Source organism: Benincasa hispida, chromosome 11, assembly GCF_009727055.1.
Source record: "Benincasa hispida cultivar B227 chromosome 11, ASM972705v1, whole genome shotgun sequence".
In the NCBI taxonomy this organism is placed as follows: domain Eukaryota; kingdom Viridiplantae; phylum Streptophyta; class Magnoliopsida; order Cucurbitales; family Cucurbitaceae; genus Benincasa; species Benincasa hispida.
In genome coordinates, this window is record NC_052359.1 from 41,137,428 (window position 1) to 41,207,975 (window position 70,548).

Here is a 70,548-nt window from a genome sequence, read left to right on the forward strand (position 1 = left end):
TCTGATACCAACCTGTAACGACCAGATCCTTACATATTATGGTCCGACCGCTAAAACATGCATACTTAGACTTTTTCTATTATGAGATGAGTTTTGACAAAATTCTCAAAAGAACATATCTAAGATTTTATTAATTAGGAAGAAAACTATATAACAAATTTATTTTACAAAATACCAGGATCCATAAAACATTAGCGTAGTGGTGCAAAAATGCATATGCCTATGATAGTGAGTTTGATGGTTGGCTATTTGAGCGACGTCCAGATCTGCCACCTACACTGTGTCCTTACCTACAAAGTCTGTAAAAATAGGATGAGTATATAATATACTCAGTAAGTAGTTCTCATATAGGGTAGTGACCAAATGCACAATCACATGCAACATGTCCTGAAAACATATGGTTGGGACCGAAAACATACAATAACATGTGGTGGTCGGTTATGCTTCTAACGTAAATTTCTCCGCCCTGATAGGAAGATGAGGACTTAGCGAAAACTAACTCATCTGATGATTAGCGGGTCATGCAGTCAGTAGGGCCAGAGTCGCATCCAACATCAACCATTAACATAAACGTAAGATTGGACTAGAGGGGTGCAACCATACATACCCTGTTACTAGCATAAACTTGACATAGAATTGGGTCTAGAGGGGTACAACCATACATGCCCTGTTAGCCCTAGAAGCATAACTTTTATCTAATTAAAATTTAATCTTATGAACAAACATAATGCATGGGGTACCTTATCGATAAACGTATTTTAAACATGTAATGCAACATAACAATAACATAATTATGCAACAAGGTACACTATCATGAAACACTGATGAGATAACTACTTACCTTGACTGCGATCCTAATTATTCCTTATTATTCCTTATGGTTTAATCAGCTTTCCCTCTTAAATCAGAAGGAATTTTGGGCAGCACTTCCCTCGCTTTTCCTCCTTCAAACTAACAGAATTACTTCACCTTTTTCACACGATTTTTTCTACTGAGTTTTGTTTGAGAATGAGTTTAACTTCCAGCCCAAAGCCTCCTATTTATAGCCATTTCAAGCTCTTCTTTGTGTGACAACTCATCCTACAAATGGCTTCTTTAAAATTACTTAGGTTTAAGAATTTCTCTTAATAAGACACCTAATTTTGGTTAACGTTTGCCCTTACGTCTTCAACCTTTGTTTGTATTCAATTTTAGGGTTCTCCATGTATAATCTATAAGATCTTGGCCAAATTTAACGCATAATCCACGCTTATGTCCAAATCTCGCTCTTTCTGTTCTCAGAATCTCGCTCTCTCCAGCTTTCTCGCTAGTTTGGCTCTCATGACTCTCGCTCCCGCTCTCTCCCAATGTCTCGCTGAGAATCTCGCTCTCTCCAATTTTCTCTCCACTCTCGCTCTCTCCAATTGTCTCTCCAATCTCGCTAGTTTTCACGCGTGGGTTGCCTTCACTGTTTGTGGATTCTACTTCCCCGTTTTAACTCTTTCAAATTTAAGAGTATATGGGCAATTAATTCGCCTCCAATTCTTACAATGAGCAGTGCCTAAACAAAAAGTCATCTATTGCCCTTTGTCTCCTGAATTAGTTAGCGTCCAACTTCTCGTTAATCCTCCTTGATTCTGCCTTATTCATTATTTTTGGATAATTAATAAATTTCTTATTTTTTTTCAATTCTAAATTTCCACCCAATTTTCGTATTAAGTTTATATATTTTTCATTCTTAATTATATATTTTATTTATTTTAATGCTTTCTAAATTAGGGTTAGGGTATTACATTTACCACCCTTTTAAATAAAATTTCGTCCCGCTTAACATTTGACATTTAATTTCATGTATGCGTACAAATTTGGGTTATTACACATTGTCTACCTAAAAATTGGACATTTAGCTACTGATTAATTGCCTTTTTCGATTGAATTTTTAAAATAAAAACAAAATAGACAATGAATTTTAAATAAAATTGACAATAATTTTGAGGTTGTAAAGGAATACCCCTATCTCAAACTCGGTTCATATTTTATTTAATCTCATGAATAATTATTTTAATAAACACTTTATAATAAAATAATATATATATATATATATATATATATATAAACAAGGACCGTTTTTTATAAAATAAATTTGATTAACAAAAAAATAAAATGTTTTGTGTTGTAGGGATTAATACATTTTCTACACTCAACGACTCTGAACCTAATTTTAGAAAGGTATACTACCTATTTTCTTTAAAATATGTGACAAATCAATAAGGTTACGACATATTTGGATGATAAAATTTGGGGATCTATCCAAACAAAGTGAGGATTCCACGAACAGGGAATCCATATGTATGGACCCATTATATCAAATTTAATATTAATATCGGTCTTTTCATACGTTTTTACTATCCAAATGTGATAGTCTCAAAAGTCAAAATAAAATATAATTTTACATTAATTTTACCCATAAAATTAGTATTGTATTAGATAAAATTATAAATTTTGAATTTTTTTGTTACACAATTTTTTAGTATCGTAACAAATTTTTGAATAGTGTAATTTAATAGTTCCATAAGTATTTGAATGGTCTTATTTATTGATAGATAGTAATCTATATCTAAATTTGAAAAAAAAAACCTAATAATTAAAAATTTAATAAATAAACATATATGTGGATTAAATAAATATATCTATATATCATAAATAAAATAATACATGTTATTTTACTATTTTATTATTTTGTTCTCACAATTTAATTAGAAAATCTCAAATGGATCAATATCAATAAATAAAAACACTAAAAGAATATAAAATGTTTTTATATTTTTAATTATAATTTTAGATTTTATAACTTGGTTGATGACAAAGATTCTCTTATGCAACCTAAAATGGGAATATAGTATGAGACAAAATATAACATATAAAAACTTTAGTATATCAAAAGTTTGTATAATTTTTCTTTTTATTTTATTAACTCTAATTTTATTTTATGACCATTCAAAAACTCTATTTTAAGAAATTTATAAAATTAAAGCATATGATATGAAAGTGAAACAATTACTATTTTGGTGATAAGTAATATATACCTATAAAATTAATTAATTAATTGGAAAAATGGGGTCAGGCCAGGCCAATACAATAAATGCACCTTCTCTCTAATAGAAAACATAAACATTGGAATGAATTAATAAAGTAAACGAAGTTGGGAATAAAACTTTTAAAAAATGTAATCTATTGGTTAGATTGTTGATTTGAAAACCGATTCACTAATTGTTTAGGTCGGTTTTGAATGGTTTATCAAACTTTTCATTTTAACAACAATAGCCCATCTAACTCAGTTGGTAGAGCGCAAGGGTTATTTACAAAACCCAAATTTGCTTTTTAGAAAACCTAATATTAGGTTGTCTCTTCTAGATGCATTTTTTAAAATTGGTCAATTTTTATAAAATTGCAAGGGGTTCACTGATTGAAATTTCATACAAAAATAACTATAAATATTTGTACATTTTAAAATTTTACACATTTTTTATAAAAAATTTAAATGATTTTAATATTATATTTTTAGAATTACACTATATATTGATAGTAAAATAAGTTAATCATTTTTTAAATATGTAATGATTTATAGTAAATAAAACTATAATTTCTTATTACAAAATAAAAATAGAGTAAAAATACATCCTATGGATCCATGTAGGAATATAGTAGTTAAACAATTACATATATTATTATAAAAATATTAAACTTTACTTTAAAGATAAATAATAAATGCATAAATAGTAAAAAAAATAAAGAAAATAAATTTCTTTATAAATTTAATATTGATTTTTAGAAAGTTACCATTTTTAGTTATTCAATTAATTATAAAATATTAATTAAATTAACTAGATTAAAATTCTATTCACATGACATATTAACAGCTAAATAATAATATATTATATTCCTAAAAAATAGTGATATATTCTAAGATTAAAAATGAGATGTTAATTTGATTTTTTAAATAACAATAAAAGTGAATTTGTATGTGATAATACACCATATATAAATGTGAGAACTAAATATAACATGTATCCATAATCTATAATCTCTACTGTTTTAAAATGAGCTATGTAAGGAGAATATTTACTTACCCATTTATCTAGAAAATAATAGAAGTGACTTCTCCCATTAAACCCTCTACAGAAAGACGCCTCATTAACAAAAAAAAAAAACACAAACGAAATACTTCATCCAAATACAAATTGGTACAAATCTATAACTTCTTCCATTTGAAGTTCGAACTTTGGTAATGGACATTTGATTCTCTATTCTATCCAATTTACTTCACAACTTAAGGAGGGGAATGAGATCAATAGAACACTTTGTGAAAATAGAAAAAATATGGATTGTTAATTCATGCGCCTAAATGATGAACAATATAAGAGATCTGATCATTTTGCATATGGATAATAAATATTTGGTTGAGTAATTTCAAACGGTTAGTTTTATTATTTTTGCTATTTTAGATATTGTATTGAATTTATGTATTTGTTTTTAGATTTTGAAAAGTTTTGATTTAGAAATTTATTTATATCCAAAAACTCAAATTCGAAACGAAGAAAACAAATCTTTTCAATTGTCTGTGGATAATGAATCTTCGAAACATGTGTGAAATTTATTTGTTTGTTTTTAGATTTTCGAGAGGTTTGATTTAGAAGTTTATTTATATGAAAAATCCAAATGTGGAACAATAAAAACACTATGTGGAGATTGGGAGGAAATAAAATGAAGATGCTAAATAATCTCAAGCCAAATAAGGTACATTAACCCTTATTTCCCTCCCTTGATTTAATTGCAACGTATTTAATTGACTCAGTTTTTCCTTCTTTTTTTTTTTAATTTAATTGCAACGTAATATAAAAATCCAGCTCAATAAAATTTGATTTCATGGGTTACACGGTATCTACAATATTTCTCTTACCCAAATTTCATTATTTTAAATTTTGTTTTATCTCATTGGATTGTATATTATAACAACACAATCAAATAAAATTCATTTGATTTCATATAATATATGATCTCCAATATATATTTATATCACTTAACTTTCACTCTTTTAAATTTATTTTATCTTATTGGTTGTATTTAAATATAATAACTCACCCTACTAAAATTCATTCATTTGATTCTATAGGATACATGATCTCCACCCATTTATTTTACTACATATTCATTCTCTATATTTATTTTATAATATTGCATTGTATTTAAATATAAAAGATCACTTCCATAAAATTTACAACTAAAATTTTGAATTTTAGGTAACATGAAATGGATTGGATGTTAATCAAATATATCTTTATATTAGAAGAACCTTGTAAGTGAGAAAAAATTGAGAAAATCTCTTAAATTATTTTATAAAAATGTCCCTTGGTTTACTTTATGATTTTTTAGAATTTGGAAGTTAATATAATTAAAGCAACTGTGTGGACTATAAAAAAAAAAATAAATAAAAATAATAATAATAATAATAATAATAAATATCATAATATACCAACGTTACTATTATTATATTATATCCTAGATCTATTATTACTTTATCTTTAATTTTTAGTTATTCATTTTTCATATTTTAAAAAATATCAATCACTTTAACTATTAATAATAAGGGTCTTAAAATATAAAAAATATTTAAAAATATTTACACTTTATAAAAAAAAAATTAAAAATACAAACACTTTTATAACTTTTTGTTATAAAATGTAAATATTTTTGATATTTTTTTACTTATAAGAATTCTTCTAATATTATTTTATTAAATTAACAAATGTAAATGAACAAAGCTTAGTTGAAAACTCAACATTAGGCACAATCAAATAAAAAGTATTCTTTTACTTTATTGACTTCTAGGAAGCTAGAGTTTAAAAAGAAAATATATATAATCCATTGACCAATCAAGTTATGCTAAAATTATCACTGCTTTATCACATTTATTATGAGTTTTTTTTATTTTATTATTTAAATTAGTTATGACCTAAAACATAATATATATAAAAGAAAACTTAAATATTTGAAGTAATTAACATCAAAATTATATAACAAGTAATTGTATAATTAATTCAAGACTTTTTTTTTAAAAAAAAAATTAATTTGATCTGCACATTCGTTTTGTATTTTATACGGCAATGATAATAATCTGATTCATATTTTTTTAAAAAAATAAATAAAGCATAAATTAATTTTAAAATAGTCCAGTTGATACAACACATCAGTAAATAAATTTGTTAGGTTAACCTACAAATTTGTTTTGTAATATATTCTTACATTTGTTATTGAACTGTTATATTAAAATGGTGCAATGAGGGAGAATCTTTTCTCCCCATTTTACCCTCCACTCCTATTAAAACACATATTTTCTTGAACCACCTCTACACAAAACACATGGAAAGTAACTACCATTTGGTGATTCTCTTTTATTTAAGGGAATGCACACTATTTTCTCCAACAAAACACCTCTTTTCGCCAAGCATTTCTACACATTTGACAATAAAAAAAAGTATCATGAAAAAATGAAGAAGATGTGTTATCTATATTTTTTTAGTAAAGCATATAATGATAGTGATGTTCGAACAGAGCTTGGACAATGCTGCTCGATAAATTTGGAACAAAGCTCAACGTAGATCTGCTCAGATGAAATTAAAACGAAATTCGAAACTCGTGAATGTGAAGAAAACCTAAAACGAAACTCAATGACGCCGGACGGTACTGGAATGAAGCTAAAACGGGCGCTGGATGGAAATAGAATGAAGGTTAGATCAGAAAAATGTAGCCTTTGAGCTGTGGAAATGGGAATTGAGATCGATGACACTTTTTTCACCTTTAACCATCGAGAATTTTGAGGTGCAAAGAGATTTGAGAAAAACAAAGTATATCACTATTAATATTAAGGTTTTGAAGACAATTGTAATTTATAATATACTCTTTAGTTGTGAGTTTCCTTTTTATTTTAAACTGGATTTAGTTGCGATTCTATTTAATATAATTATAATTGTCTTTAAATGACTTAGTTAAATTTGAATAGATGAAGTTGATAATAGAGCTAAATTTCTTCTTTTGTAAACATTCCACTTAAAAACCTTTTTGAATAGTGTATAAACTCTAAGAGGGCGTTGAGTGCGCATGTTTAGAATGCTAAGCCTGAGAATGTTTGGGTTAGGGTGGGAAGTTTAGGTAGTCTGGTTTAAGAAAATTGTTTTTGTAATACAGTTTGGAAGTTTGAGTAAATCTATGTTTGGAGTGCAGGCTTAAGAAGAAAGTGCAGATTTATAAATTTTGAGTTTGTGAGTTAGATTTTATATTAGTTCAAACTTGTCATCTTAATTATTTTAATATAGTTGAGTTTAAAATAATCTAAAAAAATTAGAAAAATATTTGTTTTTTGAATTTTGAAATATAGATTTGACTAAAATTATAATTTTATTTAATTTATTGTTTTATAATTTGATGTTTTGATTTTATTAGGTTTGAAATAAAATGTTATACAGACGTTTGCCTCTTTTACTAATTTAAATTGGAGTCTTCTACACAAATAACTTAAATAAATATACTTAATTAGGCAAAAAAAAATATAGTTCAATTTACTATTTACCTCTCCTTACTATTCAATTTTTATTAAAATTATATATATAATAATAATAATAATAATAATAATAATAAGTAGAAGAAAAGCATATAAGGGATGCTTCTTATAGTGATCGATTTACAGCTAGGAGAAATAAAAAAAAATTACTGAAGTAAATGAAACATATAAACAGAGAGAATAGAACGAATTAAAAAAGATAATCTAATAAATAATAATAATTAAAAAGAAAAAACCCTAAATGAAAAAATAAAAGAAAAAAGAGTTTATTTAAAAAAATATTATTATCATTAAACTAAGGGCTTGTTTGGAATGAATTATAATATTTTTTATTTAAACACTTTTGATTTAAAATAAAAACACATATGTTTGACAACTATTTCTTAGAAATATTTTTATATACAAGTTGGTTTGGTTTGTTATGTACTAAAAATATTTTTATTAATGTTTTCCAATGTTGATCAATGGTAGTCGAAGTTTAGCCAAAGTTACTAGTCGGAAGTTCGCCAATAGGGGTCGTTGACGGTGGTCGTCGAAGTTGGCCGACAACAATCACTAGAGGTGGTGGTCAAAGTTGACCGGCAACGATCACAAGAGATGGTGGTCAAAGTTGGCCGATGGCGGCCGAAGTTTGGTTAGAGTCGGTAGCTGAAGTCCATCGTCAAGGTCGCCGGAAGTCCGCTGGTAGGGTCGCCGGAAGTGATGACCGAAGGTGGTCGGCGATGGTCAGTAGTGGTCGGTGTTGGTCTATAGAGGCCGCCGAAGGTGGTGTCTGGAAGTTGGCTGACAAACTTTCTAAATTAAATTAGAAAAAAAAAAAGTGTAACCCGATTTACTATTCAAACCTATTAGAAGAGGTAAGAAGACTTGGCTTTGCTTCATAAACTTTCAAAGAAGGGTTGGGCTTAGAATGTCTAACTCATCCCAAGCCTAACCCTTGAAACAAACACCCTTAAGGATTGTTTTCAAATACAATAAAATGAATCAAAATATTTACAAGTATTAAAAAAAAAAAAAAAAACTTCAATGTCTATTACAACATTGATATTTTGTTAATATTTGTAAATATTTTCAACAGTCTTGTTATTTAAGGTAATTTTCCAAATTTTATAATTAAATACATAATTAGTTACCATTTTCTCATTATTGCAATTACTGTAATATTAAAATTGATTATTGTTAGTATTCTACATGAGTTTTACGTATACTGAACATTGTAATACTAATGTGAGGATGACAATAGTTACATTTCAAAAGAAAACGAATAATTAGAAAGAACAACAAAAGCAATATAACTTGACAAAAATACAAGATTGCCACCAAAAGACTACAATCCAACTAGAATGACAATGAAGATAAACATAATCAACCAAGTGCACCAAGGCGCCACAATGATTTCATGGTGGTTTATTAGGACAAATTAACTTAAATTACAAAATTGCCATGAAATTTTATTCATTAAATAAAGTTTTTGAAAAATATCAATTTATACTATGAATTTTGGATGTTGTATCAATTTAAATCATAAATTAATAATTATATAATTTAAACATCAAACTAATAATTGTATCCATTTAAACCCTACATAATTGATGCACTTGAAGTTAAGAGTTTAGATTGATATAATTATTATTTTGGGTTTAAATTGATACAAATCCTAAAATTCGAAGTTCAAACTGATATAACTCCAAAGTTTAAAGTTAAAATTATATAATTTTTAGTTTGTTGTTTAGATTCATACAATCCCTAAAATTTAGGGGTATAAATTGATGTTTGCCCTAAACTTTTTTCTTAAAATAAAACCTGCAATAAATGTGCTGTAAATTCAACCTGTTCAATCAATTCATTACAATGGTTGTACATTTTTTTATATTTGAATCTAATATTTAGTTACCTTAATTTGTAACAGTTTAGACGATGTACATTCAATTTCTTAATAATTTAAGGTTTGGTAATCATTTCGTTTTTTATTTTTGGTTCTTTATAATATTTTTCATATTTATTAAATACAATAATTTAATTAAATTCTAAAAACAAAAACGACCTTTTTAAAAGCTATTTTTTTAGTTATCAAAAATCGGGCTTGGTTTTTTTAAAAAGAAGAGTAATAACAAAATAAATAAATTTTGAGGCGGAGGTAGTGTTTATAGTATTGATTTTTTTAAAAAAATGATTACTAGACGGGTGTTAATGAATGTATTTTTAAACTTATAATAATTTAATTGATTGAATATTAATATATAACACTTAATTAGTCCATGTAGTTAAAAAAATTTGTAACAATTTAGTTCATGTTCTAAAAATATTATTAATATTTAGCAATGTTTCATATAATTATAGATATAAACCTCATTAGAAATAATATGTAAATTATATCACGACCAAATTGATATATAATCAAAATTAAAACTTGATTTCGATGATTTTATTTTTCTGGATAAATATTGAAATGGTAACAAATTTGAAAATTTTAGTCAAAACTTTCATATTTTGAAAACAAAATTAAAGTGATTTGCACAATTTTTTTTCCAAAAAGGAAAAAAATGATAGTGAGAGATTTAGTTAAAGGAGTTAAACATGAAAATTTGATAAACAAACTAGACTAAATTAAAATTAAAAAAAAAAAAAAAAAAAAAAAACTCAACATATATGTAGCTATAAAAATATTCGGGCAATTATAAAAATTAACTGATGATTATATTCTAGATATTTTACTTAAATTATATAAAACTTTAAATATTATAAAATCTAGAAAATATACGTGCACGTGCACGTGATAGAGCACTGATATATATAAAAGCTTACTATATATAAATATAAATTCCCTATAATTAATTAATTAATTGGGATGGATGGATCAGGATAATAAATGACATATTTTTCGGATGGAAAACACTAAAGTTGGAGGATCGTGGAAGAGCAGTATAGACAAAACTAGGAAGGAAATTTTAAAAAGTAAATATGATTATCTAGTTTGTTTGGTTGTGGGTCGGTTCTACGTTACAAATTGTAGCTTAACTGATTGATTGCTAAATATATAGATTGAAATAGCTCATTGAAGTCGAATCAAAACCAAACCACCAACTATCTAAGTCGATTGAGTGATTTTATCATATTTCAACTGTACTTAGGCCACGTTCACCAAATTGTAATGAAATTTGGTATTGATGAATTATAATCGGTCTAAGTCGCAAACACAATTGGATTACTTTTGATTGTGTTTACTTTGAATTATGAACGAGATACACTTTATCGTTATCGTTAGTGTTTGATCATAACGATAATGGTAGTAGCAAATGTAATGATAAAGGTGACAAATTCATAATTTTATAGTAATAATATCTATAACCGTGGTGAGTCTTTAATTTTCAAATACAATTACATCAAATACCTTTTGTTCCCCAATAAAATTACATGAGTTGATTACATATTTCAAGGCGAGTCCCACATCTCATTACAATTACAGGTAAACGGTAAAAAATTAATTAACTGGAGTCCTTTTTAAATTAACATTGATGAATTATTTTTCAATGGGGTTAATTCATTTTAATTTTGAAAAAATAAATAAAATTAAAAATTAAAAAAATAGGATATATATTAGATTGTTTATTTACAAAACCCAAGAATTAGCTTCTTATGGTATAACAACAAACCTAAAGAGGCCCAAAAGCGACTCAGAAATTGGGTGGGAGAATAATCGAAATTTGGCCGCCTGTCTTTCAGCCCCTTCCCGATCATGCCTGCCCCTCCCTTAAACCTCGGGTTTTCTCTCTAAAGCTCTCAATCTCTCTCCTTTATGGTTTCCCACCTACATTCTCTTTTATTGTTAAATTTCATAACTTCCAGGCACGCCTTTGAAACTTCGGTAAATTTATAATATTTCAGCGAGTTCGCTCAATTTTCACGAGTGAAAACGAGACCCCCAAAACCCTCTATTCTATGATTTACATATGGTATATTTTTATTTTTTGTCTTTTAAATTAGTCGATTTAATTTTCAGATATAATTTCTTCAAAGATGTAACTTAGTGAACGCATTTGTATTTCTTTTTACTATTTTTCTTAATTAGCTAATTTAATTTTCAAACCAATATTTTTACATAAATTCTACACTATTTTTCTTTTTGTAATATGACTGAGAAAAAAAAAGTTAATTTATTTTATTAGAGATATCAAAGTTTTTTAATGGTAATGGAAGTTGAATGTTTTTGTTCTTCGGAAAGGAAACATGGAATCGGATGGTAGATTTGAAAATTATCGAGGAACCGTTTAATTGTTTTATTTTGTTTTCTGTTAATAATTTTTTTCATTAAAACTAGAAAATGTGAAAAATGGTGAACAGTAATATAAATGATGAAATTGAAATTACTATTTTTTTTCCATCTACGATAATCTAAGAAATTGATGATTCATTTTCTCTTTGTAAATTGAAGCATAATATCATTTTTTTAAAAATTCAAAAACCACCATCTTTCAAGTACAAACACTCCATGAGATCATCAATTATATTTTTTAAAAGATGATCAACATCACGTTATTATGTCATTTTTTGCATGAATTTTATTTCACAAACTTTTTTTAAATATATCATACGTATTATAATTTGTTACATCAATCTCTCTATTTATAATTTTAAATTTCACGTTCATGATTTTAAATTTAAAATCAACTAGAAGTATATTCATTCAAATATTTTATTCTTCTTAAAAATTATGTCTCCATTATTTTCAACCTCATTCACCTTATATTCATTAAAAATTAGCTTGATATGATACAAATATAATTTTAAGCTCTATATTTTAATTATTTCATTTCATTTCAAAAGTCTACTTATTAAACTCAAGAAAAATTATATCAAATATAAATTTTATAATAAAAAATTATGTCAAATTTCTTTGAAGATTTGAAAAACTTTTTTTTTAATCTATTTTACCCTTTTATTAAAACTTAAGTTTACAAATTATGTCACTATCAATTAGAAATTATGCATAATCAGTGTTACACGGTTAGAATAGGTAGAGTTGTTAATTTAATTAATAAAAAATTGTTATTTTTATTGATTTACAAATATCTCATTATTGAAGACTTTCAATTTTGTTGATTCAACCATTTTAGTTTATTCTTTTGTTCTTAAAAAAAATGACTTTATTGTTAAATAATTTGTTTATAAAAAATTCTTGAATTTTATTAACAAATAAACAAAAAATTCAATTATTCATGTAATTAATTATGACCATTTAAAATTTACAATATTACATTTCTTTTTTATTTTTCTATAGATACAATTTTACTTATTATTTTCAATATTACTCTAAAAAAACAAATAAACGTTAAAATCCTATCTAAGAAAAATCAATGAATTAAACCATGACTATTGCATACTAAAATAATAATAACATCAATGACGATTACAAATTAATTTAGGTGTCATTATTATTAATTATTATGACAAGTATCAATTTATACCCTAAACTTAGAGATTGTATCTGTTTAAACCCTAAACTAAAAATTTTAACAATTAAAATCTTTAACTTTTTTTATAAATGTATCAATTTAAACCTCGAATTTTCATAAATATATCAATCTAAACTATAAATATTAAGTGTATTCAAATAAAACATGATAGAGGGTTAAGTTGGTACAATTATGAAAGTTTAAAGTTTAAAATGATACACTTATAAAAAATCAATTTGATGCAATTATTAGTTGAGTTTAAATTGATACAATTCTAAAGTTCAGTATTTAAATTGATATAATTATTTATGGTTTAAATTGATACAACACCCAAAATTCAGGGATATAAATTGATATTTATCTTAATAATAATTATTAAAATAATAAAAGAATCATTAAAATTTCATGTAAAAGATATAAATACCCTATGATCTTGAAAAGATGTAAACAATCTAAAATAAAAAAAAAATGGATTTGGAAATAAAGAAAAATAAGAAAAGCCAATAAGGTATACATTGTTTACTATTTATTTATATACGTCGATTTTGATTTCTTACTAATTGATGAATAAATCTATAGATCAATTCAATAACACTAATTATCCTTATTTCTAACCTATATTACTCACGAGATCCTAAAAAAGAATAACAATTTTATCACAGTCAAATGATGTACACAAGTTTAACACCATTTAGATCAAATCATCCTGCCCAATAATGAAGAATCAAATCATGAATGATATCAACATGTCTATGGTGGATAGACATATGGTGAAAACGGCAAATAACATCTTAAAAACTACAATCAAAAGAAGATGAATGAGTAACTTGATATATATATATATATATATTGGTAGAACCATTGATAAAAGAAAGAGATGTTGTATATGAATCACTCACATATTCTTTGCAAATAGATTTGAGACAATTGTAATTCAGAAGAATACGTGAGTGATTGTAATTTAAGGTTTTGAATATTAATTCAGAAGAATATTAATTCAGACTATTAATATTAAGGTTTTGAAGACAATTGTAATTTATAATATACCATATAATTTAGTTATGAGTTTCCTTTTTATTTTAAACCGATTCAGTTTAATATAATTATAACTGTCTTTAAATGGCTTGGTTAGATTTGAATAGATTGGTTGCGTGACTAATTTAATTGATTGGTTTGACTCGATATTTATAGTTTATATATCTTCATATAGTGATAATAGAGATAAGTTTCTTCTTTTGTAGACATTCCACTAGAAAACCTTTTTGAATAGTGTATAAACTCTAAGAGGGCATGTTTGGGTGAGGGTGGGAGGTTTATTGGGTTTAAGAAAAATTATGTTTTGAATGCAATTTTGGAAGTTTGAGTTTAAGAAACCTGTGTTTGGAGTGCAGGCTTAGGAAGCCTGAGAATGAGGTGCAAATTTATAAATGTTGAGTTCTCGAAACATTTTCTTATATTTAATCAGTGGTTAGATTTTATATTAGTTCAAATTTGTCATATTAATTATTTTAATATAGTTGAATTTAAAATAATCTAAACAATTTAAAAGAATATTTGTTTTATGAATTTTGAAATATAGATTGGACTAAAATTATAATTTTATTTAATTTATTGTTTATAATTTGATATTTTGATTTTATTAGGTTTGAAATGTAATGTTATACAGACATTTTCTTTTTTTACTAATTTAAATTGGGGTATTCTACCCAAATAACTTAAATAAATATATATTAAAATAATTAAAAATATCTAATTCAATTTACACTTTACCCCTCCTTACTATTCATTTTTTAATTAAAAATATGTATATAATAATAATAAGTAGAAGAAAAAAATAGAAGGGATGCTTTTTGTAGCGATCGATTTACAGCTAAGAGAAATTTTTTTTAAAAAATAATTTCCTAAAGTAAAGGAAACATATAAACAAATGGAAGAGAACGAATTAAAACAGATAATCTAATAAATAATAATAATTAAAAAGAAAAAACTTCAAATGAAGAAAATAGAAGAAAAAGAGTTTATTTAGGAAATATTATTATCATTAAACTAAGGAGAATGAATTGTAATGTTTTTTATTTAAACACCCTTATTTAAAACAAAAACACGCGTGTTGTATTTTTATATACAATTTTGTTTGGTTGGTTATATACTAAAAATATTTTTATTAATGTTTTCCAAAGTTGATCGATGGTAGTCGAAGTTTGGCCAAAGTTAGTGGTCGAAAGTTCGCCAATAGGGGTCATCGACGGTGGTCTACGAGCTTGTATATGGATATCCAGCCCTATTCAAAACCTTACCTTAATATTGTGGATAACGTTGATTCCTCCTTACCTCTCGCGGCACCCTACTAACCTAACGGTCCGTTGTAGCAGAGTAAGCTGAAAAAACCTTTCGAGTTCTCACTCCTGCTGCACCTTGCTAACCCAACAGTCGTTATAGCAGAGTAAGCTGGAAAGCCCTTTCGAGATTCTTAGTCAAGCCACCGGTAAGGTTTCTTTTGTCGATATTATGTCTCAATCCACTACATGATAAATGCACATTCTGCTCGAGAAGAGGGCAATAGTAACTAATTCCTTGGCCACTGACACTTAAAGATCGAGTTCGAAGATGATGAAGCTGTCATTACGATCAAGTTTCGGCCTGATGGTTCTATTGATAGGCAGGCCGAAAGCTCGGCTGGTTGCTAAGGGTTATACTCTGGTTTATGGGTGGGCTAGCTGTTGGGTGAATTTTCGGTGCTAGTGAATCTGACGTTGGAAGGCAAAATACCACATAAGGTTGGACGACAACGATCACCAAAGGTGGTGGTCAAAATTGGCCAACGGTGGCCAAAGTTTTGCTAGAGTTGGTGGCTGAAGTCCATCGTCAGGGTCGCCGTAAGTCCGCTGGTAGGGTCGTCGGAAGTGGTGACCGAAGGTGGCCGACGATGGTCGTTGGAGGTAGTGGTCGGTGTTGGCCTATAACGGTCGCGAAAGGTGGTGTCTGGAAGTTGGCCGACAAACTTTCTAAATTAACATTGGAAGAGGGTAGGAAGTCTTGGCTTGGCTTCTTAAACTTTCAAACAAAGGTTGGGCTTAGGATGCTTAACTTATCCCAGGTCTCTTGAAACAAATCTTAATGTTTGTACAGGAAAATGAATTAAAATATGTACAAGTATTAAAAAAAAAAAAACTTCAATGTTTATCGTGGTCTATTGAAGATAAATATTAATATTTTCAACATTCTTGTTATTTAAAGTAATTTTTCCAAATTTTCTAATTTCTTATCTATGATATATATAATATAATCTATACTATATTAAAAAGTAAGAATCTCTAGAAAACTTTTTTTTTTTTTTTTTTGTCATTTTTTATCTTTCAACTTTTAATGAGTATCAAATATGCTCTATGCAAATTTAAATCGCGAGTAATTGAAATTAATCACGAGGTTAAATACATAATTAGTTACCATTTTCTCATTATTGTAATTACTGTAATATTAAAATTGATTATTGTATTTTACGTGAGTTTTATATGTATTGTAATACTTATGTGAAGGATGACAATAGTTACATTTCAAAGGAAAAATAATGATTAGAAAGAACAACAAAAGCAATATAACTTACAAAAATACAAGATTGCCACCAAAAGACTACAATCCAGAAGGACAATAGACAAATGAAGATAAATATGATCAACAAAGTGCACCAAGGCGCCACACATATGAATAATGATTTCGGGATGGTTTATTAAGGCTTTTGCAGACAAATTAACTTAAATTACAAAATTGCAATGAAATTTTATTCATTAAATAAAATTTTAGAAAAATATCAATTTATATTCTGAATTTTGGATGTTGTATCAATTTAAATCATAAACCAATAATTGTATCAATTTAAATTTTAAACTTTTGAGATTGTATCAATTAAAATCCCAAACTAATAATTGTATCTATTTAAACTCTAAACTTTCATAATTGATACACTTGAAGTTAAGAATTTAGATTGATATAATTATTATTTTGAGGTTTAAATTGATACAAATTCCAAAGTTTAGAGTTTAAATTGATATAATCCAAAGTTTAAAGGTAAAATTGATACAATTTTTAGTTTGTGGTTTAGATTCCTACAATCCCTAAAATTTAAGGGTATAAATTGATATTTACCCTATTTTTTTTTTCTTGAAATAAAACGTGCAATAAATGTGTTGCAAATTAACGTTTCAATCAATTTAATACAATGATTGTGCATTTTTCTATATTTGAATCTAATATTTAGTTGTTCAACCTTAATTTGTAACAATTTAGACGATTTACATTCAATTTCATAATAATTTAAGGTTTGGTAACCATTTCATTTTTCATTTTTGGTTCTTTATAATATTTTTCATATTTATTAAGTACGATAATTTAATTCTTAGCGAAATTCTAAATACAAAAACTGTATTTTTAAAGTTAGTTTTTTTAGTTCTCAAAATTCGGGCCTGATTTTTTATTTTTTATTTTTAAAGAAAAGTAGATAACAAAATAATAAATTTTGAGGTGGATGTATTATTTATAGCATTAATTTTTTTAAAAAAATGATTACCAGACGGGCCTTAATGAATGTATTTTTAAATTTATAATAATTTAATTGATTGAACATTAATATATAACACTTAATTAATCTATGTAATTAAAAAATTTGTAACAATTTAGTCAATGTTCGAAAGAGTATTATTAATATTTAACAAGGTTTTGTATAATTATAGATAGAAACATCATTAGAAACAATATGTAAATTATATCATGACCAAATTGATATATAATCAAAATTGAAACTTAATTTCAATGATGTTTTTTTCAAGATAAATATTGAAATGGTAACAAATTTGAAAATTTTACTCAAAATTTTCATTTTTTGAAAACAAAATTCAAGTGCCTTGCACAATTTTTTTTTTCAAAAAGAAAAAATTGATGGTGAGAGATTTAACTTAAAAAGTTGAAACAGTAAATTTTGATAAATATTCGGCCAATTATAAAAATTAACTGATAATTATATCCAATATATTTTACTTAAATCTAACTTTAAATATTATAAAATCTAGAAAATATAGCAGGTATATATAAAAGCTCACTTTACATATAAATATGATAAGTTTCCTATAATTAATTAATTAATTGGGATGGATGGTCCAAGATAATAAATGACATATTTTCTCGGATGGAAAATACTAAAGTTGGAAGGATAGAGAAGGGTAATAGAAGTAAACAAAACTAAGAAACAAATTTAAAAAGTAAATATGAGTAATTAGTTTGTTCGGTTGTTAGTCGGTTCTACATTACAAATCGTAGCTTAGCTAACATTGCTAAATATATAAATTGAAATAGCTCATTGAAGTCGGATCAAAACTAAACCACCAACTATCTAGGTCGATTCGGTGATTTTATCATATTTCAACTACACTTAGGCCACATTCACCAAATTGTGATGAAATTTAGTATAATCGGAATGAGATTTTATTGATTGATGAATTATAATCGGTCTAAGTCGCAAACACAACTGGATTGCTTTTGATCGCGTTTACTTTGAATTATGAAACAGACACATTTTATCGTTATCGTTACTGTTTGACCATAACAATAACGGTAACAACAAACGTAATAATAAATGTGACAAATTCATAATTTTATGGTAATAATATCTATAACGATGACGAGTCTTACATAATTTTCAAATACAATTAGATCAAACACTTTTTATTCCTCAATAAAATTTTATGATTTGATTACATATTTCAAGATGAGTCCCATATCTCATTAAAATTATGGGAAACAGATAAATAATAAAAAAATAATTAACCGGAGTTCTTTTTAGATTAACATTGATAGAATTATTTTTCTGATTCATTTCAATTTTGGAAAAAAAATAAAATTAAAAATTTTAAAAAACAAGATATATGTTAGATCAGTTATTTACAAAACCCAAGAATTAGCTTCTTAGGGTATAACAACCAAACCTAAGGAGGCCCAAAAGCACTCAGAAATTGGGTTGTGAGAATAATCGCCTCTCCTCTCAGCCACTTCCTAATCACTCGCCTGCTCCTCCCTTAAACCTCACAGCCGGATTTTCTCCTAAAGCTCTCAATCTCTCTCCTTTCTGGTTTCCCACATACATCCTGATTGTTTAACTCCATACTAAAGCTCTCAATCTCTCTCCTTTCTGGTTTCCCACATACATCCTGATTGTTTAACTCCATAGCTTCCAGGCACGTCTTTGAAATTTCGGTAAATTCATAGATATTTCAGCGAGTTCACTCAATTTTCACAGGTGGAAACGAGACCCCGAAAACCCTCCATTCCATGGATTTTCGTTACCATCTTTTGTTTATTTTATTGGCTTTAGATGGTTTTCTTTATTTCTCTGTTGTTCCGTCGATATGATTGCATTTATGTTTTAGCTAAATGGGTTGTTTTCCTTTTGATATACTCTGTCGTATGGTGTTTTCCACATACTCTCTGTTATATGTTTAGGCTGTTGAGTTTTTCCTATTTGGGTTTTTATTGATTTTATATCCTAATGAAGTTATCAGTGAATGAAATTGATCACTTACATTTCTTAAAAACATTACTAGGTGTGGAGGAAGGTTATTATTAAAAAAATAGAGTGAGTTTCAGTTTGTAATTTCATGATGAATGCTTGGTATCTACCTGTCTCACGCGGAAATGTTAACTATTTTTATTTTATCTATTTATAATGCAAAGTCTAATGTTGATCCCTAGTGTCCCCAAACAAGTAAAAAGAGTAGAAAACAAAGCAAAAATTATTTGGTGATTTTCTGCTGCTAATTTTTGGAAAGCTGGATTGAAAATATTTTCAACAAGCTGGGTAGTTTGTCTGTCTTTTTGTCTCTTTTGCAGTCTTTCAATTTTTCTCAACTGAAACTTGATTTTTTGATTTAAAAAAATTGCCTAGATAGAGCAAAGTAAATGAATTTTGTGAACATAATGGTGGGAATTGTTTCTTTGGGTTTCCAATCCTTCCTGTTTGGTTCATCAGAGAGCTGCCTGTTTAAATAAAATTATATGTCATTTTATTAGTCCGTGGTAGTAAATATGATCCTTACTCTTCCCATTTTAAAATTTTGATTCTTCATCTATACGTTTGTTTCTTGAGTGAAGGCTGTTCCCCCCTCCCTCCCTCCGGCTCCCTCCCTCAGAAGACTAGAAATGGGTAGTTAGTTCTCCAATTCTGATAGAAAATATTAAAATTTCGTAGGAGCGGACGCACCTTGATTCTATTGTTTATTTTAGAGCAGTCATATTTTCTTTAATATAGCAATTTGATAAGCTGTTTAAGTAATTATATCCCATAAGCTTTGTCATTTATAGTTTCTAAACTTCTAGGCTGTCTACCACTTGTTGTGATGTATAGTATTTCTGAAATGTAGGTAGTATAAATGGCGGGAAAATCAAATAAAGGGAGGAATAGGAAAGGGGTGCACCATGCTACGAATTCTTCCGAGGTAGCAATTTCTTCTGATGCTTCAAAAGATGTTAATGGTGCTTTGGAATCAAAAGGCGAATTAGTTGAATCAGTTGAGGAATCATCAGATATTAAGGCAGACATCAAAGAATCTGAAACAGCTAATCCAGAAAGTCAACCAAAGCAAGGTAGTAATTTTCATGATTAGTCTGATGAGTCCTATATAATGGAGAACCCTCATGAACATGGAGCACGCAGCATATTTGAGTCGTTTATCTCCTTCTAATGTGATATACTTTTTTGTAAAAAAAAAAAAAACTTGAGCTTTCCATATTTGGAGTTTTTTTTTGAAAGATTTGTAGCTTCGTTTTAATGAGCAGGTTTCTTATCACAGAACAAGGAAAATATAATAGCATGCTCCACTTCTATGCCCAATCTGCTTAATGTGGTTCTTCCAACATCATTGCCCACGGGGGAAAATATCTTTCACCGTCTGGTTTTCAAACTATAGATCTTATGCACAAAATAACAATAAGTCCATGAAAACTTTTGTTACTTCTCAATTTTTAATTCCATGTCCTCCGGGGTTGAGCTTTTGGTCATGATTTCATATGTTTGTATTTGACTTAGCCATCTAAGAAACATTGACAAACGACATAGACACGACATGACATGCCGACACGTTATTTCTAAAAAAGTAGGACACAACACATTGATTTTATTATCATTATTATTTACAAAAATAAATATGTGTGCATATTTTGACATACTGTGGAAAGAAAAGAAAAAACCATTGAGAAAAAAAAGGAGATTCACTGTTGATGAAACTGCTAGGTGGTCTGATTGCTGGTGGTCTTGGCAAAACAGAAAGAGAAGGGAAAGAATATCGGGGGTTTTGCACTTTTGAGGATGGAAGAGTAATTGGCCAGTGGGTTTTGAGGATGGAAAAGTCACTGAAAACCCTAAGATTAAAAAAAAAAGGGGCTGGACCTTAATGGCTTAAATGGGATGACAAAACCATTGTTGTTTTTGTTTTTGTATTTTTAACAATTCAATAGTGTCCTTCACATGTCCCAATGTGTCTTTGCATGTCCTAGCGTGCTGAAAATAAAATAAATAAAATAATAAGACGAGCTTTTTTTCGTGTCGGACACGTGTTGGGAGTGCGTTGGTGTCTAACATTGACACTTGGCCATTTTAGGAGTGTCAGTGCTTTATTGTCAACCACTATACTTTCTGAAGTGATGATGTCCTTTCAAATTTGAATGCAATGTTGGGGTTGACCACTAGCTTTGTTGTTGTATCTCATTCCTTATTTGCCTCATCAATCAATTTGCAGGTGAACTTCATCTTTATCCCATATGTGTCAAAACACAAAGTGGCGAAAAACTTGAATTACAAGTAAGCCAATTTGAACATGTTAATTTAGACTGTCATATTCTTCATATTATTTATGTGCGACTAATTGATTCCAAACCTGTCCTAACTATTGCTTTCAATGGAACTAAAGAAGAAAATATACCTAATACTTGTTACATCTCTTTAGGATGCCTATTTTTGTATGAGTAGTGTTAATCATTAAAAAAGAAAAAAAGAAGAAATGTTTTTAAGCACCATGATGGACTTTTTTACCTTCTTGGTTAAGTGGAAAAGGTGTTTGTGCAAATAGGAAACATTCTATTCAACAAGGAAAGAAAACATGTTCCCTGGGGGATGGCTACCTCCCTCATAAGAACAGGTAAGAAAAAAATCAATTAAAAAATCTGCAGCTAGTAAAATTCATCTTGAAGTTGAAAGCAAACTAAATCTAAGACTGGGTATTCTATACGAAATAAAAAATTTTAAAATAGAAATGCCTAACAAATAGCTACAACAACATCAATGTACAAAAGCATAAGGTTTTCGGACCATAGAGATGTAAAATGTTGGATACATGTATCTTAGATAAAGCTTGCACCTGTCAAAGTTGAAAATTCAACACAACACCGAATAACATGGTTGCAAAAGCAATGGGCCGGCAAGGTGAGTATAGGTAATAAAAAAAGGAAAAAAGAGATGAGTTTATAAATTTGAACATTAGTCTTTTTTCAAATAACCAAATTAATGAAAAGGTTGGATAGAGAAGGTGGCGATGAGCATAGAACACCAAGGGTAGGCAAAATCCGTGCAACTATGAAGAGATTTTCTCACTCGAAAGACTTGACTTGAAGACTCTTTGAAACTTCTCAAGACAAAATTAGACAACTGAGGATTTTACCGCAGAAGACCAAACATTTGTGCCAGCCTTTAGAAAATCTTCCAGAATTCCTTTGAGAGTTTCAAGAGCTGACAACTTATATTCTTTGGTTACTAGTTGTGTGCTTTGGTCACTAGTTCTTTTTGTACTTATGATTTTAATTTATTGGATGGGGTCCTTTGTAGTTTTTGGATCTCCTTTTTTGTTGGGTTTGTTCTTTTATATGTCCTTGAAGCTTGGTTTCTTGTTAAAAATAGAGTTGGGGTCGAAAACTGATTTTTGGGAGGACTTGCTGCTGGGGGAGAAAAATTTGTGTTTCTTTATTCCCATGTTTATATTCTCTTTTGAACTAAAGGTATCATTTGGTGGCCTCGATGTTGCCTTTCTCTGATCCTTTTTCCTCGCTTTCCTTAGACTTCCATTTTGCACGACCTCGAGGTGTGCCAACTGCCAACTAGAAGGGATGCTCATTTTCAATCCCCTGATCATTCTTGAGGGATCTTGTGCCATTCATTCTTTCAAGTTTTATCTGTCCCTTCTTCCTCTCCTATTGCCTCTACCTTCTCCTCTCTTTGGCAAATTAAAATTCCAAAAGAAGTTTAAGGATTTTGCATGACATGTTTTACATGGGAGAGTGAATTGCTTGGATTGTGTCCAAGGACATTCGTCCGTTGTTTTGTTTCTACAATTATGAAGTCCTCGCAGGTGGATCTCAAGCATTTGTTGTGGGATTGCTAGTTTAGGTTTCTTGAAATTGTTGAAGAACTTTGTTTGATGTGTGCCGTGCTCGGGGTAGGGATGGTTGTTCGGAGTTGGAGGAGGTGCTTTTGAACCTCCCTTTTATGGAAAGGGGCAAACAAGCTTCTTTGTTATTTTGTGCGATATTTGGTTGCAAAGGAACAGTAAATTTTTTAGAGAGGTTGAATGATTGAGTTAGGAGGTTTTGGGAGGTTGTTAGTTTTGATTCCCTCCTCCTTTGAGACTTGGTCACTAGGTTTTTATGTAATTATGATCTTGGTCCTTATTTTGTTTTTTTCTTTTGGAGTCCTTTTTAGTACTTTACTTTGGCTCCTTTTGTTCGGGCTCTTTTTATTTATTTATTATAAATTAATAAATTAATTTATTATTATTTTTAATTCCCTTGTATTTTAAAAATTTTCCTCAATGAGAACTTGGTTTCTTACCTCCAAAAAGGGAATATTTATTTCTCGTGAGCCCCTTCTAAATTTAAGCTCCAATGAAAGTGAATTATAAGATTAATCGTTAAATAGTTTTGTCTCTGCTTATTACTTGCGACTTGCGAGGTGGTTAAATAAAACTAAGATCCTTTTTAGTAGTTTATTTTGGCTCCTTCTGTTCGGGCTCTTTTTTTAATAAAAAAAAATCAATCAATTAATTTTTAATTTTTTAAATTCCCTTGTATTTTAAAAATTTTCCTCAATGAGAACTTGGTTTCTTACCTCCAAAAACGGAATATTTATTTCCTGTGAGCCCCTTCTAAATTTAAGCTCCAACTCAAGTGAATTATAAGATTAATTGTCAAATTGTTTTGTCTCTGATTATTACTTGCGACTTGCGAGGTGGTTAAATAAAACTAAGATCAAGAGTTTTTTGTTGATATTGTAATCGTCTGATCATATTTGATATTTGTGGAATCTTACATCAACAAATCAGCTGTTAGAAGTTTTCTTCCGTGCTTGCAATTTGTTGTTCAATTCAGTGGTCTAACTGGCCATTTGGTACCTTCAGTAATTTAATTCTTGTCTTCACTCAACTGTTTTTTTTTTTGGACAAGATGTCTCAGCAACCTGTAGCATAATGAAATGCATAATACTTGTTTTCTTTAATGAATTTTGCAGCTCAATCCAGGAGACTCTGTTATGGACATCAGACAGTTCCTTCTTGATGCTCCTGAGACTTGCTATTTCACATGTTATGACTTATTATTGCACACAAAGGATGGTTCCAGTCACCAACTAGAAGATTATAATGAAATTTCAGAAGTAGCTGATATTACGATTGGTGGTTGCTCGTTAGAGATGGTACCTGGTATGAAAATTTCTATTATATTTTAAGTGATAGACGATCTATTTCTGATCTCTCATGTTTTTGTTTTCACAGCATTATATGATGATAGATCCATAAGGGCCCATGTTCATCGTACTAGAGACATGCTTTCCCTTTCCACTCTTCATGCTTCACTGTCGACATCTCTTGCATTACAGTATGAACTGGCTCAAAAAAGTGCAGCAGCAACTACAGGAGGTTTGGATATTCCGCTCCCTAAGTTTGTTTATTGGCTTGTTATGTATTTTTGACCTTTTATATTGTTTGGGAAATTCATTGTAAGAAGGCTTTTGGGTTCTAATTTGATTCAGATACTGCGAAAACGGAGGCCTCAGAGCTTGAGAGTCTTGGTTTCATGGAAGATGTTTCTGGTTCGCTTGGGAGTTTTCTATCATCATCCTCGAAAGAGGTAAGATGTGTAGAGAGCATTGTGTTTTCATCCTTCAATCCTCCTCCAAGCTATAGAAGGTAAACCTAAATGATCTACTTTTATATGCTCATATGAAGAACGGTGCTTTTTTTGGTCCATTGGATGCTCATGAACACATCTCATGTTACTTCTAGGCTCACTGGAGATTTGATATACTTGGATGTGATTACATTGGAGGGCAATAAGTTCTGTATAACGGGAACTGCAAAATTTTTTTACGTCAACTCAAGCACAGGAAATGTTCTTGACCCAAAGCCATATAAAACTGCGTATGAAGCTAGTACTCTGGTTGGGCTGTTGCAGAAGATCAGCTCTAAGTTTAAAAAAGGTAGAACAACACTAGATCGCTGCTCACTGGAATCATCAAGTTGGTGAAAACTTTTCCATTCTGATTGATATTTAAACTCATTTTCTTCTCTTGTCTGAAGCTTTCCGTGAAGTTCTGGAACAGAGAGCCTCTGCACATCCTTTTGAAAATGTCCAATCTTTGCTGCCCCCAAATTCGTGGCTTGGAGCCTATCCTGTGCCTGGTGAGTTGCTTCATCCCTTGGATCCAGTTCGTCCTGCTTTTAAGGATCTTAAAGCATGATATAGCAGATCGTTCTTTGGTTATAATGGTTGATTGCCTATACTATATATATGTACATGGCTGCATTATGCTATGATTATTTTGGAGTAGCTCATTTGTTGACTATGTAGTAGTTACATGATATGCGAGATGGACAGGAGTTAAAGGTAGGTTTGAGCCTCTGTAGTAGATTTATGTGGAAAAAGTCACTGTCCTTTCTGCAAATTGCCGTTATTTCTCTATTTTCTTGATCACCGTTTCATTAGTTTGATATAATTAATTCTATTTGAGTTTTATTTTTGTAGATCACAAGCGTGATGCAGCCAGGGCAGAAGATGCACTAACCCTTTCCTTTGGTAGTGAGCTGATTGGCATGCAACGGGATTGGAATGAGGAGTTGCAGGCTTGTCGGGAATTTCCTCATACAACTCCACAGGAAAGGTATAATTACCTCATTGCTAAGAGGCCTGCTCTTTACCTCTTTCTCTCTCTTGACAATATGTTTCTGTGATCAATTCTTAACAAAACTATATCGTGCAGGATTTTGCGTGATAGGGCTCTCTACAAAGTAACTTCAGACTTTGTCGATGCTGCTATTAGTGGTGCCATTGGAGTCATCAGCAGATGCATACCCCCAATAAATCCAACTGATCCAGAATGCTTTCACATGTTAGTTGTTAGAAAAAATTTCCTTGTGGGATGTGGCATGTCCGGAAATATTTATTTTTATTTTATTTATTAAACGATATCAATATTTGGAACACTTCCCTTTAATGCTCAAAATGCTGTTCCATGGCAGGGAGCTCAACTTTTTAGTTCCATATCATCATGCAAAATAACTGCTACCTGTTGCATTCTTTATTGAATACTTTATTTATACATTACAGTGTCGGTAAATATATTGCATATACGGGTATTGTGTGCATGTCATGATGGCTGGCTCTTTAATCTGAATGTTGAATTTATAATCAATCATTTGGTTTGTTATCAATTTCATAAATCGTTGAATTGATATTGGGCTTTACTTTGATTGAATTTTAGGTATGTACACAATAATATTTTCTTCAGCTTTGCTGTGGATGCGGACCTTGAACACATATCCAAGAGATCTGGGTCTGATGGTAATTCTAAAGTTCAGGCCACAAGCTCTTTACGTGGTCTGTCGGAGAGGGCTATTGATAATTCATTGCATGGTGACATTGGGCTTTCTAATGGTGAAAGATGTAGTTCATCTGGTACTTTGGAAGTTAATGGTATAACTGAATCTTCACCTAATGGTTCAACTGAGACACAGTTGACTGAGAGTGAGCAAGCTACATATGCCTCTGCAAATAATGATTTGAAAGGCACAAAAGCATATCAGGAAGCAGATGTCCCTGGGCTTTACAATCTTGCTATGGCAATCATTGATTACAGGGGACATAGGGTGGTAGCTCAGGTATGCTTATCATTTACTGATGTTAATTTCTGCTTCATTACCCTCTCCTCCTGCTTTTAAGGGCTTACTTCAACCTCCTTGGATTACCATGTTTGTGATTACCCCTTTTTATTTTTGAACAAAGACTAAAATGGAGAGGATTACTGTTTATCTGATTAGGATGTGAATGGAAGTCATAATTGAAGTCCAAGGGAATAGGGTTGAGTATTGAAGGATGATAACATGTGTCCCTTTGTTCCCATTTTGAGTAGGGTGTAATGGGTTTCTATGGGATAACTCGTCTATAATTGGATAATCTTTGTGTCCTAGTTAGTCTTTTTTTTTTTTTTTTTTTTTCCTGATAACTATATTGATTTCATTTTTAGTTTTTCATTGATAATCCATTCGGTAGACTTCTAAATTTTGGAACATGAATTTTTAATTAAGTTTTAAAAGTAAAAAAAGGAAGTTTTTAAAAATAAGTTTTTGTTTTTCAAAATCTCATCTTTTCAGTATAAGTATTACTAGTAATGAACATGTGGAATGCATGCTAAGAAAGCATATATACTTCTAATTACGTAGAGAATCGGTATCAGATACAGATACGTCAAGATACGTGATGGATACGTGTTTGATACGTGATTTGAATTATTTGATTTTTTTAATTTTCAAATACGCATATCTGATTCCAGATACGTGAAGAAAATACAATGTAAACTCCAGTGCAAATATATATAATATATACAATTCTTTTATTTTTTTAAAACTACAATGTAATGCACAAAAAAAAGGGCTCACAAATTAAATTATTTATGCTATAACTGTAAACCTCCTAAATTTAAAATGTACCCAGAAGCAATGCGGTGTATAAATAAGATTTGATGTCATAACAAAGAAAGTACAATTTAATTTTATTCATCCCTCTAGTCTATTTTTTTAATCTCTCTTACTTTTCTCTTGTTTTCTCCATTTTCCTAGTCTTTCTAACTTTGTTTCCCTCAATAAAATTCTCTTTCAAACTCTTGTTTCACCTTTATATTTGAAAAATAAATATTTTGGAGACAAAAAGTTATTAAAATTTTCGTTTGGTGGGTTCAGATGTCATGTCTAGACCTTGGATCTAAGAGAGGATTCAAAATGATGCCCTTTTGACTAAATGGTTGTGGCATTTCCCTTTAGAGACCAACTCTATCGTGAGTTATTATGAGCAAGTATGAGCCCGATCCATTTGAGTGGACCTTAACTAAGGGGATGAGTGGCTCTTTCATGAACCCTTGGAAGGCATTCTCTTTTGGGATTCCCTTATGTTCTCAGTTTGTGAAATGCCTTGTGGGGAATGATTTTAGCACTTATTCTGGGAAGACACCGATTAGGTGACATTATTCCTCTTTTCTTCTCCTCTTCCTTTCCCTCCTTTATATTCTTCTTCTTCTTTCTAGATTTCCCTGTCTTTATCATTTGTCCTCTAATAAGCTGAATCTTATCACTTTCATCATTCCTTCCTCTAAGTACTTCGTCCGCTTCTTTGGGATTCTGTTGTTTCTTTGTTTGATACGAAAACAATAGATGTAGTGGATCTTTTTCTTTGTTCGGTTTGTGCTTGCCTTTAGGGGTGGGAATTAGTGTATCTAGGGCCCTCTGACCCTCTAGGCTTCTGTTGTAGTTCTTATTTATGTCTTCAATGAGATCCCTCTCCCTTTGGCATCCTTTCTCTTCGCTTTGGAAGTTTAAAATTCGAAAAAAGGTTAAACTCTTTGGTTGGAAGGGTGAATACCATGGATTGTGTTTTGAGGCAATTCTGCCTTTGTGGTGCATTCTTTGCAAGAGTTGTCAGAAGATTTGGATCACATCTTTTGAGATTGTTCGTTTGCTCACTCTATCTGAGAGAGACGTATTTTTGGGAAGATCACTGGGTGGGGGAGAGACCTCTTTGTGAGTTATTTCCCTAGCTATATCATTTATCATCGCTAAAAAATCATCCTATGGCTGATTTTCTCGTGCAGACAGGGAGCTCTTGCTCGTTTTCCTTCGGGTTTCGTCGTGCCCTTTCCGATAGGGAAATGATGGATGTGATTATCCTCCTTTCTCTTCTTGAGAGTCACCTTTTTCACCTTGGGAAGAGAGATGTGAGAGTTTGGAGCCCTAATCCTTTGGAAGGATTCTCTGCAAGTCATTTTTCCAATGTTTGGTTAATCCTTCTCTGTGGGTGAGTCAGTCTTTTTGTCGATGTGGAGGATTAAGATTCCTAGAAAGATGAGATTCTTCACTTGGCATGATCTCTATGGCCGTATTAGTACGTTGGATAGGCTTGTTAGGAAGTTGTCGTCGATGGTTGGGCCTTTTTATTGTATCTTGTGCAGGACGACAGAAGAATACTTGGACCATATTCTTTGACATTGTGATTAGGCGAGCTTTGTTAGGGACTTCTTTTCCCAGGCGTTCGGTATGATGTCTGCTCGTCAAAGAGATGTTAGAGATATGATCAAGGAATCCCTTCTCAATTCGTCGTTTGGGGAGAGAGGCCGTTTTCTCTGGCTTGTTAGTGTTTGTGCTATTGTTTGGGTGTTATGAAGTGAGAGGAATAGTAGGGTGTTTAGGGGGTTGAGAGGGAAGCTAGAGAAATATGGTCTCTTGTCATTTTCACGTTTCTTATTGGGCTTCGATTTCAAAGGTTTTTTGTAATTATTCTATTAACATGATTTTGTAGAGTTGAAGTCCCTTCTTGTAGAGGGATCCCCTTTATTGTAGGCTTGGTTTTTGTATGCCAGTGTATTGTTTCATCTCTTCTCAATGAAAGTTGTTCTTGTCAAAAAAAATCTAGGACAATTTTAATAATGGTTCCTGATCTCTCTCTAATGTCTCTCTAAACTTTTATTTTCTTTTGGTTTATCTCTCTTCCTAACCATCTTTCTCTAAATTTTAATAATGGTCTCTGATTTCTATCTCTAATGTCTCTCTAAATTTTATTTCCTTTCCGTTTATCCCTCTTCCTAACCGTCTTTCTCTAACTTCTCAACGTTTCTCCTTGCACAAGTGAAACAATAGGAGGTAAGTTAAGCATGTCTGTTATATTAATTTTTAATTGAGTTTAGGGACAATACTGTATTTGTATCCCTTTTGCATTTTATTTTACAATATCCTAATAGTTCTCTTATTTTGTATGCTTTTCTTGTTTCAGCGTTGTTTCTGATTAGCTATATTCCACTTTTCTGCTGCAGAGTGTTCTTCCTGGCATTCTTCAAGGCGACAAATCCGACTCTCTTCTGTACGGTTCTGTTGATAATGGTAAGAAAATCAACTGGAACGAAGATTTCCATGCCAAGGTGAGGGAGCAGACATGGTTTGGTTTCTACTTATATCATTTCCATTATTATTTTTCATTAAAGTTACGTTATCTTTTATTCTCTACTTCAGGAAAAGATCTCATTCATTAAACAATATATAGTCATTTTTTGGGGATATTACTTTTATTGGAGTTACTTCTTTGTTTTTAATATTCGTTGATCATCTATTGTGTCCTTTTTTTTGGTTTAATCTTATGATCAATTGGAGAAGTTTTTGTTAATCCATTCGATAGGATTTCTTTTTGTAATTTCATCTCATCAATGAAATTTTTGTTTTCAATAATATATATATATATATAGCACCTTACTATAAGTGCCATGCAATGTTTATGCATAGGTGCTGGAAGCTGCCAAACGTTTGCATTTAAAGGAACACTCAGTCCTTGATGCATCTGGAAATGTTTTCAAGTTAGCTGCACCGGTGGAATGTAAGGGCATTGTAGGTAGTGATGACAGGTGATTTCTTAGACCGGAAGCATTGTTTATTAGCTGTACCTTCAGCTTTCCTGTCCATTTTTTTAAAGCTACTTGAATATGTTAGCTTTTTCCTTGTCTGAGATAATAATCTAATGTTTAGGCATTATCTTCTTGACTTAATGAGAGTAACTCCTCGTGATGCGAACTATACTGGGCCAGGATCTCGATTTTGTATTCTAAGACCAGAGCTAATTACTGCTTTTTGCCAGGTACGTTAAAAAGAACTGGTGGAAAAATTATGTTTTTATTTTTTCATGTTATTTATATATAAAGTCTTTTTCGAGAAGGCCCAAGCTGCTGATCAGTTAAAATCCAAAGTTGAGTCTGAAGGAGCTAGCGTAGTTGACTCTCCTCAAGTGGCTGATGCTGGAAAACAAGAGGACGTCTCAACTGTAGCTAGTGATGGAAGTGTATGTATTACTTCTTGTTTGTTATTTACATTACTTTTGTCTTAAACTTAACAAGTCTTGCCTTTTTACAGTTAGAGTTTGACTAAGTACTAGTGTCGGAATACCTTCATCTGTACTCACTATCTTTTTTTGTTTTTCTTTTGCAAATTTAAAATAAAGTCAAGCGAACTATCATTGATAATCAAGTAGTGTAACAAATAGGTTGGGCCATACAATGTGCTGTGCTATTGGAATTTGACTAAGTAATAGTGTTGGAACACCTTCATTCGTACTCACTATCTTTTTTTTTTGTTTTTTGGTTTTTCTTTTGCAAATTTTAAAAAAAGTCAAGTGAACTATCATTGATAATCAAGTAGTGTAACAAATATGTTGTGCCATACCATGTGCTGTGCTGTTGAGTGTTGTGTGCAGTGTTTTTAAATGCCCAAGGCGCCTTAAGGCGCAATGGCCTTCTGGAGCCTAGGCGCAAGGCGCACAAAAAAGCCCGGGCTTCTTTTTTGTGAGGTGCACTATATATAAAAATATTACATTAAAAAGAGAGAGTATAATTGAAGTGGAAATATCAAAGAAAGGGACCTAGACACAAGAAATTTTGCATTTAGATTTGGTAGCTTGATCCTTTTAGTTAATAAGGAAGGAAAACCCTTAATTATTACTATTTTTTAAAAATAATTGAAAAGTCCCAAGGAGCAAGGCTTTGATCCTTGGGGTTTCACAAAAGGACGCACCTAAGGCGTGCCTTATTTTGTGAGCCTCGCTTTTCCAAGGCGAGGTGCTAGATCTGCGCCTTGGGCCTAGGCGCGCGCCCGAGAGGGCTTTTTTAAAACACTGGTTGTGTGAAAGACTGATGGTGGAATAGTGCTTTAGTGGTTGATCTGCTTTGTATTTTTCCTATTATTAGGATAATTAGATCTTGCTTCAACAGTCAAAATCTGGTTCTACTCGTGCATACGAACATATGTAATTGCATGGTTTACTATTAGTGTTTGAGAAACTTGGTAAGAATGCTATTAACGGTATATTAGTAATCAGTTAGGGAAGTTGTTAAAGTATTTGGTTATAAATAGAGTGTTAGGGCTTAAGAGAGATCTTGAGAGGAGAGAATCCAAACATCTCGAAGGTGAGGAGAAAAGAAGACATTATTTTCAGTGCTTTGGAAGATGAAGATTCCTAGGAAGGTGAGGTTCTTTATCTGGAAAGTCCTTCACGTCTATGTTAAGACGATGAATCGGCTTGTGAGGAAGTTTCCTTCGCTTTTTGGGTCATTTTGTTGTCTTCTTTGTCGGAAGGTGGAGGAAGACCTGGACCATATTCTTTGGCACTGTGATTTTGCAAGTAGTGTTTGGGATTATTTATTCTAGACGTTTGGTTTGATGTATGTTCGTTACAGATGCTAGTGCTATGATTGAGGAGTTCCTCCTCAATTCGCTTTCTGGAGAGAAGGGCCCATTTTGTTGGACGGCAGGGGTGTGTGCCAGCTTATGTTAGCAGAACAATAGTGTGTTAGGGGAGTGGAGAGGGGTCGTAAGGAAATGTTGTCCCTATTTCATTTTCATATTTCTTTGTGGGCTTCGATTTGGAAGACCTTTTGTAATTATTCTACCGGTATTATCTCGTATACCTTTTGGAGTCCTTTCTTGTAGAGAGAGTTCCATTTTTTGTGGGCTTGTTTTTTTGTATGCTCGTGTATTCTTTCATTTTTTCTCAGTGAGAGTCGTGGTTTTCCTTAAAAAAAACTCGAAACACTTGATTAGAACACTATGTATAGTTGAAGAGATGTATCTTTCAAGTATAAAGTGAATTATACAAAAGAGGTATTAGTATCTACGAAAGTACTGCACACTGAAAATATCAAATGAAATTAAGAGTCGAATATGAAATGCACAAGATGAAGAAGAAGAGGAAAGCTTCAAACTAGGCTGAGGAACTTACAAAATGTTTCCATCAGCGAAAAAAGACAAGTGGAGTGCAAAAAAGGTCTGGATACTGAACATTTCTTTGAAATATAATTGTAATAAAGAATACGTTTTTCTTGATGCCCCATTTGTTAAAATATGAAATTCTCAAGATTATGAAGAAGAGGAAAGCCTCAACATAGGCCCAGGAACTTACAAAATAGCATCAGTCAGCATAAAAAAGGTTTGGAATTGGATATTGGAAGTTTCTTTGAAAGAAGAAGAAAGCCTCAACCTTGTGTTATTTGGCATGGTTTCTTCTGTGTTTGGCCTTTGCTTTGCCTTGTAGTATATCGAGGAACTTCTCCTCCATTTTTCCTTATTGAGAAAGGACTTTTTTTTTTTTTTTTTTTTTGGTAGCATGCTAGGATTTGTGCGTGGGAACTATGAGGTGAGGGAAATAAATAGAATATTTAGATTCTCAATTTCTCTGTGGACCTCAGTTTCCAGTCCTTTTCGTAATTATTCACTATGACTTTTGCTTTATTGGAGCCCATTCTTGTAGTCGTCTCCCTCTTTGTGGGGTTTTCCATTTCGTAAGCCTGTGTGTTCTCTCTCTCTCTCTCCCCCCATGAAGGTCAAGTTTCTCATATATTTTCAATGTATAATCTTAATAACTGCCTTTTTTTCTCAAGTAATTTTTGTTTCTCTTGCTGCCCCATTAATTATTTTTTCTGATAAGAGGCTGTATTTGGTGGCTTCTAATTTGCCTTCCTCCAATAGCTATTCCTCTCTTTTCCTAGCATTTCGTCCTCCCCTTACTAATTCAGAGGCAAGTGAGGTGGTCAGTCTCCACTCCATTATTTCTGATTAGTTTACTTGTCTTAGGAGAAGGGATTTTAGATATTGGGTTCCAAAATCCTCTGAAGGCTTTTTCAAAAGCCTTTTTTTTTTTGCAAATGTATTGTAATTAAAAGGTGGTGTGGGGTAGTCGAATTTCAAACCTCGAGGTTGATAGTATGAACACTATGCCAGTTGAGCTACATTCTTGTTGGCTTTCAAAAGCCTTTTCTTTTGAGTTTTTTGTGCCCTGTCTCCACCACTGGGCACCTTCAGATTTTCCTCTCTTTGGAATATTAAAAGTCCCGAGGATGTAAATTTCTTTTCAAGTCTTGCATGGGAGAGTGATTGCTCAAGTCATACCTATATATTTCGTTGCTGATTTTCTTGTTTGGTCAGGGAATTTGTGTTCCTTCTCTTTTGGGTTTCATCATAACTTGTCCAATAGGGAGACGATGGATGTTGCTTCTCTTCTTTCTTTGCTTGAGAGTCACTCTTTTAGTCGTGGAAGAAGGGACATGAGGGTTTGGAGACCCAATCCTTTGGAGGGGCTCTCTTGTAAGTCCCTTTTTCAGAGTCTCATGGATCATTCCTCCTTAGGTCTCAGTCTTTTTAGTCCTTTAGAGGATTAAGGTTCCTAGGAAAGTGAGATTCTTCACATGGCATGTGTTACATGGCTGTGCGAATACTATGGACTGTCTCTATAGGAAACTTTCCTCACTTGTTGGGCTGTTCTGTTGCATCCTCTGTTGGAAGGTGGAGGAAGATCTGGATCATATTCTTTGATGTTGCGAGTTTGCTAGCTCTGTTTGGGAGCGTCTTTTTCAAGAGTTTGGCTTTTCGTATGCTCGTTAGAGGGGTGTTGCTATGATCGAGGAGTTCCTCAATCCGCCTTGAGGGGGGGGGGGGTTGTGGTGTTTGCGCTATTGTGTGGGTTTTGTGGGGGGAGTGAAATAAATAGGACTCTTTGAGGAGTGGATAAAATCCCTAGTGAGGTTTGGTCTCTTGTTCACTTTCACGTTTGTTTGTGGGCTTCGGTTTCAAAGATCTTTTGTAATTATCTTATAGGTGTTATTTTGCACAGTTGGACTCCCTTCTTGTAGGGGTTGCTTTTATGGTTGGGGTGTTTTTTGTTGGCCCTTGTACTCTTTCTATGAAAGTTGTTATTCTTATTTTTAAAAAAATCACACCCACAGGCTTTTCACCTTGGTGTTATGGCCTCAAGGGTGGATTCTTTGTAGGAGTCCGGAAGAGGATTTGGACCACTTGCTTTGGGATTGTGATTTTGTTAGCTTTTTTTGGAATCAATTCTTTAGGACTTTTGGGTTACATTAGCTCTATTATGTTTGAGGAAGGGATCTTGTTTTTTGCAATGTTATGGGGACTAGTGTATTTGGCTTGAGGAACTCTATAATTTTTTTTGGGTGTGAGGAGGTCAGAGGAGGATCTTTGGGATTTTATTAGGGTTAATTCTTTTTTATGGGCATCTGTTGATTGGATTTTTTTTTTGGTTGTAATTATTTGTAATTATCAGCTTAACCTTCTTCTTTTGGGTTTGAGCCCTCTTAATTGGGCTTGGGGGTTGTTTGTTCTTTTGGGTTATTATTATTATTATCATTATTCCTTTGTATGCCTTTATAAATCCTTTCATCATTTCCAATGAAGAGTATGGTTTCTTCTCAGAAAAATAACAAAATTGTGGTAGCGGGAAGGAGTATTTATAATTGAAGACTTTCAAGGTTGTGAATGACTGCTAATCCTTCTGAAATTTGTAGTGATTTTACTTCTATTACTACCTTTTTTTTTTTATTACAAAAATTGATTTATTTTTAACGAGAAAAGTTGATTTCTAAGGTTGATTGAAGGCTATTAAAAACAAGGTTAATGTAAAGATTAATCTTTTAATTTAGCAAGTCTACACTTCGATTGTGAGCTAAGCTTCTACATTTTCAAATGAACTTTACTTTCAACATTACCCAAAAAGTTTCTTATTCTTCAAATTCGGAGTATTTGATGTGCATAATGCAGGGTCAAATGAATAATGAAGAATTCACAAGTTCTTGCAACAGTGCTTCAATCAGTACTTATTGCAAGAGGTTCTCCTGTGATGCATATGATCGTCGATTAGCTTTCCCAATTGTTGTATTTATCTGTATTTCTTCTTGGATTCTTGATTATGTAAATGTCAGTTTTATGCTTTATTTGGATCTTTCATTGTGTCAATGGATGAAAATCCAAGCGATTGGATTTGGGTAAATATTGAGAAATCTGAATTATGTTGCTTTTAGGATACTAGCAAGGAAGAGAAGACTGAGGATCTCAAAGAGAGCTCACAATCACAAAAGGAAATCTTTTTTAATCCTAATGTCTTAACTGAATTTAAGTTGGCTGGGAGTCCAGAGGTAAGATCTGAACTTGCGCACCTTGGCTGCTATTTAAAGGTCCGTGTTCTCAGTTCTCTTAATCTTGCATTCACCAGGAGATTGGAGCAGATGAAGATAATGTGAGAGGAGCCAGTATGTTCCTCACAAATGCTGTGCTTCCAAAATTTATTCAAGATCTCTGCACACTGGAAGTCTCACCCATGGATGGCCAGACGTTGACTGAGGCGCTCCATGCTCATGGAATTAATGTTCGGTATATTGGAAAAGTGAGCATCTGTATACATAACAACTTCATCGACATTTTGATGACCTTGTATTGGTGGTATGTCCTTGAGTAGAAATTTTTACGATCTTTGCAACTTTTTTCTACAGGTTGCTGAGGGCACTAGGCATTTACCCCATTTATGGGACCTTTGTTCAAATGAGATTGCAGTTAGGTCTGCAAAGCACATTCTCAAGGTGCTAAATCAAACTTATTCCTCCTTTTCTTACTATGAAGTTGTTGAAGTTCCTTTTTTTTTTGTTTTTTCTGTTTTTTTATAACTGAGAAAATGCAGTCTACAGAGGGCGTTATGAACTTTCTCAAAGCAATTCTGATATGTAGAATCTTATGGATTCTCCATCTTTGATGCATGGTTTTTCTGTCTGGCTATTTGTGGCTTTTAAGACAATGTGTTTCTCATGTTGTGATACCCAATGTCGATGCATCTTTTCAGAACTCGTTGCTTATGATCTTGTTAAACTCAGATAAAATTTTTTTGGACTTTTTCATTCCTTAACAAAAGGGAAATTGATGTAGTAGGATTAGGATAAATTAGGGTATTGTGGTCAAATCCTTAATTAGTTAAGTTTGGGATTAGTTTACATGATTGATTAGAATTAGAATTAGTTTCCTTAGTTTATTAGGATCAAGATTAGTTTCTTTTATTAATTAGGATTAGGATTAGTTTGCTTTTCAATTCTCTATAAATAGAGTTAGTCTTCTTATATTGACAACTGATTCACTATAAAGACTTCTTTGAATTCTTGGAGAGAATACTCCTTTTATCTCTTTAGACTACATCAATTTGATATTAGAGCAGTCGTCTGGGCTAACGTTGACTGCTGCCGATGGAAGACTGGAAAACTCTTGACGCAAGAGGGAGTTTCGTGAGTTTTGTTCGTTGTTGAACAGTCCACATCTATATAGGGGGAACCTTTTAATTTCTAGAAAAGAAACAAGGTACCAAATTTTTTCTCAAGATTTTGCAAGAATGGACTACTCTCGATCAAGGTAGACATTGAAGAAAGAGTATAGTAGTTGGTATTGGCAAGAAAGTCAATTTTACTCCCAAAAGTAATGCTGGAATTTTGACTCAAGTGATTCAGAAGAAAAATTTCAGTATAATAATTTCGCTCGTGCTTGGTTTTCTCAAAGAACCTATCATTATCCACATTGAAAATTTGATTATAGTGGTTCTAGCGATTTTGATGAAGATTCTAATGTAGTTTGGAATAATAAGACGACATTATCAACAAAGAGCCCGAATGATCCAATCAGACCGGTTTTTTTAAGAATTTGACTTAAGAATTGGAAGTTAGATGATTCAGAAGGTGTGAAAGAAATTATTATGACCAACATCAAAGAACACCCATGAATCATCCCAACACCAATATGGAGGTCGAAACATTTTCAAGGAAACAAAAATGTAACAACTATCAAGAGAACTTTTGGAACGGAATGGATGAAATTTGGGGTCTTTTGGGGAAAATTCAACAAAAGCTGGAAATCACTAAAAGCTATGAATTGGCACAAGAAAAATCCAATGAATCACGGGTGAAGCTCGTGAGTGAAATTCAAGCAAGCCAAATTGAAAGGGAAAACCCATTGCATGAAGAAGAAGAAGAAAGGAAGTGTGATGAAGGAGGAGAAGAAGAAGAGACAAATGAAACAGATTCAAGCAAAAATAAAGATGAACGTGACATGATCGAAGACAAAAGTAATCAAACCTATTGTTAAATAAAGTTATAGGAGTCAAGGAGGATGAAAACGTGTTTGTAGGGAAAAGTTGTATGATTATTTCCAACCCATTACTTCCTCGACCTGAACCAAAGATTCTAAGTTTTCCAAGTGAATTCACCAACATTACCGATGAAAAAAATTGAAAAAATTTCTGGTGTTGCATGCAAAGACAGAGAAATTGAGAATGAAGAAATTAGAACCTCTAATCTCACTAGCGCAGTGAGTCTTTTTGCCCAAACTACACATATCTTGATCTAATCAGTTCCCTTCATTTTGGGCCCCACAGTCCACACAACCTGACCCAACTTTGGCCATCTTTATTTATTTTCCTTAATCCATCCAAACCCAGATGCAAAACCTACCAAGCCCATGCTTTTTACAGAGTCATAACTCCTTTGCAATGTTGTTTGATTGGATGTTTTTCCCTCAAGCCACACTATTATCTACATTCAATCGACTTGGAAGATGAGTTTATTTTACGTTTTTCAACGTATTTTGATGTCAAGGATGCTTATTTTTATTTTATTTTATTTGTTGTAATCTTCATTTTCTTTTTAAAACTTGAGGACAAGTTTTTTTGGGAGGGATAAAATGTAGTAGGATTAGGTAAATTAGGGTATCTTGGTTAAATCCTTAATTGGTTACGATTGTGATTAGTATCCATGATTGACTAGAATTAAGATTAGTTTCTTTAGTTAATTAGGATTAGTTTGTTTTCCAATTCTCTATAAATAGATAGTTAGTCTTCTTGTATTGACGACTTTTGATTCATAACAAAGACTTCTTTGGATTCTTAGAAAGAATTCTCCTTTTTATCTCTTTGATTCATAATATAGACGTCTTTGGAAAGCAGTTCTTCTTTTGCATGGTTTTGTATTTGCATTGTGGCATTCTGCATCTTAACTGAGTGACCATTCATGTTATATATGTGAATGATAGTATCGATTTTGGTCAACACTTCATGCTTTTGTCATTTTTAATGAGTTAGTATTATAACATGTTCATAGGAAAAGCAAGTAAACCTACTGTGCGGTAATATAAATACTCTTTAGTCAGAAACGATGGTGATTATCATTTTCATTTCTCGGTGTTTGATTATTTGAGAATGTGAGATTACCTGATAATGTGGGAGAACTTACCCCCACCTAGCTCATACTTTCTCTCTTGTATTTTTCAAAAGAACGAATCATTTCATCACCTGTTAATTATTATTTCACACTAGTATTTCTCATTGTACAGGATGTTTTGAGAGATACCGAAGATCATGACTTAGGGATGGCGCTTTCCCATTTTTTCAATTGTTTCTTTGGAAGTTGTCAAGTGCTTGCTACAAAAGCTGCTAGTAATACGCAGTCCAGAACCCCAAAGAAGGTTTGTTCAAAGCAGATATTAGTGTCTGGATGAAACTATATTATTGTTCACTACGCCCATTCCCTGAGCTAATATTAAATATTCTTCTTTAAACCTCTAAATTTTATTGGACACTACATTTAATAGCTGTTAATGTACGAAGCTATTAGTATATACTTATCTTAGAAAGAAATGAAATTGTTGTTATGAAATATTTTAATTTATTGTTTTAGCATTTACTTCAAACATGCAATTGTTTGATGATGTGTGTAAAGTGAAAAAGGAATGTAAAGCCTTAAAGTACCCTTTCTGCACATGCCAAGTGGTATCTCAATATCGCTGATAAAAACTAAATGTAAGTACTCCTTGAGAAAGATGAAGGGTAGAATTAAAAGGTCAAGTGGCTGATAAACAACTCTCTCGGCATCTACTACAGATACTGGTCAATTAGCTTAAGTTGATTTCTCATGTTGTACGTTACAGGACCAAGTGCACCATCATTCTTCAGGAAAAATTTCAAGGGGACAAGCCAGATGGAAAGGCAGAACACATGCAAAAAAGAACCAATCCTCACATATGAGTGTTAGCTCAGATTCTCTTTGGGCTGACATTCGAGATTTTGCAAAGCTCAAATATCAGGTGATCTTCAACCAATCATGAATGGCTCCTTAATGATGTTCAGATTTATTTACTTGTCATGTACCAAACATTTGTATTGAGGATATGCTCTTCTCTCCAGCTTTGTATGTTCCCTCTTTACCATGCTATCCAAACTCAGGTATCCTGATCGTTTGTATTGAATAAAAGTGGAGAAGAAAACTAAACTACTGGTTTTTTTTTTGGAGGTCTGCCCTTCTCTAAGAGAAAAGCTAGAGAATCGACTTCCATGACACCCTACCTATGCCATGATTTTTAATTACTATCAATCCCGTATGCAATCTATTCCTCTCACTGTGTAATTTACATGAAAAAGACTCCCACATCCTTCTCCTTATGATATTATCTCAAAGACTCAAATTATGCTTCCATTTGGGCTGTCTCAGCGTCTAAAATCTGACCTGCAATTAGTGAAACGAACAGGTGTCTTGTCACTACTATCATTTAATTTTTTCCATTGTTTTTAATGAAAACTGTGTTTCTTCGCTGGCATATTAAAATTTTAAACCATGCATGGTTATAAGCATGTCTTTCTTTTAATAATGGTTTTTTTTAATCCATTGGGTATTTATGTAATTTCATATAATGAAATACATTCAATGCAGTTTGACTTGCCGGATGATGCACGGTCGCGTGTGAAGAAAGTGTCTGTTGTACGGAACCTTTGCCATAAGGTAATTATCCATTCAACTATTTAATTCCAAAGTACATCTTATATATATTTCAATTTTTAATTAGGTTGCTATGCACTATGCTTGGTGTGTATTAGCACTTATGGAGGAATACAACCATAGATTCCTTGCAGAATTTCCCTAATTGGTGTGTGTTGTATAGGTTGAATATTGGGGATGTCTAAATTATAGATGAAAATATACTAATTGATACTAATATGAAGTTTTAGTACGCTTCACCTTATTGCATAATTATAACTCTTAAAAGCAAGAAATGTACAACAAAAAGAATCTCTTTACTGCATTAGAAATTAGTTTTTCTTTTACCAGATTTCAGTTTCCGGACTTTTGAGCTTTCTATTGGATTAATGATTTTCTTAACCATACGATGGGTTCTTGACAGGTTGGAATCACAGTTGCTGCTAGGAAATATGATTTAAATTCTGCTGCACCTTTCCAGACATCAGATATCTTGAATCTCCAACCTGTTGTTAAGCATTCAGTTCCAGTATGTTCAGAAGCGAAGGATCTTGTCGAAACAGGAAAGCTGAAGTTGGCAGAGGTCAGCTATAATGTTGTCACTTTTAATGAATTACGTTGTTTTTCTTGAATTCATCATTACCAGAATAATAACTGTGGCAGCATCATAGGAGGACTATTTAGATGCTTAATTGAAACTTGATATAAGCTGAATAGCAGTGGCTTAAACAATATTCCACAATATCTTTATTTGCTTATTTTGGAAAATGAAATTTTGAATGGTCAAGGAGTTTACTTTTCATGTACAGCTTGACTACCTTTTAAGAACTAAACGGGAAAAATAGTTGATCACGTGTATTTGCAAAAGGACCCGAATTGTTAATGTTTGATTTTAGAAAATTTGATCAGTTATTTTGTTGTTCAGGGGATGCTTAGTGAAGCCTATGCATTATTTTCAGAAGCTGTCTCGATACTTCAGCAGGTAATGATAGTCCATTCTTTAGCATTGCCTGCTTACAGAATCCTGTTAGAGCGTAATCTCATCACGTAAAAACTTATTTGTTTCAGGTTACTGGTCCAATGCATCGAGAGGTTGCCAATTGTTGCCGGTAGACATCAGAGAACTATGCCAGCATGCAAACTTTGTCTATACATTTTATAATTATGTTGCTTGTTATATAAGGGCACGAATATTTGTCTATTACTTGCGTGCTAGTTTTCTTTTCATTAACAAGCACATAATTATGCTATGGAAACTAATCTTTTCCTTTTTGAAATTTTAGGTACCTAGCTATGGTTTTGTATCATGCTGGGGACATGGCTGGAGCCATAGTCCAACAGCACAAGGAACTAATTATAAATGAACGTTGTTTGGGTTTGGATCATCCTGACACAGCCCACAGGTATTTCCACATTCATACTTCAGTTTTGATTAACTAATTGAATCAAGGATTCTAAGATATTGAACAAAGGTTATTTTTAATCTTTTTGTTAATACCTGGAAATCCTCCAACCTTTAGTGAATGTCTATTTTTGCTCGTTTATAAATGAGAGAACTGCTTTACGCAACATTTAGTAGTCACGAACTATGCCCAGCACTTGCATGAACATCCTCTCTGGAAGTTATGTTCATATTGACTGGTTTTACAATTAGCATAGGTTATTCGTTATCAAAGCCAACTTTTGGCTCATTTGGAACGAATGGAACCACCGTATCTTTGACGACAAAGAGACAAACTTCACACGCTTCTTTGATCATCTTATGTATACATCGCTCACATGGTGTAAATTCACCCCACTATTTTGTAATTGCAACCTTACTTCTCTTATTTCACATTGGAATAGCATCATGTAATCCCACGCGGCACTTTGTCGTTTTGTAAATTTCATTCAATCAATGAAATTCTATTGACTGTTTCTCATAAAAAAAGAGATATATTGTTCACCACTGTTTTCTTCTGCTTTCCACTCACTTAAAAGATGAATGTGCTGCACAAAGCATATAGTACGTTATAAGATGTGTAAATGAGATTATTTTATGGGGTTCATCTGTTATAAATGATACACCTAAATGAAAATTAAATATATGATATATAATGTCCAACAAATTAGTCTAATTCTAATGATTATGTCTGTGTCCATGCATATATGTTGTCTTATAAATTTGTTTGCTATCTTTTTCCTGATATAAATTTTGTTCGCTTCTGTAGTTATGGGAATATGGCTCTTTTCTACCATGGACTTAACCAAACAGAACTTGCACTACGACACATGTCCCGAGCATTGCTACTGCTTAGTTTATCATCTGGTCCTGACCACCCTGATGTTGCTGCAACTTTCATAAATGTCGCAATGATGTACCAGGATATTGGAAAGATGAACACCGCGCTTCGTTATTTGCAAGAAGCATTGAAGAAAAATGAAAGGCTTCTGGGCGAGGAACATATTCAAACTGCTGTTTGTTACCATGCTCTTGCTATTGCATTCAATTGTATGGGTGCCTTTAAACTGTCCCACCAGGTAATTCCTTAAACAGTATCGTTGAATAATGTTTGACATCTGTCGTAATATATGACCAACATTTCATCTCTCATGGCAGCATGAAAAGAAAACCTATGATATACTGGTCAAACAGTTGGGTGAAGAAGATTCACGGACGCGAGATTCAGAAAATTGGATGAAGACATTTAAGATGCGTGAGGTACAGGTAAGTGAAAGATGGAAAAAAAAAAAAAAGAAGGTTAGAGCTACCAAAAATACCTCTTTTGTCGTTAACAATATAGATTTGTATTTTGACAGATGAATGCTCAGAAACAAAAGGGCCAAACTTTGAATGCTGCCTCGGCTCAGAAGGCTATTGATATTCTTAAGGTATTCTTTTAAGTGGCTCAATTTTATTAACAAATGAAACTTACATGAGAAGAAGACGCCCCAGGTAGAGAGAGTGAGAGATGAACTTCGAGTGAAGTGACAAGAAAATTATGCTTACACAAAACTTGGAATTAGAACTCCTAAATGAAGTTGCAAGTGGAATATTATTGCACATTTTGTGGCAAGAGGAATGGTTAAAATTCTACTATGCAATGTGATTAGGAAGTTGACTTCTAATTATTCTGTAGTTGCTCCATTAGGCCTTGCAACTGTCTCTGGCATTTTAATAACCTCAAGATTTGACTCGGGGATTTTTATTATATTTTGACCTTTCCATTCTTGTAATCGTTTCCTTGCAACATTGTCTTGTTCAATAGTTATTGTACAAAATTTAAAGGTCTCATTTCTGAATACCTTGCAGTCTCATCCTGACTTAATACAAGCATTTCAAGCTGCTGCAGTAGCTGGTGGTGGATCTGGCAGTTCTGGAGGAGGTCCCATCAACAAATCCCTGAATGCTGCCGTTATTGGTGAAAATCTCCCTCGTGGTAGGGGTGTAGATGAGAGAGCTGCTCGTGCTGCAGCTGAAGTCAGAAAGAAAGCTGCAGCTAGAGGCCTCTTGATACGTCAGCCAGGTGTCCCGGTTCAAGCTATGCCGCCACTTACCCAGCTGCTAAATATCATCAATTCTGGCATGACACCGGATGCAGGGGATAGTAGTGAAACAGACGGTAAGAAGAAAGAAGTTGACACCAACCCTTCTAACAACACCCAGGTAGATGGAAAACAAGATCAGTCGCCTTCAGCACAAGATCAAGCTGCCCCTGTCGGATTAGGTTCTGGCTTAGCGTCTTTGGATGCGAAGAAACAAAGACCAAAATCAAAAGCTGCTTGATTGTGGAATTTTTTTGTTAAACTGGCCAGAAGATAAATAATTTATTTGGGATAGGGAGGCAACTCTCCAATTGGCTACTAATATGACAATTCTGAGTCCATTTGAGTAAAGAGTTCAGCTTAGTTTTAGCAATTGGCTGCTAAAAATATTTGTTTAGATGTGCCAGTGAAGTTATAGGTATTCCATTTTTTATCAATCGTTTTCCAATAATTATAGAGTCGTTCAAGAGGGAATTTGAGCACATTTTTACCTTTTTATTTTATTTTATTTTTTTCTTTCAAGTCAAAACTCAGAAATCAGGTTAATGTAGCACAACTGGGTTCGTTTGTAAGGTATGTAATCTGAGATATGATCTTCCTCTTCCTCTTTTTAATTGTCATACTCATCACCTTATTCCAAGCGTAGCAATTTAAAGGCAGTGTCTGTCCTTTTTAATTTGCTAGTCAAATTTTGAAGTCGTGCTACTGGTTTTATAAGTTTATTTTGTAGATTGTTGTAATGGAGCTAGAGATTCTGAAGCACATTATGAACGGTATCGTCGATTTTGGTTCATCTTTTTTTCATGGCATTGATGTCAGAATTGTGAATCTGACAAAACTCTTGCCCCTTTTTGAGGAATGATGAAGGCTTTCCCCCCCTTTTTTCTCTGGAAGTTTGGTGTGTGGGATTCGGACGCACAATTTTACCATTGAAGTTTGCATTTGGTAGTGTTCTTAGTCCACTAGCAAGTTTTTTAAAACAAACATAACATTTTCTTATCAAAAAATATTTTATCACGATATTGCTAATGGACGAACATTTTTTTTTACATGCAAAACGATATCCTTTTTAGCATATGCTCATTAGTTATCACTTATTGATGTATAGTTAAGTAATTATTGGTGCATCTAATAAGAATCAGCAATTCTGGATTTTAATTCATGTTCAGGTGCATCTTACCACAATTAAAATTAGGACAAATATTTAACTATTATACCGTATCTTTCAAAGTTTTCCATAGTAATTCAAACAAATATATAGGTTTTTTACACATATATAGGTCTAATTACAAAATTATTTTAAATTCTCTATATTTTTCATGAATAGCTTAATGTGATGAAATATTACTAAAAAATTTAGAGCTAGTTGCATAAATGGAATTCAAGTCTAAAATAATAGGATATGTAGTACATGGTTAAAATAATTGCATATATAAAAAAAGGGTAGAAGATTAAAAAGTCCACACCAAGCCACCATTTTGCTTGCTTCTTCCCAATTTTCTTAAATTGAAAGATATCACTGGTAGCAACTATTAGTGGGTTGCTATCACTAATAACTACTATCAATTGCTGTCATTAATAGTTGCTGATGAAAAGTAAAAGAGAAGGAAGAAGAAAAGCACACACAGGTATACGTGGAAAACCCTAATACGACAAAAAATCACGATACATGCTTAAATAGAAAAAAGGGAAACCCTAGGGTATAGTAAAAAGGCAAAACTGCCCCTAGGACTAACACCCTAATTTCAACACTCCCCTCAAGTTAGGGCGTAGATATCAATGAGGCCCAACTTGCTAATACATGAGTCGAAAAAATGTCTGGGAAGCCCTTTTGTGAGAACATCTGCAATCTGCTGACTGGAAGGAATATAGGGAACACATATGTTGCCATTGTCAAGTTGTTCCTTGATGAAATGCCTATCAATCTCCACATGTTTTGTTCTGTCATGTTGTACAGGGTTATTTGCGATACTTATTGCGGCTTTATTATCACAGTAGAGTTTCATAGGTTCATCATGACCTTGATCGAGATCACTTAAGACCTTTTCCAGCTAAATTTCCTCACATATCCCTAGACTCATGGCCCTGTATTCAGCTTCGGCACTACTTTTGGCAACAACCCCTTGTTTTTTACTTTTTCACATCACAAGTTTACCCCACATAAAGGTACAATATCCCGATGTCAAATTTTTGTCTACTATAGAGCCTGCCCAATCGGCATTCGTGTATGCCTCGATTCATTGTTTGTCGGACTTCCTGAATATCAACCCTCTGCCCAGAGAGGTTTTCAAATACCTCAGAATGCACTCTACTGCTCTCATGTGTTCTTCGTAAGGAAACTGCATGAACTGATTAACACACTGACTGCATATGCAATATCTGGTCTGGTATAAGAGAGATAGATTAACTTCCTAACAAGTCGCTGATGTCTCTCCTTGTCAACCGAAGCACTGTTACTCAAGTTACTGAGTCTAGCATTAGTTTCCATAGGAGTTTCTACTGGTTTACAGCCCGTCATACCTGTCTTCTTAAGTAAATTCAGAGTGTATTTTCGCTGAGATACCGAAATGCCTTCTTTTGATCAAGCCACTTCCATTTCGAGAAAGTATCTCAACTTCATAAGATCTTTGATTTCAAATTCCTCAGCCATCTTCCTCTTCAGTCTGTCAATTTCTGGAGCATCATCACCTGAAATAACAATGTCATCTACATGCACAATCAAAACTGCAATTTTCCTAGATACTGATTTCTTTGTAAAGAGGGTGTGATCTGAGTATCCCTGATTATACCTCTGTGACTTCACAAAAGTAGTGAACCTGCCAACCAGGCTCTCGGAGACTGCTTCAACCCATACAAGGACTTCCGCAGTTTACATACCCGGTAATTGAACTGTTTCTCAAACCCTGGAGGTGGACTCATGTACACTTCTTCTAATTCCCTATTAAGGAAAGCATTCTTCGCATCAAATTGGTGGAGAGGCCAGACTTTATTAACCACGATTGAAAGAAGAACCTGAACTGTGTTTAGTTTTGCTACTGGGTAAAAAGTCTTGGAATAATCTATTTAGAAGGTCTGAGTGGAGCCTTTTGCAACTAATCGGGCCTTATATCTGTCAATTGTTCCATCATGTTTATATTTAACGGTAAACACCCGCTTGCACCCAACTGCTTTGTGTCCCTTAGGAAGAATGACCTGGTCCCACGTGTTATTTTTCTCAAGTGCCCCCATTTATTCCATAACTGTAGCTCTCCATTCGGGAATCTTCATTGTCGCATATATACTGCTCGGTATTGTAACTGTGTTTAGACTTGTAGTGAGGGCTTTAAATATGGGATACAAGTTGCTATAAGACAAGTAACTCCGTAGAGGATACTTCGTGCATGATCTTGTACCCTTCCTTAAGGCAATAGAAAGATCAAGAGAGGCACCTTGATATTTCTTCTTTTCTAGCTCCCTATTGCATTCAGCCTTCTATTCACATGTCTTATCTTCTATGGGATCTCCTCCAGTGTCAACAACGTTCTCTGCTGGGACCGATTCTTCACAGTTACCACCACTTGTAGCAATTACATTCTCGGTACAGTCCTTAGTATCGTCACTGTCTTTCATGTCTTTACTTACGTCACTTTCAACACAAGCATCATTGTCAGCATAAATGTTACCATTATCAGGTATAAGAGTACTCGTACTTAGAACTGACACCCATTCTGACTCATGGACTGGAGCCGGAGAAGTAACAAGCGACACTATTTCCTTTCTGAGATTCCTCCTATAGTATGTGATCCATGGGACTTGTTCGGTGGGCAGAATGGGTTCATTGAAACTTATGTTAGGAATCGGTTCAGGTAAGACTGACAGACTCGGACTCCAATTAGTCTCTTCACTCATACTCTTCCTCTGAAGAGGACTAAGGGAAAAGAAGGGATGATCTTCGAAGAAGGTCACATCCATGGAGACAAAATACTTTCGGGAAGAAGGATGATACATTTGTACCACGTTGATGTAGTGAATATCCCACAAAGACACACTTTTGGGCCTGGGGGGTAAATTTGGTTTGATTAGGGCCATGAGTATGAACAAACATAACACACTCAAACACCCGAAGTGGAACATCAGGGACGAGTCGGTTATCAGAATAAGACTCTCTGAAATAGTCTAAGGGGGTTTGAAATTTTAAGACCTGGGAAGGCATTCGGTCTATCAAATGAGTTGCTATTAGAACCACATCTCCCCACAAATAGGACGGAAGAGAAGTTGACAACATAAAAAACCGAGCAACTTCGATCAGATGACAGTTTTTTTGCTAGGTTACCCCATTTTGTTAAGGAGTATAAGCACACGAACTTTGATGGACAATGCCTTTAGAGACTAGGAATTCCCCAAGGGAGTTATTACAAAATTTTCGACCATTGTCACTACGAAGGATAATGATCTTTGCATTAAACTGGGTTTCTATAGAACTGTAGAACTGTTTGAAAACAGATGCGACTTTAGATTTGTCGATAAGAAGGAAGACCCAAGTTAATCTAGTGTGGTTATCAATGAAGGTTACAAACCACTGTTTGCCTGTGGCGGTAGTAACAGGTGATGGACCCCACACATCGCTATGGAAGAGGGTGAATGCTTTGGAAGGCTTATAAGGCTGAGGCTTCACTGAGACACATGGTTGTTTAGCTTGGACACACACATCACAATTTAAATTAGACAGATTAACATTGCGAAATAGATAAGGAAACAAATATTTCATATAGTGAAAACTATGATGTCCAAGACGATAGCGCCACAACATATAATCAGTTTTAGAGGTAGAAAAACAAGAAGAAAGTAAACTAGTCCTATCACATATCCTAGAAGAAGCATCTTTAGTGAGAAAATAGAGCCCCTCATCATGTCGGGTAGTGTTAATCGTCGTCTCCGAGTTTAGGTCCTGAAAAACAACAACATCAGGTGAGAAAGTAACTCGACATATCAAATCCCTTGTAATTTTACTAACAAATAACAGATTATAAGATATTTTAGGTACATACAACACATCCTGAAGAATCAACCCCTCAAAGGGTGACAAACGGCCTTTCTAGGCTACAGGGGCAAAAGACCCATAAGCAATTCTGATCCTCTCATTCCCAGCACTTGGATGATATGAAATAACTAGGATTTCCAAGACGATAATGCCACAACATATAATCAGTTTCATAGGTAGAAAAACTATAAGAAAGTAAACTAGTCCTATCATATATCCTAAATGAAGTATCTTTGTCAGTGAGGAAATAGAGCCCCCCATCATGCCGGGCATTACCAATCGTCGTCTCTGAGTTCAGGTCCTGAAAAAAAACAACATCAGGTGAGAAAGTAACTCGACATCTCAAATCCCTTGTAATTTTACTAAAAAATAAAATATTATAAGATATTCTAGGCACATGCAACACATCTTGAAGAATCAACCCCTCAAAGGGTGACAAGTGGCCTTTCCAGGCTACAGGGGCAAAGGACCCATCAACAATTCTGATCCTCTCATTCCCAGCACTTGGATGATATGAAATAAATTAGTAGGAAGAACCAGTCAAGTGGTCTGTAGCCTTTGAATCTAGAATCCACGGCTTGTTACCAGTTATACTAACAAGATTAAAGGATTGAAGTGTACCTGATTGGGTGATCACACTTATACCCACTGTACTAAAGTTAGTTTGATTTGTTTTCTGGTTCTTAGGTTAAGAACCTCCTATTGTTAATTCACGGGCCAGTGTTCGTCCAGGCCCTGATTGATGTCTTTTACCAATTGGCAGACGGCCATACAGCTTTCAGCATTGATCTTTAGTGTGTCAGGGCTTTTTATAGTGTTCACATACCAGTGCTGGCTTACTGTTTTGCTTATCATTAGCAGAACTCGATGCTTTAAAAGCAGCTGAATCAGTTGACGAGACCAGTGGATTATTCATAGCACTCAACCTGTCCTCTTCAAGGCGGACTTCAGAACAAACTTCCATAAAAAATGGTATTAGACGAGTTCCTAGTATCCGACTCCTTACCGCGTCAAACTTAGAATTCAATCCCGCTAGAAAGTCATAAACTCGGTCTATCTTCTCAGACGTGTAATATAAAACTCCCTCACATGGGCAATTTCAGATTATCTCTCGACATAGATCCATTTCTTGCCAGATAAGAGATAGCTTGTTGAAATATGCTGTAACGTCCATTGTTCTCTGCTTGCACTCATGGACTTGTTTGCGTAAGGTGTAAAGCCTGGAAGCATTTTTTCGTTTGGAGTACCGTTTCTGTACGGCCTCTTAAATATCCCGAGCAGAGGCTGCATACAGTAGGGGTTTGCCAATTTGAGGCTCCATACTCCCTACTAAAATATATCGCAGTAGGGAGTTTTCTTCCTTCCATATATATTCTTGAGGGTCACCTGGTCTCAGTTTCGGTATCTCTCCTGTCAAATATCCGAATTTATGCCGATCTTCGAGGGCCATTTTTATGGATTGGAACAACGACAAATAATTAAGCCCATTCAATTTTCCCCTTACAATACAGCTAGCAGTATTTCTTATTGCACCGGAAAATAAATTTGTCGTAGATAAAGTAGGGAAAGAGGTTACCGGGCTTCCTGAGTAAGCTGGAAGGCTAGAGGGAATTTCTGACCGCCCATTAGAGGTAGCCCTAAGCACCTCTCCGAGAGTGGCCATCTATTGCTGAGGATTGAAAGAACTCTTAAACAAGAGTATCCATGAGCATGTTCGGACCTTTCCTATTTCATTGTGACCGAATTACCACACATACATTCTAACAAATAGGTATGCATTTTAACACTAATTATAGGCATGCATTCACAACCAATAGATTGAGTATACGTACTAGTTGAAGACTGTTTTCACTTGAACTCAATCTAGCAGTAGTGACTCCTCTACTGTCCTTATCGCCCAACAATCAGCCGCCTAGCAGCACCACGAACAAGCAGCAACCGGGGACGACACCACCACTTGAAGCTCTTGGTATTCTCGGAGTGAGAATCCAAAGAGTGGACTTTGATGGAATTGGTAGAGGAAGGAGGAAAAGAAGATCGTGTAGAACGACAAGGAAGTGGGAGATAGTAGGTGACTATCGTATAGTCGGGTGCTCGTCGCTTAGAGAAAGGTACACGATCGTGTAGGTTTTACAAAGCGATCGTTTAGAAATGTTTGGCAGGCTAAGCGATCGTTTAGAGAAGGTGAGCGATCATTTAGAGAACGCATGTGATCGTTTAGGTGATAGACGCTATCGTATAGGCTCTCAACTAAGCGATCGTGAAGTTTCCACACCGTGAGCGATCTTTTCGAACTCTTTGCAAAATGAAAACAATTTTCATTTTATTCTTCAGTTACAATAACCGAAATCAATCTTCCCACTATCGCACGATTCAGGAGAAATTTTCGGTCAATTATCACATAACTGCCTATTTAATTAAATAATGAATATAATCATATTATATTCTTAACCTATTGTTTGATATCATTTATCAACTATAGAAATTTCTCCTCTACTTGATATAAATCATATTTATATCTAATTTTCTCCAAAATAATGTATCTCATATATTTAGTCTATTATATCATATATAATCAAACTCCCTCTTGTCAATTTGAAAATTTCAAACTGACCCAAAAACTGATTCTCGACTTTATCCAAGCTACCACGGGGACCTTATGGACGTGTGGCTCGAAGCTCTAACGGTACGTGAATAGTTGACTAAACTCTTTAGCCACGAGATCCACCATCCGTTAACTGCCATACATTCCACTAAAGACCAACAACTGAACTCTTCTTACCACATATATATTTTTGTGTCCATCGGATATAACCAATCATGAGTATGATGAACCTTCACAAATGCTCGTAAGTTCAGCTAGGCCAATTTATCATTTTGCGCCTGTAGTTATATCTTGCTCCTTAAGTACCACTGATTCCTCTAATGAACAATACAACATAGTCCAAATATGTGTGAACACCTCTCGGGCCAAGAGAAGGTGTGTGGTGCCACATCGTTCAAGCCTTAGAATCAACCCTTAAGGGAGCTATCTATCTACTTGCCCCTACTTTGGGGAAGGAGTGAATTCCATCTTATGTAGCTAAGTTTCCAGCTCCCAAATAAGACGAATCCCCAAAATGGTAGGTTTGAGTCGGTGACCTGGCCATTCGCACCTATACAAATCAAAGAACCGCCCTCAATGGCAAGAGTTCCCAACTCACTAAGGATTGAGGTCATGTTACCTATGGTCATCCTAGTGAAGTGAAGTCTCTGTCATGAACGGTGTTATATAACGAGACGTTAACATTTCGTGGTCAGGTCTTATACAAACTCTTTGTATAGGACGCCCTCGCTCGCATGTCCCCTACATGAATGATCAGGATCAGACCATCTGTGACAAATCACAACACTTGTGACCATTCTACAAAGCGGGCCGCATCTGTAGCATTATCAAGATAAGGTTTCCCTCCTATATCCATATACTACAGACCATTTTAGTTATCACTTAAGACATGATCCACTTGTGTCTGTCTCTTATACACATCTAGATGTGTATAAGAGACAGTCTACATACAACGTAAGAAGACTACTGAACATTTCACTATCTTCTTGTAGATACAAGGTTCATCAACGTTCTAGTCAAAGCCATACGACTTGATCACAGTATCAAACCGTATGTTCCAAGATCGAAACGCCTATTTCAGTCCATAAATGGATCGATTCAGCTTGCAAACCTTTTGCTCTTGATCTTGGGCTATGAATCCCTCGGGTTGCACAATGTAAATGGTCTCAAGATTGCCATTCAGAAAGATCGTCTTGACGTCCATTTGCCAAATCTCATAATTATAATAAGCTGTAATGGACAGGAGGATGCGGATCGACTTTAACATGACAATAGGCGAGAAAGTCTCCTCATAGTCGACTCCCTCCACCTAGGTGTAACCCTGTCTCTTATACACATCTAGATGTGTATAAGAGACAGGGCCTAGACATATCTGAAACAACTTCTAGTTCTGTCAAGAACTTCCTGAGCCAGACGGCTTCCTTAGCAACTTCGCAAGCCGCTACGTACTTCGCCTCCATAGTGGAGTTGGTGATGCTTCCCTGTTTAGTGCTTTGCCACACTACAACTCCTCCGTTAAGAGTAAAGACTAACCTTGAAGTGGACTTGCGAGAGTCCCTATCAGTCTGAAAATCACGAGCATGTAGTCCCTCGTTCTCTAAAGATACTTGAGGATATTCTTCACTGCGGTCCAGTGAGCCTGGCCTGGGTTAGACTATACCTACTGACTATGCCCATAGCATAGCAGATGTTTGGTCTAGTACAGAGCATCGCGTACATTAAACTGCCAACAGCAGACGCATATGAGACCTATATCATCTCCTCAAACTCTTGAGGCGTCTTAAGACATATGTCCTTAGATAAAGTGACTCCATGCCTGAATGGCAGCAGACCCCTCTTGGAGTCCTGCATCGAGTACTTGAGCAACATCTTGTCAATGTACGATGCCTGAGGAAGTGCAAGGACTTTGTTCTTACGATCCCGAAAGAACTGTATACCCAGAACAAACTGAGCCTTTCCCAAATATTTCATTTGGAATTGGGTCGCTAGCCAGTTCTTAACTGCAATCAGTAGACCTACATCATTCCCAATGAGTAGTATATCGTCTACATACAACGTAAGAAGACTACTGAACATTTCACTATCTTCTTGTAGATACAAGGTTCATCAACGTTCTAGTCAAATCCATACTACTTGATCATAGTATCAAATCGTATGTTCCAAGATCGAAACGGCTGTTTTAGCCCATAAATAGATCGATTCAACTTTCAAACCTTTTGCTCTTGATCTTGGGCTATGAATCCCTCGGGTTGCACAATGTAAATGGTCTCAAGATTGCCATTCAGAAAGATCGTCTTGACGTCCATTTGCTAGATCTCATAATTATAATAAGCTGCGATGGACAGGAGGATGCAGATCGACTTTAACATGACAATAGGCAAGAAAGTCTCCTCATAGTCGACTCCCTCTACCTGGGTATAACCCTTTGCCACAAGTCGAGCCTTGAAAGTCTGCACTTTCCAATCATCACTTCATTTGTGCTTGTAGATCCAATTACAACCTATAGGTCTTACCCTATCAAGCTGATCTACAAGATCCCATACTGAGTTGAAGTACATTGACTCCATCTCAAGATCCATGGCCTTGACCCATTCATCCCGGTCTACATCCTCCATTGCCTTCTGATAAGACAACGGATACTCAACTTCGTCATCTGCTACCATACCAAGAATTTTGGTGAAACCCAGATAGCGAATGGGTGGGTTCGCAACCTTTCCACTGCGTCGAGGTTCCCTCAACTCTTGAGGTGGAACTGACCTACGAGATGAACTACCATCAACAACTCTTGCTGATGAAGCAGACTCTTCAACAACTCTTATTGAAGTTTCAGTAGTTTCATTGGAAAGCTCACGCAACACGACTTTACTTCGTGGACTGTGCTCCCTAATATGATCATCCTCCAGGAAAGTAGCGTTTGTGAAAACAAACACCCTATTTTCCGATGTATCATAAAAATAACCCCCTCGTGTACCTTTGAGGTAGCCTATAAAGAGGCATAACCTCGACCGTGGTTCCAACTTCTTGGGATTTGCCTCAAGCACATGTGCAGGGCAATGCGGAAGTGACTTCGTTCCTAAGGTCGAACCTGTATGGAACGTCCTAGAAGATGAAGCAACATTTGCCTCAGTCTTCTTCCTTGTTGAGAAAACTTGTTGCTCAATGCATTTCCATCACCGCATTTCATTCCATTATTTCATCACATAAAGTAATGCATCAAGTTTTTGGCGCCGTTGCCGGGGATTTCGGCCATTCAATGTGCTAACGGTAATTTTTTTTTATTTCTTTATAGCTCTCAATCTCTGGCGAACTACGACCTGGAGATTGAGAGGACGTTCCGACGAAGAGTGAGAGATAGCTGCCAGCAACAACAACCAGATAAAGATGATATGGCGGAACAGCCTGGAAACGGAGTACCAAACGAAAACAATGCCATGGCGAATCCAATCCTATTGGAAAACTATCGTAATAGGCCCATTAGGGACTATGCATACCCAAACCTCTACGATTTCTCTCCAGGAATCATGAGACCCGCCTTGATGGATCCCGATTCGAAATAAAACCGATGATGCTGTAGATGATCCAGACTGCAGGACAGTTCGAAGGAAGGCGTGGCGAGGACCCGCACGCCCACCTCCGGAGTTTCATAGAAATCTACAACAATTTCGTGTTCCCAAATATCTCTACCGAAGAAGTTCGACTAACTTTGTTCCCATTTTCTTTGTGTGATCAGGCACGAAAATAGGCGTACTCTCTCAAACCGGGGGAGATCACTTCCTGGGAATAAGTTGTAGAGAAGTTTATGAAGAAATATTTTCCACCCACTGAGAACGCCAGGAGAAGGAAATTAATAACCAATTTTGAACAAGACATGGACGAATTGCTCAGCGATGCCTAGACGAGGTTTAAGAGGCTGGTAAGGGACTGTACACACAACAGATTATCAGACTGCTTGCAAATAGGGATCTTTTATCACGGTTTAAATCCCGCTTCGCAGACCGCTGCCAATGCGGCAGCCGCTGGTGGTCTGCTAGACAAAACGTATGATGAGGCTAAGAACATCCTGGATCGCATCTCTAAAAATCACGAGGACTGGAGAGAGAGCGATCAGAGACTGAGAATAAAAGATAATGACGCAAACAATGGTGCTATTGCATCACTTCAGAGTCAGATGACTGCAATGATGAACCTAATTCAGGGAATCGCAATCAACAGTCCAACACCGCATAGTGGGCAGGTAAATACAACTAATCAGACTGCCGCAAGGTGTGCGACTTGCGGTGAAGGACACACAATGGAAGAATGCCCGCAGAACCCATAGTCTATTTATTTTTTGAAAAATAATCCATTTTCTAACACCTACAACCCTGGGTGGAGAAACCACCTCAACTTTGCATGGAAAAACCAGCAACAAAATTTCCAATCAGTGGCGTAAAAAGAAAGGCCATCCGGATTTTTCCTGTGAAACAACGATCAGACGGGTAGTCAAGCCAATAGTTCGCAACCACCGCAATCTTCCTCCTTAAAAAGTTTGTTGAAGTAGTATATCGAGAAGAACGAAACTGTGCTTCAAAACCAGGCGACGTCCATCCGCAACTTGGAGTTACAGATGGGCCAGATTACGAGCGAACTCAAGAACAGACCGCAAGGGGCTCTACCGAGTTCAACAGAACTCCCACGCAACCCAGGGGAACAGGTAAAGAGCAATGTCAAGTCGTGACATTTCGGAGTGAAAGAACTGTGGTGGGGGAGAGAAAGGAGCCTAGCCGGATTGCTCCAATTGCACTGGAACCTTAGATTGCGGTAACTTGAGAAGAAGAAGGAGAAAAAAAAGCGATAGAGCTAGAAATTGTGTCCACCTCAGAGCCAAAAGAAAAGGGGACCGTGAGAGTACAGTTTCCACCTTTTCTGCAAAGACTAAAAAAGAAGAAGAATGACGAGGTATAGTACCAACGCTTCATGACGGTTAAAACAATTGCATATTAATATTCCGTTCACTGAAGCGATTGAGGAGATGCCCGCATATGCGAAGTTTCTTAAGGATATGGTGACCAAGAAGAGAGGTACTGGTAAGTTTGCTACGGTGGCTTTGACACAGAGCTCGAATCCATAATCCTACAAAAGATGCACGATCCTGGGAGCTTTACTATACCTTGCTCAATTGGAGGATTGTACATCGGGCAAGCATTGTGTGACCTTGGAGCCAGCATCAACTTGATGCCTCTATCAATCTTTAAGTAGCTGAATGTAGGGCAACTTGCGCCCATGACCGTGACTCTCCAACTAGCAGATAGATTCCAGAGGGGAAGGTGAAGGACGTGCTGGTTACAATCGAAAAATTTATATTACCAATCGACTTCATCATCTTAGATTACGAAGCCGACAAAGATGTGCTCATCATCTTGGGGTGACCATTTTTATCAACGGGTCATGCCCAGATTGATGTGCACAAAGGAGAGATCACCTTGAGCGTGAATGGACAGAAGCTCAAGTTCAACATCATCCGTGCCATGAAGTTTCCTGACGAAGAAGACCTGAATGAATCTGATAACGACCAGAATTTGAATGAAGAAGAGAAGCCTGATGATGAAAACGAAGATGAGGATGCAAGCGCATCCATTGTTGCATGTAATGCAATCATAGAAAAAAAAAACAAGGAAGATGAGATAATCGCAACCCAAGAAGAAAAGCCAACAGTAAATGAAGAAAGAAAAAAAAATGCAACCGTCCTTAAAACAACAACCAATAATAGAGTTGAAGACCCTGCCTAACCACCTCAAGTATGCATTTCTGGGGCAGAATGAAAAGCTGCCAGTAATTATTTCCTCTAAACATAATGGAAACCAGGAGAATGCGTTGCTAAACATTCTGAGAAAATATGTGCGAGCGATTGGCTGGACGCTCGCAGACATTTGAGGAATTAGCCCCGCATATTGTATGCATTGAATTCGTCTCGAAGAAAACCATAAAGGATCGATCGAATATCAGCGCAAACTCAACCCTGCGATGAAAGAGGTTGTTAAGAAGGAGATAATCAAGTGGTTAGATACGAGCATCATTTATCCGATAGCAGACAACATGTGGGTCATCCCCGTGCAGTGCGTGCCAAAAAAAGGTGGGATGATGGTAGTCCCCAACGAAAATAACGAGCGGATACCGCAAAGGACCGTCACCGGATGGCGTATTTGCATGGACTACCGCAAGCTGAATGCGACAACGAAGAAAGATCATTTCCCTTTACCGTTTATTAACCAAATGCTGGATCGTCTAGCCGAAAATGACTTCTATTGCTTTTTGGATGGGTATGCTGGGTATAATCAGATTATGATTGCTCCCGAAGATCAGAAGACCACATTCACCTGCCCGTATGGAACTTTCGCTTTTCGCCCCATGTCGTTTGGCCTCTGCAATGCGCCAAGCACTTTCCAAAGGTGCATGATGACCATCTTATTAGAATATCTTGAAGACTCTGTAAAAATATTCATGGACGACTTCTCTGTATATGGGCACACATACGAAGTCTGTCTTGCCAACTTGGAGAAGATTCTGAAAAGATGTGAGGAGACGAACCTCGTACTTAACTGAGAGAAATGCCATTTTATGGTAAATGAGGGCATTGTGCTGGGGCATAAGGTGTCCAGGGACGGGTTGGAGATGGATAAGGCCAAAATTGAAGCAATTGAAAAACTTCCACCTCCAACAAGTGTAAAGGCTGTAAGAAGTTTCTTGGGCAATGTTAGATTTTACAGACGTTTTGTCAAAAACTTTTCGAAAATAGCTTGACCGCTGAGTGCGTTGATGGAGGCTGACAAAAAATTTGACTTTGACGACAATTGCCTCAACGCATTCAGGATTTTGAAGAATGCATTGACGACCGCGCCCGTGTTGATCGCACCAGATTGGACACTTCCTTTTGAATTAATGTGCGACACAAGTGGGTATGTGATAGGAGCAGCTCTAGCATAGAAGAGAAAAACAATATTACATCATCTCGCATATGCGAGTAAGACTTTGAATTCTGCTCAGACTAACTACACCACCACAGAAAATGAGCTACTTGCGGTAATTTGTGCGTTGGAGAAATTTAGAGCATATTTACTGGGAACAAATGTACTCATCAACACTGACCACTCGGCGAAAAATTATTTGATGACAAAAAAAGACGCGAAGCCGAGGTTGATCAGATGGGTTCTTCTCTTCCAGGAATTTGACATAGAAATAATTGATCGCAAGGGGACGAAAAACCAAGTTGCGGATCACTTATCCAGATTGGAAAATCCAGAGGTTGACCGCAATCAGTCAGAAGTGAGTGCGGTGTTCCCAGACGAGCAGCTATTTCATATTGAAGAATTACCATGGTACGCAGACGTGGTAAATTATTTGGTTTGTGAGCAATTCCTTGAAGATTATACCGACCACCAAAAGAGGAGGCTCAAGCACGAATGCAGATCATATTTATGGGATGAGCCAAATCTATATAAGAATGGGGCAAACCAGATTCTGCGACTATGTGTACCAAATGCTGCTCAATAATGCACATTATCACAATGTCATGATTCACCATATGGTGGGCACTTTGGAGGACAGCGCACCGCAACTAAAATATTACAAGGTGGATTCTATTGGCCAATACTGTTTAAGGATGCAATTGACTACGTGATGAAGTGTGATCGGTGCCAACGCCCAGGTAACATTTCATGGAAACATGCGATGCCTATGAACACCATTTTGGAACTAGAGTTGTTCGACGTCTCGGGCATCGATTTCATGGGACCATTCTCACCATCGAATGGTAAAAATTATATTTTGTTAGTCGTCGACTACATGTCCAAGTGGGTAGAAGCAGTGGCATGTGCCGTAAACGATGCGGCGGTAGTCTCTAAATTCCTGAAGAAAAATATTTTCACTCGTTTTGGCATTCCACGTTCCATAATAAGTGACGAAGGCTCCCACTTTGTCAATCACACTCTTAAAGAATTGCTGCGCAAATATAATATCCTCCATAAAGTGGCTACCGCATACCATCCACAGACGAATGGTCAAGCCGAAGTGTCCAACCGAGAGATCAAGTTGATATTGGAGAAGGTGATAAAGCCTTTGCGAAAGGATTGGGCAAAAAAGCTCGATGATGTGTTATGGGCATACCAAACTGCATATAATACACCCATAGATATGTCCCTGTATGCGTTGGTATTTGGTAAAGCATGTCATTTACCACTGAAGCTAGAATACAAAGCGATGTGGGCGGTGAAAAAGCTAAACTTTGACTTAAAATCAGCAGAAGAAGCAAGAAAACTTCAATTGGTCGAGCTGGAGGAATGGAGAATTAACACATATGAGAACGCAAAGATCTACAAGGAGTGCGCAAAGCGCTGACACGACAAACACATATGCGGCAAGAACCTCCAAATCGGGCAGAAGGTTTTACTATTTAACTCACGACTATGGATCTTCCCTGTGAAATTAAAGTCACGTTGGTTCGGACCATTCATAGTCAGAGAGGTATTTTCGCATGGCGCGGTCGAGTTATCTAATGATGACGGAACCAACATATTCAAAGTTAATGGGCAATGAGTGAAAGTGTATCGCGGAGAAGGCTGGCATCGCCAAGTTGACTCCATGGCCTAAGAAACTTTGAATGAGAAAGAAGTGGGTGGTTCCTGCGCTATCAGGCGTTTTAAATTCATTAGGGACGCAAGTTTTGTGAATTACCTGATTGGAATCTTAAAATCTTCAACTTATCTCTACTCCTTATTATTTTCATTTCACTATCTTTTTTTGCTTAAAATTTTTTTTAAAAGATTTTGTTAACTATGTTTTTTTTAATATTATAAAAATCCTCTCAATGTTTTTCTTGCAACGATCAAGGCGAACGATTGCGGAGGCGCTACATGAAGAAGCAACTTACTTTATTTCGTCACCGCAATCCAAAGAAGGTAGATCGTTGCAAAGCAGGATGCGTCAACGAATAATGCGGGCGACAACGCAAATTTGGGGGTTGTATTCTTCCTTGACTTTATTCCAAATTCTGCACTATCGATCGTATTTTAATTTTGAAAATTTTATCACCGCATCCTCTTTGGTTACCGCAATTATTTAACATTGATCAATTTAGTAAGTCACCACATGCTTTCTCTTTGCCAATTATGATTTCAATGATGAAACACATGCTTCTATTTTTTTCATGTACACTAGAGTCAACTTAATTTTAGTACAGTCACCTCATGAAATATTTCTAAAAGTTAGTGGTCTGCTAGTTTTCTTTCAAACTGACCCTTTACCAAACTTCCTAAGAATATCGCATGACTTCTTTCAATCTTTTGGCAATGAGGACATTGCCGCATTTTAAATTTGAGAGTGAGGTATTTATTTTCAACCTTGCTATTTTGAGCTCTACAAAAAAAAAATAAAAAAATGTTGCGATCGGATCCTACTCGTAGTTGGATGTCCGCATGACACATGTGGGGGCAAGCCAAAACGAAGGTAGGAATCGTGATCAACACATAAATAAATGACTGCAACTCCACTGCCGAGTAGGTATAAGTTTAGTCTAAGAAAGAGAGTCTTGCTCATAGTTGGATGTCCGCATGACACACATGGGGGCAAGCCAAACGAAGGCGAGGCACTTGGATCAGCTCAAGGTCAGAGAAAAATAAGAATGTAAAAAATATGCAAGGATAAAAATCATTTAACACCCAGTGAAAAAGTTTTTTGAAATAAATCATGCGATGACATGGAATCTAGTAAAGTCTTTTTGAAGGTTAAACTTGCGATCCCTAGGTCTTAGAAATATTTTAAGAAGAGACTTGAATAAGAATTAAGGAAATTTTGGTGTATAGGATTTGAATGAAGTATCCTTGAGAAATCTAGGAGAAGAGATTGCGGTCGACTTTCTAAAGGAAATCTTTAGCTTATGCTTGAGGACAAGCATTGTTTAAATTTGGGGGTGTGATAACGTGTAGAAATGCACGTTATTACAGTGCTAAGTTATTAAGCAATGTAGGTTTGCGTTGATAAAATATATAAGATTGCATAAAAAAAGCATTAAGTTTGTAACATTGCAGTCGCATGCGTTCATCGCATAAAAACAGTTAACTTTTGTATTTTTGTGTAGAATATGCGTTGATGCAAAGCGTAAAATGCGATCACAAGAAAGCAATGGTCGAGCGCAGCGTTACCACAAGGCTTTGTGGTGATTTGTGCTCGCAAACATCTGCTTAAGAAGGATTGTCGCATAGAGCCGTCGCAACTTAGTGGGTGCATCTGGGTGAAAAGCATAATAAATCACGATGGGACAGAAAGCTGATGATGGTCGAGTCCGAATTAAGTTGACAAGCCGCTAACGAACTATTGTAGGAAGTACACTCAACTTTTCGGTGACAAATATTCGGTGCATCAGACAGAGAATTAATGCCATCCCATCAGTGCAATCATAAGAGAGAAGACGCCTTTCATCCCGAAGCTCTATAAATACCGAAGGCAACCTTCAGTAAAGAAGTTCAGACAATTAGAGAATTTTTCCCTCAGAAAGAAACAACTTTGTTCATATTTTCCTTTTTATTTAGAAGGCGGAGCAAGAGAAGGGAAGAGACGCCGGAAGATCACTCTGGTCAGCTCGAGAGAGAACCCAGAGGCGTGGAAAGCAGAGAGAAGGCCGACTCTCGCGAGAGCGAGACTATCTTTTGAACAGAGTAGAAAAGACAGTGTAAAAGCCTTGGGAAGCAAGAGATTGCTACCAGGCTCTTTATTCTCATTTTGCATTGTTATTTTGTATTTCAACTCCATATCTATAAAATGGACCTTGCTATTCTACATCTGTTCACTCTCTTAAAAGCACGCATGGGTAGCAAAACTTATCGAATGGTTGAGAAGAACTAAGCTAACATGACCTAGGAGATTATCTTGTCTTATGCTGTGCCTAACATCCCTTTAGAGCTACTCAAGAGAGAGTCTAAAGAAAGAACCTAAGACTTGAGAGAGTTAGTTTAGAATCTAGACTCGAGAGAGCAAGATTAGATCTGCCTAAGCGAGAGATAAGAACTTAGAGATAAGCTCTGTTTGCCAACATGCATCGCATGCACCCTAGAGATAGGTTATGATATTATGTGGTCGCCTTATTTGTGTGTGTGTCATGTTGTCATCGCATAAATAAGAATAGAGGCTTATGCGTAGGTCTTATAGACTCACCGTATATATCGCATGTGTTCTAGTACTAGAAGCCGTAACATTTGCGTTGAGAGATGATTTGCTATTGTATGTGTGTTGCATGATCGCATAACATTAACACATCCTAGGAAATGTTAGCTGACCCCTTCTCAACCCGTTCCTCGCATATTCATCGCATCTTCGTATTATATACTCTTTTCGTAACTCCACCGCATACATTTATTTTATACCGCAAACAACAACCCAAAACAATTATTGATTTATTGGTTACCGCAAAGTCTTCTTGAAAATTATCACCACATACCGTTTTTCTTAGTCTCTAAGTTCGACCCTGGACTTTTCAGGAAACTCAGTAGGGTTTATACTTGGATTCTGCTGAGAAAACTTGTTGCTCATGCATTTCCATCACCGCATTTTATTCCATTATTTCATCACATAAAATAATGCATCAGTGATCAGATGCCCTTTCACTGGGATGAGACCTTCTCAACCATTAGGCAGAACCAACTCTTGGAACTAAACCTAACAACCACCATTTATTTGGTCCAGAACTATTAACTTTTAACAATTCCGCGTAAGTGTGACCCCTCGCTTTCAGTGCCATAGTTCCGCCCTAATGAGCCCACCGTAGGGAAGAAGCAGATTAGGACAAGAGACTAAGTAACCTTATACTCTTATAGGAGATCAAATAAAGAAACACGCAAAACTGCCATCTTATAGGGGGGGACACTCCCAGGGTGCCTCGAGGCGATGTACAGAAACTTTTTTCAATCCAACGAGGGAGACCGAGGGATATGCTGTCACACTTCCCACTCCCACTTACTATGAACACACACTCCATCCACCTTGATATTAACCTACCCAAACACCATCCTATGAGGCTGAGGGTAGATCTCACGGTGTGGACTATGTAGGAGAAACGTGAAAGGTTTAAGTGAAACATTATATGCCCCAAGTACCTCCTACTGAATGTTTTACCTAGGGGTTCATTAACCTAGACAATTCGGCTACTGATTTTAGTCTAAGTCATGTTTTTAAATCCGCTCATAAACAACTTTTGTCTATGAAATAAAACAAGTTCAAGTAGTCACATTTAAACACTTTAATGGTCTGTTCTTAACTTGCATGCATGCGTCAAATCTATCTAATTCACCTTTCCAGATAAGTTCCCAGGTAGGGGTATTACGTTTCCGTCAACTTAAATACCCCAGCCTAGACAGAACCCGCCTTAGACAAAAGGTCCCTTATAGATAGATTGCTACACTTTAACCTTTTATTAGTCAATTTAATCCTATTAAACTGATTAAAAGATTAAAGCCTAATGGTTGCTAATCATATTAGAACCGTGATCTTAGGTCTATGTCATCCAAGTTTTAAACATTTTAAAACCTTGAATTAAACTTAAGTGAGCATGCATGTCTTTCTTATTACTTTTAGTTCTTGTTTCTCTTTAACCATTAAAAAAAAAACAACTAAAACAAATTGTGCACAACTAGGTGTTTATAACACTTATAGAGAAACCTACGTGTCATGCTTCATGCAATGTCCGGTCATTACTATACATAACTTTTATATATAAGCATAATAACCAAGCAAACATGTTTTCCATACACCCTTATACTACAATTATAATATAAAGATGATGCATGTCAATGCTTTTTATGCATGCATAAATATAACGCTTATATTATATGATGCATGAACATGCTCTTACATAATTAAATCATGTTTCTCTAAATTATAACATTTATAATAAAGAGATGATGCATGACCAATGCATAACCTAAGGTGGGATTTACTATATGTGCATACCATATAACATTTAAAAAAACATACATCTCATGTAATAAACCAAGGATTAATGGACCGGGATGAATCTTTACAAAACCGGAATGAAATAACTCTATCTATTACATTTTCCATCGAGTAAACCGGTTCACAGGCGAACTAGGTCTTGAACCGCCAGGAGAACCTCCATCGTTCAGTAAACTCCACAGGTAAACGATCGCTCAGCACATACTAGACGATAGCGCAAAAGCTAAATGATCGCTTAGACGACAATGAGGCTGCGAAGCCTGATTGTCTAGGCGATCGCTTAACGCGGCGAAAGGTAAACGATTTACCGTGCATTACTCCGCGATCGTTTAGTCAGTTACTAAGTGATGAAGCTTGTTGAGCTAAACGATCGTCTAGTGCGCGTGCGTGTTAAACGATACCCAAGCATCTGATACCTAGCGATCGCTTACCTTATCGTCTACACGACCCGATCAACCCTTGATCGTCTTCTCCCTCGAAGAACAGCAACCCTTGCTTTGAACTTCTTCACGAATGGCTCAGGACTCAAACTAACTTTGAATTACAAATTCGATAATAATTAATTATGCCCAAAAATGCAGAGGCCTTTACAATTAATCGAAAATGCAAAAGAATTAAATCAAACCGAGATAACATCCCAGAAAACTCCATGAACTTGCACATCCACAAACAATTTAACCATTAAACAGAGAGTAGATATGCACCCACTGGAATGTATATGCAATTTGTTGCATCAATGAAATTGAAATATCAGAACCTGGCTCTGATACCAATTGAAGGAACTCTTAAACAAGAGTATCCATGAGTGCGTTTCGATCTTTCCTATTTCATTGTGACCGAATTACCACACACACATTCTAACAAACAGGTATGCATTTTAATACTAATTATAGGCATGCATTCACAAATAAATTGCAACAAATTAAGTATATGTACCAGTTGAAGACTGTCTTCACTAGAACTCAATCCAGCGGAAGCGACTCCTCTACTGTCCTTATCGCCCAGCAATTAGTCGCCTAGCAGCACCACGAACAAGCAGCAACTGGGGAAGATGCCACCACTTGAAGCCCTTGGTATTCTCGGAGTGAGAATCCAAAGAGTGGACTTTGATGGAATTGGTAAAGGAAGGAGGAAAAGACGATCGTGTAGAATGACAAGCAAGTAGAAGATAGTAGGTGACCATCGTATAGTCGGGTGCTCGTCGCTTAAAGAAAGGTACACGATCGTGTAGGTTTTACTAAGCGATATGTTTAGTAAAGAGTAAGCGATCGTTTAGAAAAGCTCGGCACACTAAGCAATCGTTTAGGTGATAGGCGCTATCGTATAGGCTCTCAACTAAGCAATCGTGAAGTTTCCACACCATGAGCGATATTTTCGAACTCTTTGCAAAATGAAAAAAATTTCATTTTATTCTTCAGTTACAATAACCGAAATCAATCTTCCCACTATTGCACGATTCAGGAGAAATTTCCGGTCAATTATCACATAACCGTCCATTTAATTAAATAATGAATATAATCATATTATATTCTTAACCTATAGTTTGATATTATATATCTACTATAGCAATCTCTCATCTACTTGATTCAAATCATATTTATATCTAATTTCCTCCAAAATAATGTATCTCATGCATTTAGTCAATTATATCATATATAATTAACTAATTCAATTATATAATATATAATCGAACTCCCTCTTGTCAATTTGAACATTTCAAACTGACCTAAAAACTGATTCTCGACTTTATCCAAGCTACCACGGGGACCTTATGAACCTGTGGCTCAAAGCTCTAACGGTACATGAATAACTGACTAAACTCTTTAGCCACGAGATCCACCATCTGTTAACTATCAGACATTCCACTAAAGACCAACAGCTGAACTCTTTTTACCACAGATATATTTCTGTGTCCATCAGATATAACCAATCATGAGTACGACGACCCTTCACAAGTGCTCGTAAGTACAGTTGGGCCAATTTAAGAAGGTATGTGGTGCCACATCGTTCAAGTCCTAGAATCATCCTTTAAGGGAGCTATCTATTTACTTGCCCCTGCTTCGGGGAAGAAGTGAATTCCATCTTGTGTAGCTGAGTTTCCAACTCCAGAATCAGACGAATCCTCAAAATGGTAGGTTTGAGTCGGTGACCTGGCCACTCACACCCATACAAATCAAAGAACCGACCTCAATGCCAGGAGTTTCCAACTCACTCAGGATTGAGGTCATGTTACCTATGGTCATTCTAGTGAAGTGAAGTCTTTGTCATGAACGGTGTTATATAACGAGACGTTAACACTTCCTGGTCAGGTCTTATACAAACTTTTTGTATAGGACGCCTCACTATCCTCTACACAAATGATCAGGATCAGACCATCTGTAACAAGTCACAACACTTATGAGTATTCCACAAAGTGAGCTGCATCTGTAGCTTTACCAGGATAAGGTTTCCCTCCTATATCCATATACTACAGACCATTTTGGTTATCACTTAAGACATGATCCACTTGTATGTCACATATATGCTTAAGTTACATACTGATAACCAAGGATTTTTGGTTTATTAGTTTGTGGTAAAGCAAATAAAGCAAACAACTGAGCAAAATCAAGAAGTGAAGTAAAATATCATATATTATGTTGGCTTTTTAGCTCTTAAACTCAAATTAATTAATTTTAATTAATTAATTAATCAATGTTTTGATGATAACAAACTCAATTTTTAATTACTAAAAATCTTAGTGTTTTAATAGTACTATAGTGGGAGGACTCGAAAACAAACGAGATAATCCAACATCATTGAATTACCTCTAAATCTGAAGCTAAAACATAAAGACAAGATAATTAACTACTGAAACAACGTGTTATAGAGAAAAATCCACCTTGCGTGAAGATGACTTGTGAATCAATATATCACTCAGTTATGCCACTACTTGTCATGCTCATACAAAAGTTGATGTGTCCTAATATGCAGCATTATGTGATTAGTCCTTGTTAGAATGGAAGTGTGGTAACATGGTTATGTGTTATTAACAAGTATGAATAGGTGTTACTATATTGATGTCTCACTTAAATATTATTCATAATGGATTGATAATTTTAAAGGAGATATATACAAAACATATTGAATACTTAACAAGAAAATTTCAAAAAGGATGATTTCAATAAATTATAGAGATTTTATATCTTTCATGATGTTTGAGATGAATTTATAAAATCAAGAGACATTCACAATGAATAATACTGAGCTCAAGCCTATTTTTACAAATATCTTTTTACTTTAACAGGTGCTCTAAAGTTTGCGTATGTTAAATTTTTATTATCCTGTCTGGTAATGTGACATTTATATAAGACCGATACATGATATATACTGTAAAAGATAAAATGAATTTTAATCAATAATTTATTTATCTGTATTTTTGGTGTCTCAACGGGGCTAATGATTTTCTTCTTGATCACTATGGTATGTCTTTATTATTATTTTGGAAATTAAGTATTTAAAAATAGCGTGAAATGGTAATTTTCACAAAGGATAAAGGAATTGGTCAATTATTTATATTAGTTGTTTGTTTCATTTAAGATGATAGATTTTAGTATTTAAGAATTCTTTACGGCATCATTTTTTGGATATTTAGTTACTCTTTCACAATTTAATTCCATAATGGATACATCCTCCAAATCAATTGTGGTTTCTATCAACAACAATTTATAATCTCATCTTCATAATAGGTCAAACACCATTTTATTCTATACCATACATCCAAATTCTTTTAATAACCAAACAAACTCATATACATTTCATAAATCTCTCATCCAAAACGTCGTAAATGAGTTCCATTTTTGTCCTATCTTTTATCACTTTTCCCAATTGTGTTTTTTTACATTTTTCGAGGTGCCTCATCATTCATTGCAAGCAGTGGGCAACTGCAATTACTTCCGCTTCGATAGTGGATAAGGGGCAACTGAAAGTGTTTATTGTTTGCTGTTTGAGTTTACATATAACATATTGAGTCGACTATAGAACTTGTATACCACCTTAAGTAACTAGCTGTGATTACGCAGTGTGTAAATAGTGTTACTTAAAAAACTTTAACGTACATTACTTGTAAAGCAGGCTCTTTATTGTCCACTAGATACCGATAGGAAAAGAATCGGTTTGTCACTTCTGAACTCGCCATAAAAATGAGTGCGATGGGAATATCTTACCCATAATATACAAAGATAGTGCTTCCTAAACTCACGTGTTGCTAAAGAGTACTGAGCGCAAATAAGCTTCTAATTATCAATATTTATCGATGACAGGCGTTGTAGGAAGATGGTTTGTAGGATCGAGTTTAATATTTTTAACCGCGAGCATCTAGCTATAATGTAAATTTCCTACGGTGTCAGTGATCTATAGCATTTGATTAAAATCTAGTCTTTCCACTCATTTTATTATAGGTACATTTTCACAAATCAACTTTTAAAGCACATGCAAATTTAATTGTGTATGTGTGTTAGTTTGTTCTTATTTATTTGCTCAAAATTTTTATAGAATTAAACTGTTTAATTGGGTTAATTTAGGAAAAAAAAGTTTAATTAAACCCTATCTCTACACCCCCTCTAGGTTTGCTATATTGAGATCCAACAATTGGTATCAGAGCGGGTTGCTCTTCTTGACAAATATTTAATTTCTTGATAAACTTAATTTTTTTTTGAGCACTAGTTCAACTTTAAGTTTTATATCCCTTTTACTGATAGTCAATCTTAATTACAAAAGCCTCCTTTCTTATTATGGTACTATATTATAGTTTTGGATAATGAAATGATAATGAGTTTTTCTTGCGTATAATTATTCTTATGCATTTATATGGTATATATGTTGTGAGGAAGGGTGTTTTAAAAATTCCAAACAAAGATGTGATGATGTTTAGCACTATAAAACCTAAGGAAGAATGGTCAATAAATGAAAAAAAGCATGCTCTTTAATAGCGCAACAAAGCTATTTAATTGCTTATTTTGTGCCTTTGAATGAAGTTGAGTATTAATAGAGTTATATTTGTAAATACCGCTTAAAGAGATATGGAGTAAATTATAAATTACTCATGATAAGGAACTATCAATAAAAAGAAAACAAAGATTAACATGTTTAGTTCATCAATATGAAATGTTTAAACTTGCATGAAAATGGAAGCTATTTCCGATATGTTTATTAGATTTACTAAAC

The 70,548-nt window shown here is 34.5% G+C and overlaps 1 protein-coding gene across 1 annotated transcript; it reads left to right on the top strand.

Moving 5' to 3' along the window:
* The first annotated feature begins 20,462 nt into the window (after nt 1–20,462).
* LOC120089968 (clustered mitochondria protein) lies at nt 20,463–44,984 on the top strand. The gene is made up of 28 exons (XM_039047421.1): nt 20,463–20,679; nt 21,831–21,892; nt 24,587–24,776; nt 24,849–24,992; nt 25,106–25,262; nt 25,359–25,552; nt 25,653–25,754; nt 26,098–26,233; nt 26,333–26,461; nt 26,834–27,230; nt 30,428–30,532; nt 30,891–31,009; nt 31,131–31,239; nt 31,318–31,440; nt 36,464–36,577; nt 36,655–36,825; nt 36,932–37,018; nt 39,801–39,932; nt 40,395–40,550; nt 41,174–41,242; nt 41,643–41,801; nt 42,144–42,200; nt 42,287–42,327; nt 42,502–42,621; nt 43,429–43,738; nt 43,818–43,925; nt 44,018–44,089; nt 44,511–44,984. Exons 1-28 carry the CDS (start codon nt 20,466–20,468, stop codon nt 44,982–44,984), a joined length of 4,251 nt encoding a protein of 1,416 aa, XP_038903349.1. The 5' UTR covers nt 20,463–20,465.
* The last annotated feature ends 25,564 nt before the right edge of the window (nt 44,985–70,548 follow it).

Bases quoted from the DNA above. Each gene is read 5' to 3' on its own strand.
- LOC120089968 (XM_039047421.1), top strand. From the start codon at position 20,466: ATGGCGGGAAAATCAAATAAAGGGAGGAATAGGAAAGGGGTGCACCAT. The intron at 30,533-30,890 runs GTGAGGGAGCAG...GTTTATGCATAG, and splicing joins ACGAAGATTTCCATGCCAAG to GTGCTGGAAGCTGCCAAACG. The intron at 42,328-42,501 runs GTAGACATCAGA...TTGAAATTTTAG, and splicing joins GAGGTTGCCAATTGTTGCCG to GTACCTAGCTATGGTTTTGT.